We start from the raw sequence: 72089 nt of genomic DNA, 5'->3' as shown, positions 1-72089 counted from the left end.
TCCACCTTTAAGATTATTTTTCTTCAGATTTATTATTTTCTGAAGGATAAGAGTTCTAACATTGTTGTTCCCTTGAGATCTTATTTTCCGACGGTTCGAGAAGAAACGAAAAGTGATAGGTGAGAAAACAACCATTTTGTAAAAACTAAAACCAACCTGAAGAGCATCCATAATAGCTTTTTGTGTCAGTAGTCAGTTCCTGCTCAGAATATTATCGTCTAGTTCTTCTGCACTTGAATGCGGCAGAATGATACAAAAAATCGCTCAATCAATCGATAAAAGGTCTCGATCAAGAACTGACGTGTGGTGGTAATCGTCGTGTGCACTGTTCGTCACACTGTTGAAATAGGAATGAACACAAAAAAGTCGCCTCGCCTGCAAAAAATGGAATTATTGATTGAATTTTTTTTCTTTTTGACGGTTGGGGGGAAGTAGAAAAGTATAAAGGGATAAGAGAAGGCTCCAAGTGCCTTTTTGTTTTTTTCCGCACTAAATTCCTAAATTCCACTAATGGTTCGAAAAGTGCACATGATTTCGTCATAACCACGGTCTGGGCCGCCGCCGTCACTCTCGGGAGGAAACCACTTGATAATCCGTGTACAAAACAATGTTAAGTCGTTGTCAGTCTCGGGACGGTGCGCAATGGGAGAGAGAGAGAGCACTTAAGAGATGGAGACGCAGAGATGGAGCAGTATTGGGAAGAGGATGGGAACGAAAGGAAGATGAACAGTAGTGGAGGAAAATAGGAAAATAGAAAAAAAGATGAAAGGAAATGGAAGGAATTTTTAGATGAATCACGTATTGGACATGTGATATGATAAATGTATGGGGAGGTTACTCTGGAAATTTTCTGGGAGGCGCTGCGTGTCGCGTGCGCCACTGGAATTTAAGAGATAGTTTTATAGACACGGCACGGTGCCAGAAATTGGTTTTACTGCCTCAAAATTTATATGGTTTTGTAGAGCAAACCTGGATCTTTATTTTTGTAGTTGACAACTTTTTGATAGCTTTTCGCGCTTTTGAGATATAAGGCTTCAAAGTTTGGGAGGAGAGATCATGGGAGAGGAGGAGGGCGCAGACAACCAGACACCCTCGCTTCTCTGCGTCTCCCATTTGCAAGCTGATCTTTAAAGGCGCGTATCTCGACAGCGTGAGGAGCTATCAAAAAGTTGTCAACTGCAAAAATGGAAAGCTAGGTTTGGTCTACAAAACAAATGTAAATTTAAAGCGATTGTACGAAATATGTTGAAGTTACACCTCTTCAAAGTGGGCGTTTTTTTCCACAAACCTACAAAACTTGATTAAGAACTTTTTGATACGGTTTTTCCCCTTGCACAAAGATATTTGAGATTTATAATTTTTTTTCTTCAGTTCAGTAATGCCTAAGAGAAATATTAAGGGAATTTCTGGGTTTCTGTCTTCAAAAAAAAACACATGCTATATATCACAAGACAAGAGAGATCAAAAACCAGAATTTGAGGTGTTTAAAAAAGTTTAATGCTAAAATTCAAAGCCTTATCAGTTTGAGAACAATCAGAATTGGTTTCTGATGGAAGAATATAAAAATATCATTGTTATGCATTCATATATCAAAAACTGTATATCGATTAGCATAAATTATGGGAGAGAGATCAGAAAATCAAACTAAAAAGCGAATCAGGGTCACAAAAGGACCCGAAAAATCACAATAAGATTTTCGAAACATTATGAAATTTATATAATTGGAAAGCTGAAAACATGAGGAATCTGAATCTGTTTTTAAAATTTGGAAAAGAATGAAATGAACCAAGATACGAGGCCTAGAAAATGATCTAGGTTTAAAATTATCAAATTGAGGAAATTTCAGCTGATTTCAGGCAATTTTAAGGTCAAATAGTCTATCTCACACCGATTTCAGCTATTTAAAATTAAATTTCAGCCAATTTTAAGCTCAAATAGTATATTTCACACCGATTTCAGCCAATTATGAGCTCAACTAGTTGATCTCAGACCGATTGCAGCCACTTTTCATGAAATTTCAGCTATCTCAGTTAGTTTTGAACTTTTTCGAAATCTGAAAACAGATTCAGAATTCTTGCGTCTTTAGCTTTCCAATCATATAAACTTTAAAGTCCTACTATTCCGGAAATTCAATTTTTAAAATGATTTTTAATGAGTGTACCCAAAAAACTGTCCAAATTAAGACAACAAGGAGCAACGAAGCAATCCGCGTGGGCATAAGAACAATTTGTTCTTCGGGAAAAAGAAAAAGAAAAAGCAAAACATCATTTTTTCGTCATTATTTGCGAACAGAAAGATAGAGATAGAGGGCGGGAAAGAAGAACATGAAGAAGAAGAATAGATATTTTTAACAGGGCCAGGTGTCTTCGATCATCCATCATTATTTTTTCTGCGGAGGAAGTGACACGAAAAATATGAAAAATGTTCCAGAAAAATCTCAAAATTTTCGTTTCGAAAAAGTTCCTCCCGGTGGTGGCTCCATCGAATGTAAAGATGTTTCCAATCGACGAGAGAGTATGGATCAATGGAGAGACGCAGACACATTACAATAAGAGCTCTAAGGGAGAGGAAAGAGTTGTGTTTGTGTGTGGCGTAGTGATGATGATGATTTGATGATTTGATGATAGAAATTAGACTCTATATCTCTGCGTCTCTCCATTCAAAAGTGATTGAGATGTCCTGAAGGCACATTTTATCCCAGATTTGTCAAAGTTACATAGTTTTGTAGATCAAATCAAGCTTCACATTTTTCTAGTTAACACTTTTCCTCTAGCTCTTCACGCTTTCGAGATATTAAGGATGGAAGGCGACAAGACGAGAGAGGGGGAGACGCAGAGAAGCAGACACCCTCGTTTCTCTGCGTCTCTCCACTATTTCTCTCTTTTCAGAAGGTTCGTTGGTCATCTGCTCTTCCTGATGTATCTTGTGGTTTCCCCCGCTGTTCAAGAATTACACATTTTTACTCTCATCCTGCGAGAAAAAAGATTACACAAAGACAAAGTGTTTGACTATAAGATTATATGGACTTGTTCTCAGTTTTCGATGATTTTCTGATCGCACTGTGCAAATGCGCTCTACGGCTCCGCGCGGAGCTGTGGACACTCACACACCCTCACAGAAACAACTTTTTGAGTTTTGCGTGATTAGGTTTTCACGCAGACACATGTATGCACATAAGGAACAAAATGGCACAGAGATTAGTTTTTCACCAAATATAACAACAAGCAATAATAATAAGGTAAATGTTATATGGAAGTTGTGAGGTTTTTGGCAGAACTTGTTGGAATGTCAAGAAAGACCATCTTTAGTTGGTACAAGTTGCACGGATCTTGGAAAAACTGTGCTAGACAGGGCCGGAAGTGCTTTTAAACTTAAATTAGTAAGCTTAATAGAGACGCAGACAGTTAGACACTCTAGTTGCTCTGCGCTCTCTCAGCTCCTTTTTCTCTCATCATTAACGGTGCATATCTCAAGATCTAGAATACCTATCAAAATACTGTTAACTACAAAAATGTAGATCAACTCTAGAGCTACATTTTTGTAATTGACAGTTTTTTGATAGCTATTCATGATATTGAGATATGCGCCTTTAAAGTTAAAGATGAGAGATGGAAAGAGCGGAGGACGCAGAGAAGCGAGAGCGTCTGACTGTCTGCGTCTCTCATCCCCCGCTCTCGGGCCGAACCGGATTGCCAGCAAAATTAAAGCCTGGATAATTGGCGCCAAAATTCAAAACTCAAAATTTTTCGAATTTTCGAAGTTTTTGAATTGTTTGAGAAAATAACAAATTTTCGACTGTGATTCAGAAATAGAAGAAATTCTGAAAAATTATTAAAAATTTTCACATTTTCGATGAAAAATTGAAAAAATGCCAAAAAAATGTTGAAAAGATCTTGACAAGTATGTAAATTTGTTATTTTTTCGTATAGAATATTCTAAAAATGAGTGAAAAATGAGATTCTTTCACAATGTAACTCCGTGATGACCCGTAATTAGCTATTGCAATAAATTTAACCTATTTTGACCATGATGCCGTTTCATTTTGCCTTCTTGTCTGTCTGTGTGTCTGGAAAGGTGTCCGGATGTTCAAAATATGCGAAAAAACGGATTTCGGGGTGTCCGGATGTCCGAAGATATCAGAAGTTTCAAAATTTTCGGTTCAAAATATGTCTGTGTGTCCGGGCTGTCCGGATGTCTAAAAACTCTAAATACTCGGGTTTCTGAAATTCATAACAATCGAAACCATCCATAACCACAAAATTTCCTAAATTTGCATTTTCGGTTTTTTTTTAAATTTTAAAAACAAAAAATGATTCTAAATCCTGCAAAACAGAGTTGCGCGGAATTCCGACTTCCGACTTCCGGGCGTTTTTTCACTTCCGACTTCCGGTTTCCGACTTCCGTTTTCAAAATTGTACTTCCGACTTCCGTCATTCCATAATTGTGGAATTTCCGAAAGGTATATTTTGCAGAAATACTTGGAAAAATGGTCTAAAAGGACAGAAAATAGGCTTTTCTTCAGCCAAAAACTAATTTTTCACCGATTTTCACGAATTTTATGAACTTTTTCTAGGAGTTTTTGAATCTTTGCGAAAAAATCTACTTCCGACTTCCGGGCGTTTTTTCACTTCCGACTTCCGCCTTCCGACTTCCGTTTTCAAAATTTTACTTCCGGCTTCCGACTTCCGACTTCCGGATTAGAAAAAACCACTTCCGCGCAACTCTGCTGCAAAACATTTTGAATTCAGCCCTTGCTTTACACATCCCTGAATTCCCCCAATGCTTGTTGCATAACTAATCCATTTCCCGAACATTCCCTAATAGAAAAACTTCAAGAACAAGATTCCCTACAATATATAAATTATTTAGTAAAGTAGCCGCCCGCACCCCCTTTCAACATCTTAATCCCATTCCCCCCTCTCCATGTCCACTTGATATACGAAAACGCGATTTATTAGCAGTCCCCCCTTACGGGCGGTGCCCCCCCCCCCCCTCTCCGCTTCACGTCGTCATGGAAACCTCTTCTCCGTCTAATGTCTAGTGTCCCCTCACTCTCTATGTTTCAACTAATTTGAAGCGCTCTCTTTTTCGCATTCGTGGGAAGAAGCTATATATTTTTTCAATTTCCTGACGTTACTTTTTACTTTTTTAGAAGCCCCAGCAGACTCACTCTCTATTCTCCATTTCCTCTATTCTTACTTTTTGAGCCGTTTTCCAGATGCGAGCATCGAAAAACCAATGGGCAATTTCACCGGAGACAATTATGTCGCATCATTTTCGATTAGCCAAAGGGATACCACATGTCGTCGACACGACACCGCCTCGTTCGATGTTCAATAGTCCGATTAGTGAGTTTTTAGAGGGGGGAAAAAGGTTTTTGAAGGAAAAGATAATTGTGAGTGTGGGCAATTTAATGACAGAGCATCAGGACATTTTGAAACCAACGCAACTGGGCCGTAACTCGCTTCAAACTGAATGCTATAAGCTGAAAAATATACCAAAATGTAGATCTCGACGAGTACTACGTCTGTGACCTAATACGGGCCGTATGACGAATTGTTAATGTGCCGCTAGCCAAACTAGAATGGGTTTTATACCATTTTTGCGTTTTTATCACTTTTCCCGGCCCGCGGCACATTAAAGAATAAAAATCCTATTTGCAAGTATGGCATTTTATAACTACGACGTTTTGCAACTACGACGTTCCGCAACCATACAACTAGTATAATTAATTAGGCGTCTAATCATTTAATTATTCTCTAATTATTTAGGCATCAAATGGCTTAATTTCAAAACGTCGCGGAACCGCTTTTTGTGAAATTTTCGTAGCCGTTTCCTTTTTTGCTCGTTTCCTTGTTACCTCACTCTTTTCAACATATTCTCCTGTTTTTTTTTCTATTTTTTGTTATAAATTTTGGAAAAAGTGAGAAAAGAAGGAATTGAGTTGAAATCTGTTGAAATCATTGAGTTTTATCAGCTGAAAAATATACAAAAATGTAGATCTCGGCGAGTTCTATGTCTGTATTACGGGCCTATTCGTTAATGTACCTCCGGCCGGGATAAAGTGCCAAAAAGTTCAAAAAGGGCCTAAAAATCATTTTACCCCGGCTCGGGGTCATAGAATATAGAACTCGTCAAAATCTACATTTTTGTATAATTTTCAGCTCATAAAACTCAGTTTGAAGCAAGTTACGCGCCGGTCCAAACTGCAACTATGAAAACGGGCGGCCCCATCACAGAGATTGGGATTATTTAGACTAAGATTAGACCCCGCCCCGTGTCGGCCTGGTTGACAAATATGTGAGATAGTCCGTGTACAAAAAAATTGTAGGCTTTGATATCACCCAATCGCCGGTGGCTGAAAACTCACTCAAAGTTCGGCCCGGGAACGAGGTGTGAGTATCGTTGCGGAATTTCTATTAACGGCGGCTCTCTACCGTACTTTACCCATAAAAAAGTTTTTGATACTACGGTAGTCGCAACGAGACCCACACCTCGGCCGAACTTTGAGCAGCCACCGGCTAATGGGTAATAATAAGCATTGCTTTGTATTACAGTAGTATTCCTGAACTCATTTGACAGCCCAATGGTGCCAAACCTCTCTTCCTGACTCTTATTCTATGAAAATGACTTTGAAGAGCAGTTTTCTTGGAAAAAAGGTTCTCCAGGTGAAAAATCTCTAAAAGTTTTACATGGAAAACCCAATTTGCAGGCATACACTACCTCCCAAAACGCTCTTCCTCAGCGGACCCCTTTAAACGGAAGTCTCTCAGCAAATCTCAAAGAGAGCTGAATGATTTCGTGCATGGAAGGAATGGAGACCCCCATGGTCTACTAAGACTCCCATTGCCGATCAGATCGAGTCTAACGGATTTGGTGAAGCCGAAATTGTTGGATAACAGGAACTACCAACCGCCAAGGAGGAAAGCTGTAAGATTTTTAAAAACTTTAACAAAAAATAAAATAGACACAAAGTTGTGGTTGCAGCCATCAAAAGAGCGTCGTGAAATGGAGAGAGAGGAGCAGCAGAGTCGCGAAAAAATGCAGAGGATCAAGGAGTTTCGGGATGCAGTGCTGGATGAGTTGATGGAGAATCCATCGAATTCGGATCAGATGATAATGTCGTGTATTGAAATTCATATGGAGTCGTTTGCAGGATTGATACCATGGGTAAGTTTTATGGAACAGTACTATCATACTTGCGAACCCCGTAACTCTCTTGAAACTCAATATTATTGGCTAAAAAAACATATCAAAATGTATATCTCGGCGAGTTCTATATCTGTGACCTTAAACGGGCTAGTATGGCTTCTTTTTTTCCGTTTTTTCATTTTTTTGCACTTTTTCCCAGCCCACGGTCTCCTAAGCTTCCAATAAAGCAAGGTGCGGTGTCGCGTTTTCAGCGTGTTTTTTTTTTCGACGAATTTAGCAAATTCGGCGCGAATTCAAATTTTAAAATCCATTTTTTGGGAAAATAAAGTTTCTGGGAGAATTTTTCCAAAAACAACTCCCTAATTTTATTAAGTTAGTTTTTTTCGAGTCTATTAAGCACAAATTTCAGTGTAGGAGAAGCCTTATACTTTTAAAGTTTCAAACGGTCATATCTTTTTATTTACTCCACCAAAATTAAAGGTTTTAAATTTTTTGAACGTCTAAGGAATGTAAAAAAAATGAAATAAAAATATAACAATAACAATGTGTAAAGTGTAACAAAACAAAAGATCGAAAAAGTCTAAAATTTTCGAAAAATTGTCCGAATTTGCGCCAGCAAGTTTTTTTAAATACTTTACAGGTCCCAGACATATAACTCGCCGAGATCTACATTTTGGTATATTTCTCAGCTTATAATTTTGAGTTTGAAGCGAGTTACAGGCTCGGAAGTACGATTGCCACAACAATTTTTGAGTTTTGATAAAGCGTGTTTGCTGAATTAGCAAACTCGCTCCACCGCACTCCGGTAGGGCGTGTTTGCTAACCTTTTAAATTTCAGAACGATCTGGAAGAAGCCTCGCATAAACTAATGCTAGATATCGGAGTGGATCTCAGTAAAACTAAAAGTCGTCGAAATTCCAAAAGGAGCCACAAACCGCCCCGCCCATTCAGGGTGGAGCCTATCGCGAGTCCGAAGAGTCTGGAATCTTTGTCATCTCCATCTTCTAGCTCGTCAAAGTAAGCGTAATACCGGAAAATCGGAGATTCAGTCTAATTTTCAGAACGTCCTCTTCATCGTCGTCTTCTGGAACTGGATCCACTACTTCTAGCAGCTCTTGAAAGGGAATAAAATATTATCTTTAAATAATTAATTCATATTTATTTTGATTATAAGGCCTGTGATCTTTTACAATCAATTCCAGAACAAACTTTCTTTTCTTCTTTTCCGATTGTCTTTCTTTGTGTGACACGCTCAATCAATAAATAGTCATAAAAATTGTTTTATTCATGTAGATCAAACTCCTGTGCTCATTTTTGTAGTTTACAACTTTTTGATAGCTCATCACGCTTTTAAGATATGCGTCTTTAAAGATAGACGGTTGAAACTTAAAAAATGTTTGGGAAAAATAGCACATTTTCAAGGGTTTTTGATAGTGCTGCTAGTGAAAACTCATGTTTTTCTGGTAAATCACATCAAGACCTTTATTTTCGTAGTTGACAACTTTTCGATTGCTCTTTACACTATTGAGATACGCGTCTTTGAAGTACGGTAGGTTTGAAGAGAGAGATGGGAGAGAGGGTGAGACGCAGAGAAGCGAGAGTGTCTGACTGTCTGCGTCTCTAGCTGGTTTTTCTTTTAAGTTCAGATCTCAAAAGCATGTATGCGCCTTTAAAGATAGGAAGCTGGTGGTGAAAGAGGAAGAGACGCAGAGAAGCGAGAGTGTCTGGCTGTCTGCCTCTCTCTCTCCCCTTGTCAGTCTTTAAAGGCGCATATCTCAAAATCTAGAAGAGCTAAAGGAAAAGTGTAAACTGCAAAAATGTAGAGCTAGGTTTGATCTACAAAATCTATATAAATTGAAAATGATTAGAGACACTGAGACAGCAAAAAAATGGGTTTGAAAAAGTCAAACTTTGATGGATCTTAACTGTCTTTCTAGAAGTTGGATTTTAGCCGTTTTTATCGCAAAATAAACGAAATTTTTTTGATAGTGAGATCAAAAACAGTTAAAAAAAATTTGACACAAGAAATTTAAGACGTGTATAGACAAAAAGAATTATGACGATTTCTAGATAGAAAAGGTTCGGACATACTTGCAACCGGGCCGAGTCCGGGCTGTGTGCGGGCCTTTGAATAATTCGCTTCAAAATGAAAATTAGGAGTCGATCAACCTGTGAAATTGTAGATCTCGGTGAGCACTACTCAAATCTATTTTCATTTTCACTGTAAGTTTAGTGAGAGCCGCAGTACATGCCATTAAGTGGCCGCGCCGTGATTCAAGGCCCGGCTGTTCACGGCCCGGCCACTAAATCGATTGTACTGCGGCTCTCACTAAACTCACAGTGAAAATGAAAATAAATTTGAGTAGAGCTCACCGAGATCTACAATTTGACAGGTTGATCGACTCCTAATTTTCATTTTGAAGCGAATTATTCAAAGGCCCGCTCACGGCCCGGACTCGGCCCGGTTGCAAGTATGGGTTCGGAATCATGTCAAAGCTAACCAATTTTCCAATTTTTTTCCAATTGTTAGCTCTAAAGTATGAAAAAGTATTAGTTTTCAAGCTCAGAATCATGAAAACAGACAAATTTTCTGTCAATATTTTGATTTTTCATACATTTTCACACATTTTCACTCTTTGAAAAAAGTTTTCGATTGCTCTTGACCTTTTTGAGATATGCGCCTTTGAAGTACGGTACGTGGGGAGCGAGAGAGTGAGAGAGCGCAGAGAAGCGAGAGTGTCTGACTGTCTGCGTCTCTAACTGGGTTTTGCTTGAATCTTTATATCTCGAAAGCGTGAAGAGCTAAAGAAAAAGTGTAAACTGCAAAAATGCATAGCTAGGTTTGGTGTCTACATGCCTATTTAAAAATGTTTGTTATTATTTGACGGTTGCTGGCCCCATTCGCTTGAAAATCCATTCCACAATACTTTGAAACCTCCGGGTGGTTGTTGTACAGGATATTTGATGGTTGCCGGTCTATTAGAGTGAAGTGGTAAACCCCCTCTTTGCACAAAAGTTCAAACCCAAATGTTTCCTTGTCAAAAAATCAAGTAATCCCCTTACCGCCTTGTTCTTCTTTTCTTTGTTTTATTCTAATCCTCTTCTCCTTTCTCAAAACGCATGAGCATTCCGCTCTTTCCGCAAGAGACTCCTCTCGACTCCTCGAAAAATTTGCGTGAGTGCTCTTACATGCTCATGCGGGAGAGTACTCTAAATGCGAACGATATATGACTATATGAGCAACTCGGAGCCGGGAGCAACAGCGCGGAGCCAACTTGCCCCCCAGAAAGTTTGGCGCGTGAAGTGGGGTTGAGGAAGGTTTTCTCTGCGTCTCTCACTGTCCTACAGTATTTCCAATACAAACGCGGAGCCGGTTTCACCTATGCTCCGCGCCCCTCCCCCCCCCTTCTCCCCACGGGCGGTACACTTGCGGAAGAAATGAATGCAATCTGTGGCATACTAACCTGTAACTCCCCGACGACATTGTCTTATCTTGTTAGCGTTAGGGGTCGCGGCAGGAAGAGTCTCAGGTTTCTTCTTTTACTCATCTTTTTCGCACATTTATTTCATTTATGAGTTTATGTTGGTTGCCTACTTGACAGTTTTCCTTATTTCTTGTTCTGAGAAAATGTATGACTTTTCATGTAGGAACTAAGGATCATTTAACTATGTTTTCAGTTTATATTTTACTAGGGAATGATCTAGACGTATTTCGGAGTTCTGGGTCGAATTATATATCGATGAAAAGCTTAGACCGTGTTTTGTTAGAATATGTATTCAAATTTTGCATAACTTTTTTTGTTAAAAAAGTTATTCAGGTTTTGGTGAGATCTCAGTACTCAAAATGGAAACTCATTAGTATTCCCTAGTTTACCGTAAGACCTGTATTATAACGACATACCATTCATAGAAAGTTCGGGAATTTCAGAAAATCAAGAGAGCCACCTGAATTTTTTCCCAGACGTTCTTTTTACCTGTATACCGTAAAACCTATATCAGCGGTGTTCCTTTAAAGCGGTATATCTTGGTTCCTAAAAGAGATACCGAAAAGTTGTCAATTGACAAAATATAGTTCGATATTTGTAGAATATAATTTTAATTTTAAAAAAGTTGTATCTTTCATGCGAGTCCAGATATTATGCCTCAAATTTTTGCTAGTGGTTTTCTAAAGAGCATGGAGGATTGCCTTTGAAAACAGGTATCGTTATAATATAGTTTTTTTCATTTTTTAAACAAAATATGAGATTTGAGTTTAAGTTTTCAAAGGCAATAAACAAAACTTGTCTATTAGTCCTGGATCCGAATTTTTTTTTGCAACTTTTTGTATTTTGAGTCTTATTTTCGCATAAAAATTTCGAAAAAGATTGGCGTTTTCAAATTTTTTGCTGAATACCTCAAGTGACAGGACGAGGGGGGGGGGGGGAACGCGACATAAGTATACCAGTTTTTCACGTTCTCAATTTAAGATCAATAACAAATTTTGCATGAATTTAAAGCTGAAGACGTGAGGGTTCTGAATCTGTTTTCGAAATTTGAATTGCGTCAAATGTGACCAAGATACATCACATTAAACTTTGACAACTCTAAAATCTGTATACTTCGGTCGGTTTCCATGATAGCAGAAATATGAAAACAGATTTAGAATTGTTGGACTTTTACCTTCTCAGAAACTTAAGTTTTATGTAAAATCTCTAGGAGCACACTGTCTTGACAAAGTTTGCTTGCGTCGAGATGTACTATGGAGCTTCATAAATTTTCCAAAACATAAATAATCTTTTATAAATGTTACATTTTTCTAAAAAGCTGAAGTTATGAGGATTCCAAATATATGGAAAACGTCTCTAGCTCCAAAAAAAACCGGTTACACCTCTTTTAGTGTGATACACATTTGTAGCAATTTTCATGAAAAAAAAACGTCTGGCTCGACAGCTCAGATTCTACAAAATTAAATACAATTTTAATGCTGAAAAGGTGAACTTTTGAGAGTTTCAAATCTACAAATCTATTTTCTATCTTCAAAATGAGTTCTGTGTCTAAATTAACCGATATACAGCGCTTTTAGTTCACTTCACTCTCTTCTTGAGAAAAGTGGCAACATCAAAACCTGTATATCTCGGCCAGTTTCAATGATATCAGAATTTAGTATACAGATTCGAAATTCTGACGTTTTCGGCTTTTCAGACAGATAAATTCTATTGAAAACTTTTATTCTAGTCCAAACTTGGAAAAGTTGGAGTACGTTAGTGAGGATATTTAACTAAGCCCAAATTTTTTTCTCTATAAAATTTATATTGAAAGAATGCTAAAATAATAAGGATTCCGAATCTATATTCAAAAATTTTCTAGCCCCGAGATTAAGATATACAGTACCGCTCAAAAGTATATTAAGTTTTGGTTTTTCAGTTAAAAAGGTTCAACTTTGAGAGTGTGTCATGGTAATACTGATTGTCCCATCAAGTAGATTTTTAATGGATAGTACAGATCAAAAGTAGACCTCCATTTTTGTAATTGACAACTTTTTTGTACGGACACTCCCTAGAGAGTTATGCTCATTTTAAGACGATAGTTCAAAAATCGCACTATTTTACACTGAAATGGGTCGATTTGGGGGAGAAATTACTTTGTCGATATGTAACTTGCTAGGGAGTGCCCGTGCAAAAAAGTTGGCAACTACAAAAATGGAGTTCTACCTTTGGTCTGTTTGATCCCATAAAAAGTTATTTTGTGGGACAGTTAGTTTTACTATGACACACTCTCATAGTTGGCCATTTTCAACTGAAAATGGCAAAACTTGATACACTTTTGAGCGATACTGTAAACTTCATAGGGTCCCCTCACTACACTGCTACTCCAAATTCTCAATTTCTGATTCAGAATCCTCATTTCCTTAGCACCTCCAAAAATACCTAGTAGCGGTTGGATTAGTCCGAGTAGACCCCCCAAACAAAAAACCTTTTGATGCCTTCTATTGTCTAAATTTAGTGAGTGTACAAAGAATCGAATGGGAATTCCAAAAGTGTTCACCACACCCTTTCTTGCTCTCAATCCCAGCTGAGTCAACACGAATGATGCGTCGTCGTTCGTTCTCTACCTCCCGTTGGGAAGTCATTTCCCTTTTATCACTTCCTTTTACGCGTCCTTTTTGACAAGTTATCCCCTTTTGAGTAGAGACACCGTGTGTTTGTTCTCGTGAATCTATCTCGCACTCTATTATTGTATTAATATCAGTTGTCACAGTTCTTATTTACCTTGTCACATAGAGAGTGGTGGTCAGTCGAGAGGAGGGGGCCTCTCACTCGAAAAAGGAAACAATACCGCATCGAGTGGTGAGGATATCGCTTTTCTAGTGTTGCTCTTTTTCTGAGGAAGTTCAAGATGTTACCTGTGCTTCAAAAGAGTCTGATTTTTAGTTGTTTTTAGAAATTTAGTATCCTTTCCCCAGGTAGTCAAAAAGGGCGGGAATTCAAATTTTTCTGTAAGCTTTAATATCAAAATTTAGTATTTTCCCTGTTTTTTTTTAACTGTATGATCATGAAGGTATCTTATGTATAGACATTCAAAAAAGGTCCAATATATCTTGTGTCTCATTTTTTGTTATTTGCTTTAATCCCCGAAAAATTCCCTTCATTTTGCGATAAAAATATCTGAAATCCAACCTATATTGTTGTACTTTTTTAACCCATTTTTCGCTATTCCAGTGTGTTCGAATCATTTTGAATTCATATTAATATTGTAGATCAAATCTAGCTCTCCATTTTTGTAGTTGACAACTTTTTGATAGCTTTTCACGCTTTTGAGATATCCGGCTTTAAAGTTGATAGTGAGATAGAGAGGGAGGGGAGACGCAGAGAAGGCAGACGCTATTGTCTCTCTGCGTCTCTTCATACCTTCAGGCTTCAAAAGGCGCATATCTCAAAAGCGTGAATAGCTATCAAAAAGTTGTCAACTACAAAAATAAAGCTCTAGGCTTGATCTATAAGAAAAATGTAAAATTGTGTGGGTAGGACAACAATAGGTGCCGTTACAACTCTTACAAAGTAGGTAATTTTTAGAGGGAACAAAGAAATTTTAAACCTTTTTAACGAATTCTGCAGAAAAGGAGTCTACACTAAAACTAGTTACGATTCGCCTTCAAAAGATCACTCTTGTCACAATTGAGAAGAGAGAGGAGACGCAGAGAAGACAGACACTCTCGCTTCTCTGCGTCTCCCTACTCTTTCCCTCTCGCCAACAGAGGTACCCATCTTTAAAGGCGCATATCTCAAAAACGTGAATAGCTATCAAAAAAGTTTCAACTACAAAAATGAAGCTCTATACTTGATCTACAAATTGTTATAAAAATGACAAAATAATAATCAAACTGAATAAGCTAGAGTCTTTCAAAGTTGACCCACTTTCAAACTTCAATCCACTATATCTCTTCTCTCTGAAAACCAATCAAAAAGTTGGGATTCATTACCGCATTCTCAGATACCGTTAGCCGTTTTCCACATATTGCTTGCTCTTTCGTAATAACACCTTCCTACTCCAAAACCGGAAAATTATGACGAAACAAAACCTTTGAGTCATTAGGTCAGACAGGTTTTCCGCACAGGTCAAAAAGTTGTCAGCTCACCGAGCACTTGTCAAGGGGGCGGAGCCTACTTCCAAAGAATGTCATCACCATTGCCCCCCCCCTTAACACGTACCGCCCGCATTGATTATCACTGATTTCGCGTGTTCACTTTTGCTATTTCCTTCTCTCTCTCTCAGAAATTTTTTCCGGTTGGCGCTTGGTGCGCGACGCGTCTCGCTGCTAATCCTTCCGTACACACAACTCTTTCCGAGTCTCAACAAAATAGCAGGTAACAGTGCGGAGAGCCGCGCCTCCTTGGAGCTCTCTTCAAGAAGAAATGAGCCGGTCTCAAGCCTTTCCACCTTTCCCATCAACCAACTTTCCGCGTACATCGATTTTTCCACTTCTTACCTTTCTAAATATCTTAAAATAAGATCCCATTTTTCAGTTCCAATGGGTCTAAAAGCCATTCTATTGGCGGCCGCGCTTGTGGTGACGGTCTACTCTCAGTGTCCCGCGTTATCCGGAGCATGCAGATGCGCCCCATCGGTCTACGAGCCAGTCGCAATTATCTGTCAGAATGCGGGAAGTTTGCAGAACGCGATTCAAGCGATTCAAGCGGCCCGGGATGTTCCGGTAGGTGTTTTACAACGGAAAGTCTTTCGACACGCGAGTTTCAAATTTGCTGTAAATTCGGTCATAGTTACTTTCGACTACGGGGAGTCCATTTCTGTTATCAAAACCTGCAAAATGTATCTTGTGAGCTCTCGAAGTTTTAGCTTTTTCAAATGGAATTCCAAATCGGCCGCATATACGCTATTGCGGTTCCATATGTGTTCCCCAGCGGTTCACCTGTGCTCGTACATTTGCCGATTTAGAATTCTATGAGAAAAAGCTTAACAATATGCAGAGTTTAAGAGCTCATAACTCGACTCCTAAAGACATTTAGCAGGTTTTGATAGCAGAAATGGACTCCCCGTGGTCGAAAGTACGTAGAACCAAATTTAGGGTACCAAAGCTTCCTGGCAGTGCCAAGCCATCCGATGGTTTACATGTGCCAGGAAACTTAGGTACCCTAAATTTGGTTCTAGGTACTTTCGACTACTTGAAGTCCATTTCTGATATCAAAACCGGTTAAATATCTCTGCGAGCCGAGTTATGAGGTCTCCAACTTTAAGCTTCTTCACATAGAATTCCATATACGCCACCGCGCGGTTCCATATGTGTTTCCCAGTGGTTCAATAAAAATGAGAAAATTTTTGCGTATACCATCTGCCGATTCGGAATACCATGTGAAAAATCTTAAAGTTCGAAAGCTCATAACTCGACTCGCAGAGACATTTACCAGGTTTTGATAGCAGAAATGGACTCAACGTAGTTGAAAGTATCTATACACAAATTTATAGCAAGTTTGAAAGAAGACTTCCCTTGTTAGGCAAAAGAGCCTTAACATTTTTCTAAAATTTCTTTTTTTTCAGATCGACTCCCTTACGATCCTTGACACTGCAATCCCAACCATCCCAGCGAACGCGTTCCAAAGTTTCACCATTCTCCGTCTTGTCTTGAACCGTAACACCCTTCAAAACATCGACGATCAGGCGTTCAACGGTCCCCTCCTTGACTCGCTCATCGAACTCGACCTCAATGACAACAATCTCGGACAGATCCCACAAACCGGTATCCCGAGACTTCGTAATCTGCGCAAGTTGTATCTCAACCGTAACCGTATCAACCAGTTGTCGTCGACTGCTTTTAATGCGTTCGAGTCGAGAGATTTGTTGCTGAAACTGGAGTTGGCTGGAAATCGATTGACCGATGCGACACTCGGCGATGCTACTGTTTTCAGACCATTGACTCTTCTTCAGGTAAGAAGCATTCTGAATAAGTTCTAAAAATTTGGAAAGGACCAAGTTGAGGCGATTTCTAAAGATACAGAGCTTAAAGCCATACTTGCAAACCGGGGTAACTTGCTTCAAATTGAGTTTTTTGAGCAGAAAAATATACCAAAATGTAGATCTCGGCAAGTTCTATATCCATGACCTACTACGGGACGGATGGCTAATTGTTAGTGTACCAAAAAACCCCGGAAATAGGCAAAAAACCAATTTAGGGCGTCCCGCAATTATCCTTAAAGTTTGCAAACCCCCCGTGCATCTCAGCTCAATTTGATAGTTGAGAAATTTTAAAGACTGTTTCAGAATCCTTGTAAACTTGGTATATATAGTTCATAGAGTTTCATTCTTCCAAAGAAAAATCCCCTAGATTTTAGCTTTTTATTGATATTAGATATATAAAACTCACCGTTTTGAAAAATTCGAAAAATTCAAGTGTTGAGGATTTTGGGATTGGCAAAAATGAGCAAATCTACAAACCCTATAACTCTGCTCATTTTAAAGCTAGCGATATTTTGTAAATGGATTCAGGATTATCATAATTTCAGCTTTTAAGTCATGAACCATATACGTTCTTAAACTTTAGGTATCTAGCCTGTATCTCGGTTCAGTCGAGTGAAATCCTGAAAATTGATTGAGAACCCTCATGATTTCCACTTTTCTCAACTTTTTGGCTCATTTCGATGTTAATCTGAAAGTTTTAAGCCCAAATGTTCCAAAATGTAAGATTTCTCTATAAACAAGTTTATATTGGAAGGAAACTAAAGTAAATAGGATTCCGAATCTATATTCAAAATGTTTCTAGCTCCAAAATGAACCATGTGACTCCTCATTTACTCCGCTGCTACTCAAAATCTCAAACAGATTCAGAATTCTCAAGATTTCAGCTTCCCAATCACCTATTTTCCAGGAACTATCGCTCGAAACCAACTCTCTCACCTCGATCCCCTCGTCAGCTCTCGTCAACCAACGCAACACTCTGACCAACTTGAATCTCGGCCTCAACTCGATCAACGATGTGCCCGTTGGAGCCCTCGACTTCCCAGTTCTCTCCTCCCTCTCTCTCGAATTCAACGGGATCACCGTTATCGCACCACAAGCGTTCCAAGGTGTGCCCAATCTTCAGTTCCTGTACATGACCGGTAACAAGTTCCCGTCATGGGCGCCAGAAATGTTCCGTTATATCACCCAACTCAAGACTCTTGGTATCGGAGAGACCCCGATCTCGGTCATCCCTAACAATGCGTTCATGCACATCCCGAATTTGATCCGTCTAGAAATGTCAGAAGCCGCTGTGGACACTATTGAGAGAGGAGCATTCCAAAGAACACCACAGATTCAAGCGATCGTTCTTAATAAGAATAGACTGTCTCAGTGAGTTTTAGGGTACTACAGTACCTAAAGATTGTCCGACCTTGAAAGGGTATTACGGTATGTCCCACATAGTGAAATTTTTATGGATTCAACAGATCAAGAGTAGAGCTTCATTTTTGTAGTTGACAACTTTTTTGTACGGATACTCCCTAGAGAGTTATGGTCATTTTAAGACAGTCGCCCTATTTTGCACTGAAATAGCTCGATTTCAGGGAGAAATTACTTTGTCGATATGTAACTCTTTAGGGAATGCTAGATCAAGTCTAGCTGTACATTTTTGTAGTTGACAACTTTTTGATAGCTCCGCCCACTTCTGAGATACACGCCTTCAAAGATAACCAGGTGGAAGAGGAGACGCAGAGAAACGAGGGTTTCTGACTTCTCTGCGTCTCTTCCCCACCACCTTCTAGGCGTTCGTCTTTAAAGGCGCATATCTCAAAACCCTGGAGAGCTACCAAAAAGTTGTCAACTACAAAAATGAAGGTCTACCATTGTTTTGTATGGTTTATACATAATTTACTTTGTGGGACAATACCGTAACACCCTCTCAAACCTGATAATTTTCCACTGAAAAAGTACAAATTTTGTATATTTTTGCTTGGTTACTGTAACTCTTTGACCCAAAGACTTTCAGAGTACGCGCCGACTTTTTCGAGGGACTCACCGACCTCTACTCGATCGATTTGCAAGGAAACCGAATCGACAATGTGCAATCATTGGGATTCGCCAACTTGCCAGCCATCTCCCATTTGGATATCAGGTATTGTTTGTTTATGTCGGCACATCGGCACATCCTTTTCATTCCTTCCTTTTCCCCTAAATCGTTATTAGTGTGCCGCCAGTCTAGGCCATGTGTACTCTTGGGATGAGTCATGAATAGATGGATCATCAAAATGAATCATTACAGTTACAACCTTCTGCAAACGATGCCGTCTGATGTTTTCCAAAACTCTTTCCTCCCACAACCAAATGATAGGAGAGTCATCTATGCGTGTGGTAAGTTGGATAACTGGGGGGGGGTCGTGTGTATCGTTATGGAAAACCAATATGAGTCTTAAAAAATCCTTGTAAAAATCCAAACAGAACAACGTAATTCAGTTATGAGAGAAGTTAGACCAAATTTTTTTAACTGAATTTTGTAAAATTTGGAACATCAAACAAACACCGACCGGATCAACTTTGAGAATATCTAAAGGGTAATAACTTCTTGACGGTCGAAACTTTGTCCCCGTTTTTCTCGAATACCAGGGCTCGAGGGCAAAAAACTGAATATATATTTGGAATCAGCGTTTTCTCAGCTTTCCAATGATATAAGTCACGTCCAATATCTCCAAACTGACGCCATGACCTTGCCTAGTTAGCTGTAATAGTACTTTGGAACCGAGAACTCATTTTAATGGAATTCTGTGCCCTTATCAGAACTGAAAGTAACTTCATAATTGTTATACAATATTTCAGATCAATTAACCCTAATTTTGTCAATTTAAGGTCAGACTCGGAGGCGGTTCAAACCCAAGAGTATAAGCTCTAGGGCTCACATTTTTAGTCAAGTAGTAAAAAACTAATAAGTTATTCTAAATTCCGATAGAATGCTGAGTTAATTAGATCCCAATATGGTCAATTTTGGAATAATTGGACCCCATGACCTAGGGATCAAATTTTTGGTCGTAGTCTTCTACATTTTACTAAAAATCAAACTACATATTCAAAATCTCCGTAAAATTGAAAATCAATCCCCACTTTTTCCAATGAGAAGTTCTGGCTATTTTTCACATTTTTGAACAATTTTTTGTCAATTTTGAGACTTTTCGAGCAGAATTTTAATTTTCAGATGGTTTGCTGCCAATAGGATTGTTTTAATCGTTTCAGAGGGATTTCAACCATTATTCCAGTTTCTGACAAAAAATTGATGTTTTTCAGTCAAATATCCATTTTAAGACGTTTCTACGTGAAAAATCATAATTTTCAGCTGTTTTTTAGTCGATTATCATAGGAAATTAATGAAAAATTAAAAATAAAAAAAATCTAACTAGTTATTCTGAATTCTTCTAAAAGTTTAAAGTTTTTAGACCTAGAAAATTCGAATCATGCAATCTTGCCATATCAAGACTAAATCTAGCCTCATAAATCCCTTATAAACTCATGAAAAGTGGACAAACCTGTCTCCCATAACTCTCTAGAGAAATGTTTATTTACTGCACCCATTTACATATGGGAGATAACCGAGATAAGAATCTCATCTGGGATACAGACTACTACTAGACCACCTATATACGTACATAATTATAAATATCTCTGCAGGAAACCCATGGTACTGTAACAGCGAGTTGGAATGGTTCCGAACTCTCCTCCGTGACAACTTGGACATTGATGTCGAGAAGCCGGGATGTCTTGCTGTATGCCAATCATCACCAAATGGATGCCCAGTTGAGGGAACACCACTCAGGTATGTATTAGCTCAGAATAGTACTTGCAACTGCGCTCCATTGAAATCTTCTCGAAAAATGTCAAAATTTTTTATTGTTACGGTAGAGCGCAATTGTAAGAGAAGTGTGGAGCTAATATGATCGCATAAAATTGTTTTAAAAAGTGTAGGTAAATGCTTGACAGTAGTTTATTTGTGCACTTACACGTGTTGGCATGAAAGCTAGTTATGTAGGTAGCAAACAAATATCAAATAGTATAAAAGTTGCTACACAGTTTCTATTTTTAAGCTCCCTCATTCCAAACTATATTTTCAGATCCGTCGATTTCTGTCAAAACAACGAAGAAGCACAGCCACTTGTGGGAAGAGCACTCTCAATGGTTGGATGGATTATTTTGGGTAAGTTTTGGTTTTTGGAGCTGGAGACCTAAAGATTCGGAAATGTTTTTAGAATTTAGGCTGTAACTCGGCTAATCTTGGGGCTAGAAACATTTTGAATATAGATTCGAAATCCTTATTACTTTGTAAAAACCATTTTTACATTTTGGGGAATTTGGGCTTAGTTGAATACCTTCACCTTTGCCAAGTTTGGACTGGAATAGGAGTTTTCAATGGAATTTATGATCATGAACAGTTGAAAACGTGAAAACCTGAATATAAACCTTAAAAACCTTAAAAATCAACTTTTTCACATAAAATGTATACCTCTGAAACACTGAGAACTTGAGAACTTGAAATATGTCTTCAAATTTTTGTTGGGATCGAAATTCACCGAGCTACAAGACAGTGGCGGAATCTGATACCAGATATAGAATCCTTATAAGTTCATAGATCTGTATCCCGACTCAATAATCTTCTCGCAAAATTTCGAAAACGCATTCAGAATCCCTATGTTTTCCTCTTTTAAATAATGTATAACTCAATAAATAATTCCAGCGGTAATCATGACGATCCTCCTGATCTCCATCTGCCTATTGGCAATGGTCCGTTACGGAATGAGCCATCAGAGGAAGAAGCAGAAGGACGCCGAAGTCGCCGCGGAGGAATATCACGCTCAGACCACAGCTAGTAAGTTTCAAACGCTTGAGGGGCCCCTACGCACCCAAATGACCCAAACTCTTACTGTAGCTTAAAGGTGCATTGCAAATTTGTTTTCATACATACAGTTTGCAAAAATTACTTACTCTATCAGCCGCTTTCTACCGAAATCAGTGAAGTTTTGGTGTTTTATAGGCTATGAAACTTTTTTTATTTTGAAAAATCCATAAAGTTTTGGTTATTGTGGTATAAAAAGTTTTAAAATTGAGTCGAAATTGAGAGAGTTGGGAAGTTTTGAAGATTTTTGATTTTTTCAAAAGTTCAAAAATTTTCAAACTTTTAGATTTATGTCAATTTTAGACGGTTTTTGGTGATTTTTAGCTCAAATTAAAGCTCGAACCTTGAATTTTCAAAAATTGCGTTATTTTGGTATAAAAATCTTTGAAATTAAGAAAATTAGGAAATTTTGAAAAAGTCAAAAATTTTCAAAAATCAAAAATTTTGAAACTTTTCGATTTATGTCAATTTTAGACTGTTTTTGGTGATTTTTAGCTCAAAATGAAGCTCGAAATCTGAATTTTCGAAAAATTGCGTTATTTTGGTATAAAAATCTTTGAAATTAAAAAAAAATTCTAACTTTTCGATTTAAGTCAATTTTAGACCGCTTTTTGTGATTTTTAGCTCAAATTAAAGCTCGAAATCTGAATTTTCAAAAAGTTTTACTCCAAAACTCCTAAAACCCTAAACTCTTACAGCCTCCATCTACAACGCTCCACTCTCCGTCGTCGACCGCCCGTACTCTACAGTACCACCTGTGAATCTGGACCTCCCAGCCGCCTATACTTTGGACGACAGGCCGAACAATTACCTCTACTAATCTGCTGTTTTCCTCCCGGTTCTTGCCGATTTCTTGTCCACGTCGGGCCCTCCTTCTATCCCCCAAAAAGTTTTGCTCCTCCAAAAGAAGAAAACAAAAATTCTGTTGTTTGTACATGTGAATTCCATTGAAACCCTCCCTGAGTGCTACTATATTTCCCTTAATTATCTATAAATATAACTATAAATATATAAATTGTGCCCCGCCCATTCTTCTGCTACATTGCTTTTGATATTCTGAAATCTTGTCTTGTCTATAGGTCAAATGAAATAAATGAGTTTCTATTAAACATCATTATCTCAATCTTGATAAAAGAGCCCCCCCCCCTGACAGGTGAATAAGAAGAAGATGCCGATCGATATAATAGGTGACAATGCAACGACGAATGTCGGTCGGCCTATCTTTTATGATGTGTGTCATCCTGTCACGTAACACGTCTTCTGAGGGGGGGGGCCTCATGGGAGCTCTGTTAGGGGAGGAAGGGACACCTGTTAGTAGGGGTATGTGTGTGGAGGAGGGCCACACCTGTACACCACTACTAAATGGTCCGTTACCCCCTCTTTTTTTGTGTTGGTGTATTGTATTGATTTTTGTTATTTGATGACCAGTGTTCTTTTTTGTGTGTGTAGGAATTCGTACCTTGCTTTTAAGGTTTTTTGACAGGTTGCGATGTCCGAATCTGTAGAATTATTTCCGTAAAACCTGAAGCATGTCTTATAAGGTTTTTCGTTACTAATCCTTTTTTTTAACTGTTATGTATAGGCTGACCTATTTTAAGGACACTTGCAAAGCGAGCCGCCGCGTAACTTGCTTCAAATGGAGTTTTATGAGCTGAAAAATATACCAAAATGTAGATCTCAGCGAGTTCTACCAATTTGACCTACCAAAGACCGGATGTCTACTTGTTAATATTCTGCGGGCCGGGCTATATTGGCTTTTTTTGAAGATTTTCGCGTGTTTCGACATTTTTTCCCGGTCCGCCATACTTGCGACGGGTCGGACCGGGTTTCAGTACAAAAATTGAACATTTTGAAGTTTTTCGATGTGTTTGTGAACAAGACAAAATTTTGATAATGTTTTCAAGTTTTGATTAAAAATCGAAAATTCATAGGTTTCCTGACTATTTTTAATTGAAAAAGTGCACTTTTGTTGAATCCGGTCATTCCCTTATATATCAAATTACGAGGATTTTCGAGATTATTGGGTTTTTTTTTGGGTTTTTGTACCAAAATTTTAGAATATTTCCATATATTTTTGTTTTCGGAAGAACTCGAGCAATTTTCTTTCATTATTCCAAAAATTTTTTTTTTTGAATTTTGAATCAAGAGGGTCTTTCACATCTTTAGTGTTGTCTAGTTGATCCCATTTCGAAACCGTTATGTTTTGAAACCGGAATATTTTATGACTGACACCAAGACAGCTGAAAACCCTGCAGTCAAACATACCTCACGTTCTTCCGGTTTTGAAATGTTCCGGTTCAGAAACGTCCCGGTTTCAAAACGGCATGAATGTCTAGAAATTTGAATGCAGAGTTCCTTTAAATATGGTATAGTTCTGTTAATTCCCGAGTTTTGAAGAAAGTTGATTTTGGGCCGTTTTCAAACCGGGACATTTCGAAACCAGAACAAAAATTTTGAAATTTTGAATGCGAAACTTAGATGTTTTGCCTGAAATCTACCAAGTTTTTCATTATTGCAAACTGTTTTTTAATAAGACAAATATTGGCACATTCTGAAACTGGGACGTTTCGAAACCACGACATTTTGGAACTGAGACATCAAAAAAAAGCCGTACAGCCCTGGATGAAAGTTCTTCCGGTTCCAAAATGTCTCGGTTTCAAAACGTCCTTAGAATTGTTTCCTACATTTCCTTCAATTTTTGTGAACTCGAATTTGATCGAAATTTTTTAAAAAGCGGTTCAAATTTTAGGCCACGCCCTCTTTCAAAGAATCTGAAAATTCCAAACAACTTTCCTCCGGTCTTTTTTGATCTCATTGTGTGTTTTTGTTTGACTAAGCGCTAATAATTTTTGAGGGTGAGACAGTCTCTCCTCCACAGACCAGTCCCTCCCCCCCCCCTCCCGTTAAACAAATAATTAGGGGATGTCGTTTCTTGGCAACTTTCTTGGTAAAAAGGAAGAAGAAAATCTGGAAATCTGAAAACAATCAGATGGAAAATAGGGTCAGCTGTTATTGACTGGCTTTAGTATGGATAGGCGCAGATGATTTTGAAAACGACGAGGAAAGAAAAAAAAAAGAATTTAGAGAGAAAAGGAGCACAAGCTGTGCTCTCCTTGGGACACATCTGTGTCTAATCGGAGAATGCGCATGTTGTTTCCATATCGCCTCTCCAGCTGCTCTCTCCAGTACTCGTACTGACATGAGAAAGAAATTTAGAATTTGTGAAGGTCCCTAAGTCTCGGAGACACACTGGACCGTCAAGTAGTCTAAAAAATCCCAATATTTTATCCTGTTACCATGACAAAACGTCGGAGTGTCTCCACGGAGAAGTGTCAATCTTTGTCAAACTCCGTCCCCCCCCCCTCTGTCTCCCACCACAGCTGTGAACTTTTGAGAGGAGAACCGGACACGGAGTCATTGTGCATTGGCATCTGTCCATTCGTCTAATGTTTAACCCCAACCAGATTTGCTTCCATTCCTTCCCCTTACACTCGAAAGTGATGCTATTGCGCAATTTTTGGGTTTTGAAAAGTCATACGTTTTGGTTTAATTAGAGTAATTGAAAATTGAGCTTAAACAGTTTCAGTCAAGGAAAAAACTTTAATTTTTAGAGTTCCAGTGAAAATTAGCCAATTTTCGGTTTTGAAAAACGAAATTTAGCTTATTAGCTCGGCACTGCTCTTACAACTGCGCTCCACCGAAATGCCCTTGTCTCTTTTTCTCTGAATCTCTTAATTTCGCACACAATTTTCTTTGATTCCGGTAGAGCGCGTATGTAAGAACCGTGCCGAGTGTTTGCTTTGCTTTGGCTTAATTAGGGTAATTGAAAATTAAGCTATACCAGTTACCGAAAAAAAAACCGACAAAATTGAAAAACAATTACCAAAAACCGCACGTGGCCTAACTTTTCCTATCGGCGGCCTAGAAACCCAAATGTTGAAAAGTGCACTTTTTGTTGATTCTAAACATGTTTTAACCGGTTTTTGATGAAAAATACTGTAATTTTGGGCAACAATAGTCAAAACCAAAAATTCATAATTTTTGTCAAAAATGACCCGGTGGCCTAACTTTGGTGGCCTAGGAATCCAATTTTATGAGAAAATAAAAACATGAATTTTAGATTTTCAGTAAAAATTAGTGCTCTCAATCCTTAGGCAAATGGGTTTTTTCAGATTTGCGAAATTCGGGGTAGGATTTGAATTTTTGAACGTTTTTTCCATATTTTTTTCTTAAGTATAATCTTCAAAAACCCTGGAAACTTACAAAAATTAGTCTTAAGAAAAAAAAACTTTTTTGTTGGATTTTCACTAATAATGAAACTGTTTAACGAAAGTTCCACATTGCGGAAGTTTATTTTTTTTGGTAGATCAAATCTAGGGCTACATTTTTGCAGTCGACAACTTTTTGGTTGCTATTCACGCTTTTGAGATATGCGAATTTAAAAATAGCTACCTCACTGAAAAAAAATTGAAAAATGAGGAAATTTCATCCGAAACTGTCTTTATATCTAATTCCTTCACCGTTTTGCACAACAGACCAAGAAAAAACTGCGAAAAATACTATTTTTACATGAAAAACAATAAAAGTTGCATATTAAAGTTGAAACATCGCTATTTTCAAAACGCCCTAGTTGTGTCGGATTATACCTAAACTCAAAAATTTTAATATACCTGTAGAGATCAAATCTAGCTCTTCATTTTTGTAGTTGACAACTTTTCAATAGCTATTCACGCTTTTGAGATATGCGCCTTTGAAGATTGGTAAGTGAAGCAAGAGAAAGGGAGGGGAGAGACCCAAAGAAGCGAGAGTGTCTGTCTGTCTACGTCTCTCTAAAATAGCTCAAAGCGTAGATTTTTAAAGGTTTTCTTCAAGGCCTTGGTTTATCTGACTATACGGCTTAGGTGTCTCAAATTTATTTCGAAAATTTGGAATAAATTTAAATGGCGCCGCAGGCGCACCAGCCATTCTTTTTCCCAAATAATTCTTAATGAATCTGGCTTGTCTTTTCTCATTTTCCCCACTACACATATTAGGTAATCCTCCTCCATCCATTCCCATATATCCAGAACGATTTCCGTTGCTCGTCCTTTTTCTATTCATTCGGCCAGCTCCGTCCGCCAAAAAGTATATATTCTCGACCTTTTTTGACGGCGGCGGCGGAGAGCTGTCTAATAAACTCACATATCCATCAAGATTCTCTTTCCCCAAACGACGACGAAGACTAATATTGGCGGTTTTAGTGGAAAAAGGGGCGAATGTCCATAGTGTTCCCCACCCCCCATCCATTTCAATTTGTTGTATTAGTAGAGGAGACGCTCAAATTTGGTGTACTTAATGAGTTTTACAAGTGGGTACCCTGACTTTGACGGTTTTTAGGGAAATGGCACACGGAGACTTTGACAAAATGTCAAAAACGTTTGGGCCTATAGTCTTACGCTAACAAATTTTAGGTTTTTGAATGAAAACTGAACAATTTTCCCATTTTTGAAGTCACCTAGTCCAAAAATTGGCTTAAAATAGGTCAAAATAGGGCTAAAATAGTTTATTAAGCTATAGGGCTCCTGACTTTGAACTGAAAATTTGACGTTTTCGCAAAAAATACTCGAGAAAATTTTCAAAAAATTTGAATTTTCATTTTGGCGCCGAATTTTCGGACCTTCTTGAAAACTATGAAAGTGGATTTTCGGTTGTAAAATTCAAGTTGCTCATTTACATTTTTAGCCAACTCGGAGTTTTTGAGAGGTCAATACTACACTACAGTAATGACCGTTATTCTAGCAAAACTACTTTTGACCGTTTTCAGTAGAAAATGCCCAACTTTGAGAAGGTGGTACGGTATTTCTGATTGTCCCACAAGTGAAAAGCTTCATTTTTGTAGTTGACAACTTTTTTGTACGGACACTCCCTAGAGAGTTATAGCCATTTTAAGACGACAGCTCAAAAATTGCACTGGTCGATACGTAACTCTCTAGGGAGTGTCCGTACAAAAAAGTGGTCAACTACAAAAATGGAGCTCTACCTTTGATCTATATGATCCATTAAAAACTTCACCTTATGGAACAATCAGTTATACCGTAACACCCTCTTGACATTTTTAACTAAAACGGTTAAAGTTGTTTTGTTATGACCATTACGGTAGTGTTCTTTTAAACTGTCAAAAATTCCCAGTAGGCCGAAAATGTGAATGAGCAACTACTCCACCACCCTATTTTTTCCATAGTTGTCAAGAAGATCCAAAAATTCGGCGCCAAAAATGAACATTCAAATTTGTTGAGTTTTTCTCGAATTTGTTTACTAGAAAAAGTCAAATTTTCGGGCTAAAGTCGTCTGTAGATCCAATTTAGGATTTTATAATTGACAACTTTTTTCCAGCACTTCTAGATCTTCAAATATTATTCTCTGAAAATTCCGTTTTTACTGAAAAAATGTTCAAAACTCTATAGTTGTGTCGTGTCATGTCTAAACTCAAATATTTTTATATGATTGGGTAGATCAAATCTAGGTCTACATTTTTGCAGTTGACAACTTTTTGATAGCTATTCACGCTTTAGTGATATGCACCTTTGAAGATAAGCTACCTTATGAAAGTTGATAGACGCAGAGAAAAGAGAGCGTGTGACTTCTCTGCGTCTTCTTCTCTCTCGCCGTGTCGCCATCCAAACTTTGCGCCCCAATATCTCTAAAAACGTGCATAGCTATCAAAAAGCTTTCAACTACAAAAATGGTATGCTAAATTTGATCTACACAATTATATAAAAAAAATTGAATTTAGGCAATAGCCCGGTACAATTATAGTGTCAACGATTTTCAACGAAACTTTTATGGGTTATTTTTTCATTTGAAAATCTTGTGAATTATTGAAATTTCATGTTTGATCTACCACGAAAATATTTAAATTTTTCTAAATTCGAGAGCGTAGATCAAGTCTTTTTTCTATCTGTAAAACAATTCCTTCCTCTCCTCGTCCCCCATAATTATTTTTATTCCTTTTTTTCCATTCCTTGCTCTATATCTCCATTATTTCTACTCCTCCTTAAGCCCCTTTCATTTCCCCAACCACTTGTGATTCCCTCTTCTTTAGAAGACAGCCGGCGACGCAGCCGTCTGTCTCTGATAGAATTCAGAATCAGAATCACCTGTCATATTCAGGTGTTCACCACCATCACCACCACCCCGACGACTTCCACAACGACTTCTCAAACACACCTCCCGACTACTTCACATATATATATTTATTCTCCCCCCCCCCCCCCCCCCTACTATGAAATCATCGAGTACTGCGACTGCTCATCAAGAGCCGGAGGAACCATTGGATTTGTCACTGGGAAACCATGGAAACTCGTGAGTTATTTGGAGAAAGAAGGATTAGATGGGAGGGATTAGGAAGTGTACTTTTAGATTAATGAACGCCAAGGTGTTCCCTTTTCGTAATATTTTTAAGTTTTGATATTCACACTTCGAAAAATGTGTTTTTCGCAGACTAGACGAAGAAAAAACTGTAAAAACCAGAAAAATTGAATTTTTCAATAGAAACATCAGGGTGTTGTCCAAATTCATAAAATGTTATATAACCGTGTAGATCAAATTTAGCCCTCCATTTTTGTAGTTGGCAACTTTTAGATAACTCTTCTTGATTTTGAGTTAAGCGTCTTTGAAGTACGGTAGCCATAAAAAAGACGCAGACAGCCAGACTCTCTAGCTTCTCTGCACTCTCTCATCCTCTCATCCTCGAATCGCGCTCACAAAATTAGAAACTTTTTTTTTGGTAGATCAAACGTGAAGCTTCAATAATCCACAGTATTTTGGTAGAAAAAACACCATTTTTACATGAAAAAACCCCATAAAAGTTGGATTTTTAAATTGAAACATCGTTATTTTTAAATACGCTTTAATTGTACCAGGGTGTTGTCTAAACTCAAAAAATGTTATATAACCGTGTAGATCAAATCTAGCCCTCCATTTTTGTAGTTGACACTTATCTTCTAGCTTTTCATGCTTTTCAGATATGTATCTTCAAAGTTATCGTCTTTTGCGGCGAGAGGGAGAGAGACGCAGAGAAGTCAGACACTCTAGCTTCTCTGCTCTCTCTCATCTTCTCACCGTCCAATTTTCAAAGCATTATTTCTCAAAGGCGTGAGTAGCTATCAAAAAGTAGTCAACTGCAAAAATAAAGATCTGATTTTGAGCTACACAAATATCTAAAATTCTAGCAACGAGAATTTTCTGGAAAATAGTTACAAAGCCTCGAAATTAGACATTTTTTCAAAAAAGCGCTGCGTTTCTTGAGAAATCTGTTAATCTTGGCGCGCCTAAGGTTCGCCTAAAGCAATCCATTCCGTCGTTTATTGCCAATTTTCGAGGCTTTGTAACTATTTTCCAGAAAATTCCCGATACTCTAATTTTACATATTCGGGTAGATCAAAAGTAGATTTATATTTTTGTAGTTGACAACTTTTTGATAGCTATTCACGCTTTTGAGATACGACGCTTCGAAGATTGGAGGATGAGAGACTGAGAGAGTGCAGAGAAGCGAGAGTGCCTGGCTGTCTACGTCTCTCGAGATGGCACGGCTACCTTTGAGCGAGTGTATCTCAAGAGCGTGAAGATTTATCAAAAAGTTGTCAACTACAAAAATAAAGCTCTGGTTTTGATCTACATGGTCATATAAAAATTTTGAATTCAGATAACACCCCGGTGCAATTATAGCGTTTTGAAAATAGCGATGTTTCAACTTAAATATGCAACTTTTATGATTTTTTCATGTAAAAATAGTATTTTTCGCAGTTTTTTCTTGGTCTATTGTGCAAAACGGTGTTTAGTCGACGGAAAATCACATTTTTCGGAGAGTGAGCTCTCAAAAGTGGCATATTTTTCAAAAACCGTACTCTGACCAATTCCAAGATTTCCAATATTTTCAGCGCTATGGTAGACGAGCAACAACAACAATACGTCGTCCAATTCTTCGACTCTCTTGCCAAGATGGTCCAACAGAATCTGATGGCAGCAATGATCCAAAATCTCATCGAGTCTTCCTCCACCTCCTCCGCAGCCACCGCTTCCACAAATCAGATTCCCGAAGAGCCCCCTGAGATACAAATCGACGGAAAGGAGAATATGATTTCAGTGAAGAATCGAATCGAAGAGAACGAGAGTACACCGAGTCCGACACACGATAGAAGACGCACTTCGACAGGGAAACTCGATCGGAGAATGGTTGGAAAAGTGACGTCGAGGAGGTGAGGTCTAGTCAGGGGGAGGAGCTTAAGAATTAATATAGTAGTAACAGTTTCAGAGTGGAAGCGAACGCCCGAGAACGGAATCGTGTACAACAGTTGTCGAGAATGTTTGACGAGTTACGAGTGATTCTGCCTGTGGAGGCGGAGATGAAGATTTCAAAGTTGTCCACGTTAAAGGTTAGTCGGAAGCTGAAGACGTGACGATTCTGAATCAGTTTTCTAAATTTGTGTACAGTAAATTTAAGCCGAGTTATAACGATTGTAGTTCGTCACCGTCTCAAACCTATACCGTTTGAAAACTAAGATGTTTTGCAGCTTGTGAGATGCCGTCCTTGAGTAAAATTTTGTTGCGAAACGATACGGTTTTAGAAACAGGACGGCGTACCCTGCTTAAAATGCAATCTTATTAAACTATGACTTTTTGGCCTACTTTGCGCTTTTGGCGTTTTTCCGGACCACGGAACATTAACAAATGACCAAACGGCCCGTATCAGGTCACATCTATAGAACTCGCCGAGATCTACATTTTGGTATATTTTTCAGCTCATAAAACTCAGTTTGAAGCGAGTTACGGCCCGTGTAGATATGGTTAGAAAGCTGGAGACGTGGCGATTCTGAATCATACTTGCAAACCGGGCCGAAACGGGCCTACATGAACTGGGCGTTAAAACGCAATGTTATGAGCTGAAAAATATACCAAAATGTAGATCTCAGAGAGTTCGATGTCTGTGACTAATATCGGGCCGGATTCCGGATCGGTAATGTGCCGCGGACCGGGTAAAAGGACCAAAAAGCGCAAAAATAACCAAAAAATAAGCTCTAGCCCGGCCGAGGCACATTAATGATCCGCCATCCGTCCCGTAATAAGTCACAGCTGTAGAACTCGTCGAGATCCAAATTTTGGTATATTTTTCAACTCATAATATTGAGTTTGAAGCGAGTTGCGGCCCCGTGTAGATATGGTTAGAAAGATGAAGACGTGACGATTCTGAATCAGTTTTCCGAATTTGTGTACGGTAGATTTAGGCCGAGTTACAACGATTTTAGTTATTGACCAAATAATTGTTGATTTGGCAACTGGGACGTTTTGAAACTGAGACATTCGAAACTTTTCGAAAATCGTGAATTTTTACATTGTCATATCTTGCTTATTTTGAACCCGAATCGTTTGAAATCTGTTTTTTTCAGAATCAGCTCTTCAAGACGCTTTAAAAAAGTATAATCATGATTAGGCTAGAATTTTTCGGGTCATGACACGAAAACTACAGTAACCTGAGTTTAAAGACACATATTTAATTTTTCCATGAATTTCTATGAAATTTGAAGTTATTTGAGCTAAAAACCATTAAAAAATTTAAGAAAAAAAATTTACAGATTTCGATACTACTCGAGAATCTTGAATTTTTAAAATTTTCCTAATTGGCTTAATTTAATCTAAGACCAGAATGAGTTCTACTAACTAACGTGAAAATTGACACAAGGAAATTTAGCAACCGTTTTAAAACTATACCGTTTTGCAACTTGACAATGTGAGATAGCTACAGTTGCAAAACGTTAAAGTTGCGAAACATCCAGGGTTGCAAAACGATACGGTTTTAGAACGTCGTAGTTAAGAGGCACAAGCCTCAATCTTGCTACTGTTTGGATAGTTGCAAAACGGAATAGTTGAGAAACGTCCTGGTTGCAAAACGGTGATCATCAAAATTTCGAAAGCTTTGTACATATCTCAGTTCGTTTTAGCACTACATGATCCGAGCGATCGTGTAGTCCTCTCGGACAAAATTTTGGCATAATTCTTCGTTTCTTCACATTCCCCGACAAATTTTCTGTGGTTTTGCGATTTTAATAGAAAAAAATTCGAAAAATGTTTTAACCGATTTTAAACGATTTTAACCAATCTCAACCGATCTTGGCCGATTTACTTAATTTTTCACGTCCGCAAGCTAGCAAAATTAATCAAAATCAATTTTAGCAAACATTTTAATGGATTCAGAATCTCCACGACTTCAACTTTGTAGTCATCTACCCTACCAACACTTTCCATTATTTCCAGGTCGCCAGTGCATACATCGGATATCTGGGCGCAATTATGAAAGACGACGCCGTCGAGGAGGAGCAATTCCGAAAGAAACTTCTAGAAGAGACGGAAAGTGCAAAGACGTTGCGGAAGTAACCGAAGTCTCTCCTCTATAGTTTTTTTCATTTTTTGATCTCTGTGATTTCTCCACAATGCCCTCCTCTTCCCTTTGTCAATTTCTTTATTTTATTTTATTAGTTATTTTTTATTTTTATGTCAGTTTTTCTTATTCTAAATAAAAACCTCTGTTTTCTTTTTCTTGAAACCATGAAATCAATTGGATACTAGTCTTCCGGATGTCATTTTTTTTGATTTTCGCTCGTTTTTTTGGGGATTGAATTTCAAATATGACATTTTTCAACCAATTGAAACATAAAACTAGAGAATTTTTGGTCTTTAGAGTAGGGTGTATTGTTTCAAGAGGAATCAGAGAGCATTCATTCCGCGTCGAGATGGAGTTACACGTTGAGATATACAGTACTGACCATAAAGAATGCGACACTTGCAGTTTTTAGTTGAAAATGGTCAAGTTTATGACTATGACACGGTCTCTCTGATAGTCTCACAATATTGATTGTATATGGTGTGTGTAGATCACAAGTAGAGCTTCATTTTTGTTGTTGACAACTTTTTTGTACGGACATTCCCTAGCAAGTTACATATCGACAAAGTAATTTCTCTCACAAATTGACCATTTTCAGTGCAAAATAGTGCGATATTTAAGCTGTCATCTTAAAATGACTATAACTCTCTAGGTAGCGTCCGTACAAAAAAGTTGTCAACTACAAAAATGTAGCTCTACTTTTGATCTGTATGATCCATTAAAACTTTTTTGATGTGACAATCATTGATACCGTAACTTATTCTCAAAGTTAGCCATTTTTAACTGAAAACCGTCAAAGTTGTTATAGTTGTGGGTATTACTGTATTTACGCGCCGGCCCGATTTACTAGTACAGTTTCCATTTCGAGATAAATTCTGATCATACGTCAGGTTTCTAGAAAATCAGATTTGAACTAAGCCACAGCTATAGAACTATAGAAAGCTATAGAACAAGATCTACATTTTGGTATATTTTTCAGCGCATAATATTGAGTTTGACACGGGTTACGGCCCCGTGTAGATATGGTTAGAAAGCTGAAGACGTGACGATTCTGAATCTGTTTTCCAAATTTGTGTACGGTAGATTTAAGTCGAGTTACAACGATTTTGGTTAGGGATTAAATAATTGGTGATATGGCAACTGGGACATTGGTATATGGAACATGAGACTCGAAGAGTTGCGCGGAAGTGAAATTTTGAAAACGGAAGTCGGAAGTGAAAAAACGCCCGGAAGGCGGAAGTTGGAAGTCGGAAGGCGGAAGTCGGAAGTAGATTTTTTCGCAAAGATTCAAAAACTTCCAGAAAAAGTTCATAAAATTCGCGAAAATCAGTGTAAAATTAGTTTTTGGCTGAAGAAAAGCCTAATTTTTGTTCTTTTAGACCATTTTTCCTTGTATTTCTGCAAAATATACTTTCGGAAATTTCACAATTATGGAATGACGGAAGTCGGAAGTAAACATCCGAAAACGGAAGTCCAAAGTCGGAATTCCGCGCAACTCTGTCATATGTACCTTTTCCATGAAATGAAATGTATCTTTTTCTCCTTCGTTTTCAAATTCCTATATTTTCCTTACAACTATTGTCAAATCAAACTTTCTTGACATTCGGTGTTTGCGGACCTAAGTTCTCGCGCTTAAAATAAGCCACGCCCTCTGTCCGTTATTTCGGCTATATACTTAGAAAAGATCGGGGAGTTCGACTAATATCATAGCCGAGACAACGGAAAGAGGGCGTGGCTTTTTTTAAGCTCGGGAACTTAGGTCCGCAAACACCGAATGTCAAGAAATTTTGTTTTGACAATATTTATTTCCTGGTCTCCACAACACCAACCAAACCACCAATCTTTGCCCATAGTTTGACATAGATCGTATCTCTCGAGACATCGCGCGTCCAAGGAACATACATTAAAAAACCGATAGCGTAAAAATTCCACAATTCCATCGTAAACTAATCGAATTAACCTATATCGGTGTGTCTCATCTCATCTCCCCGTCCCATGTACTTTTTTCCATTCTCACGTCTTCTTCCTTCTTCTTCGTCTTTTTTCATGAAGTAAGGGCTCTCATCAAGCTCAATGAGCACACCACCACTTCCTCCAGGAATATTTATATTTATCTTTATACATGTATCTCTCTTATATAAAATTCTCCCCCCGGAGCACACCAAACACCGTCCCCCCCCTTTACTTTACTCCCAAAGTAGATCATATTTGCCCTGTGCAAACTATGATAACTGGTTGCTGCTGCTGCTCTCCCCTACTGCAAAAACATCAAAAATCGAGACGATTGTTGATTTCTGTGAGAAGAGACCCTTCAAAATAGAAGACGTTTTTTAATCCAATTTTCACTTCTTCCTCGAAGAACGAGTTCTGAGACGTGAGATGACGTAGGTGACGTAGACTTTTTTTGAAACGGGAGAAACCCTTTTTTTAGTTTCATTTTAGTTGGAACACCTGAAAATCTTAATACTTCCGGCTAGCCGGTTCTACTGTCAAAATTTTTTAAAGACTACTTGTTAACCGGGCCGAGCCAGCGTGTAAATCGCTTAAAACTCCATATTATGACCTGAAAAATATACCAAAATGTAGATCTCGGCGAGTTCAATATTTGAGACATACTACGGGGTGTATGACTAGTTGTTACTGTACCGCGTACCGGGCTAAAATGACTTTTTTGGTAATTTTTTTGTTTTTGGCACTTTTTCCCGGTCCGCCATAACTGCGACGTGGCCGGGCCGACTTTCAGTGCAAAAATTGAAATTTTTTAAATGTTTGCAAAAAATTCGAATTTTCAACAATGTTTTCCAATTTCGATAAAAAGTCGACTGTACATACGATTTCTGAGAATTTTTGATGAAAGCCTTCGGGCCGGGCCGGGCCTTGAAAATTTTCTACCGGCCCGGCCCGGCCCGGGCCTTCGGGCCTTGCCGGGCCTTGACAACTATGCTTTTTTGGCCATTTTCGTCTTTCTTTGCGCTTTTTCCTAGCCCGCGGAACATTAATGATTAATATAACATAAGAAAACACAGGTTTGTGAGATTCGCTCGTCCTACAGCGAAAATTATAGGAAAATCAGAAAAAATGGGGCCTAAAAATGTTTCAGTGAAAAAAAGTTTTTTTGGAAAATGTTATTTTTTTTAAATAATAGTTTGTAGTAAAACTCAAATGACACATTTTGGCATATTTTTCGTCTAATTTGGATCATTTTTAAATGAGATTACCGATGGCACCACTTTTGACTTCTGGAGCGCTCTAGCACGATGCTCCTGGTATCAGAAACCAATTCAAAATTTTTTCGTTACAATTCCAACATTTCAACACAAAAAATGTTATTATTTCAAGAGAAAAGTAAATAGTTTTTTTCGAATTTTAATTATGGAAAATCAAAAATTTTCCAAAAAAATTATTTTCTTCTCTCTGAATATTTCAGTTACCAGTCAAAAAAAGTGCATGCCAAACGGGATTCTGTACTTCTTTATGCTCGCTACTGTATGTTCTGACTTCCCACCTTCAATAACTTAATTAGGTACTTAATTAGGCAAAAATTTTCAAAAAACACGCGCACCCAATTTTCTAACACCACTACTTCAATACGTCAAAAGGTTAAATTTATTGAATCACAACCAATAAATTGCATTTCCTTGTAGACAGGCAGGAACTTCATTTTACATACATCTGATATTCTATAAAACAGCTGAAAATTTATATTTTTTCAAAAAAAATCCGTCCAGGTCCTTCCGTCATCTGCCTCCGCTCTCTCTCTAATTCTTGTGTTTTTCTTATTTTTCTTTCGAGAATTTCATTGCTCTCCCATCAATTTCAATGAATCACATGTGTTATGTAAGAGATTCTATTGTTTTTTTTGTTCATTTCTTTTTCAAAAAAGAAAAAAAAAGAATCAGATGATGGAGTTCCGCATTAACAGAAAGTTGTTGTTTTTTGATAGGTTTTTGGTCGATTTAAAGGTCATACGACCTAAGACAACTGGTGTAACTGACTAGGTGGGTGGGCGACCACATCAATACACAAAATACTACTGTTGAGGAGGTGTAAAAATGAAAAAAAAATAAAATCAAATGTTGAAAACTTTTCGAATTTATAATAGTTGTGTAGATCAAAAAGAGACCTTCTTTTTTGTAGTTGACAACTTTTTGATAGCTTTTCACGTTTTTGAGATATACGGTTTTAAAGTTAGGTAGGCGAGAGAACGAGAGGGTGCAGAGAAACGAGAGTGTCTGCTTTCTCTGTGTCTCTCCCTCGAGACACCTATCTTTAAGGGCGCCAATCTCAAACGTGTGAATAGCTATCTAAAAGTTGTGAACTACAAAAATGGAGAACTAGTCTTGCTTAATATAGTTTATAAATATCTAAAAAGAACCGAATATGTTTTGGTGGATGAATAACCATTTCAAAATGACCAATTTCCTTTTTTCTAAAAATCACAAAAAACTGAAATTTTGAAATTCTCACACAATAATCCCGAATCTCCCGAAACTTGGGAAATTAAACGTTTTTGCAAATCTATAAATCTTACAGTTTTTCAAAACGACTAAAATTAAAATGCGGGAGACGCAGACAGTGAGACACTCTAGCTTCTCTGCGTGCTCTCACTCTCTCATCTCCGATCTTTAGAGGAGAATATCTCAAAAGCGTGAAGAGCTATCAAAAAGTTGAAAACTACAAAATTATAGCCCTAGATTTCATCTATCTGAAAATATACATTTTTTTAAATATGACAAACAACGGCGTCTAAAGAAACCTGTAAAATTGGAGATTTTTCTAAAACGCATATCTGAAAAGCGTGATGAGTTATCAAAAAGTTGTCAACTACAAAAACGTAGAACTAGATTATATCTATGAGAAAAACTTTTAAAACATGGAACATTGGAACAAAATCTGGCACCGTAACAGTGTTGTAAAGTTGGTGGATCAGTGATTTTCTGAAAATATTCCTATGATCCCTGTTCCGCTCTCCCGTCATTAATCTTGTTAGAACATTGATCATATCAATAGCTTAGTTTTTGCAAGACGTGTATCTCAAAAGCGTGAATAGCTATCAAAAAATTGTCAACTACAAAAATGTAGCCCTATTTTTGATCTACCCAAAAAACTACAGATTTCAAAAAAATTCTAACAAACGATACCTTCACACGGTTTCAACTGTATTCAATTCATGTCACAGCTTCCTTAAGTTTAAGTTGAAACGAAAAAACCAACCTCTCCCTGTTCTTACACCATTATCGTATTTCGTGCAGTTTTATGCTGTCTCTACACAAAAACGTCATTGTTATTTGCATAATCTGTAATCCAATCGAATTCATCTGAATACACATGCACCCACTCAGAATCTCTTTGTTTATTCACGTCGATTCCTGTTGTCAGACCATTTTTTCATTATTTTAAGGTCAAAAAATAGATGTTACCATGTTTTTTGTCTATTTGACTTCTACTAACCACCTCCTGCATCCATCCATCCATCAAAATAGCCACGACGGCTCGTTGATCAACGAGAAAAACACATGCGATGAAGGAAGAGGTTCAAAGACCTACCAAAAAAACTTTTTTTTTGCAGATTATATTACATCCATGACCCCCCTCTATTCCTAAAGAACTTTGTTTGTTTGACTTGACTGTCTTCTTGACGTGTTTTGTTGATTTCTTTCTTTTTGGTTTTTTTTTCGAAGAGAGAGACTAAACTTGCTTTAGGGAAGAAGAAGGCGCCTACATTTATTAATGAATGGTGTTTGATTTGTCTTTTTTGATTCTTTCCTTCGAAAAACGAAGAATGCAAAAAGTTTTCGGTGATCAGATGTATATGATTCATTCGAAACTTAATGTATAGATTTCTGGTTTTTTCCGGTAGATCAAGTTTATGGTTCCGTTTTTGTAGTTGACAACTTTTTGATAGCTCTTGTAGGGTTTGAGATATGAAGGTTTTTAGACAAATTTCTGACTTTTGAGTTATGCACCTTTTAAGATAGCTTACTGAATAAGCGTGAGAGGGAAGACGCAGACAGTTCGACACTCTAGCTTCTCTGCGTCTCCCTCCACTCTCTCCTTTTGCTCTAACTTTGAGCCTCCCTATCTCAAAACCATGAGTTCCTATCAAAAAACTTTCAACTAGAAAAATGTAGCCCTGATTTTGATCTATACAAAAAACATAAATTCAAAAAAATTGAACGGCGTTGAGAACCGTTACAAAACACCAAAGTTGACCAATGACGTGATACTCTATAGAACAAAAAACCAAAAACAAAAGGGTGAGAACAATTGCAAAAATACTATTATTTTTCCGAAAAAAAAAGGAAAAACAAATAGTAACTTAATGACATCATTTTGCACCTAAAATATTCTCTTTCACAAAAACAAAATTTAGAATTTTTGCTTGCAAAACATACTAAAATGGTGTTTACAAAAGAATTGGTGAGCTACAAATATTTCAAGAATCGAAAAAAATGTTTAATTTTTCAAAAAGAAAAATTTCAAACCGTTATATCTAAAAAGCCTGAAGAGTTATCAAAAAGTTGTCAACTACAAAAATGGATGTCCCTCTCGCCGCCAGAGGTGTCTGACTTTAAAGGCGTCTATCTCAAAAGTGTGAATAGCTATCTAAAAGTTGTCAACTACAAAAATGAAGATCTAGATTTGATCTATAAGAAAAATTAAAAAATTGAATGTCACAATATTTTAAAGTTGGTGAATAAGTGATATTTTGTAAACTTTGTGAAAAATCTTTTTTAATCTTTCCCTTGTTCCGATAATTCCTGTTCCGCTCTCCCGTCATTAATCTTGTTAGCACATTGAATATAGCTTAGTTTTTGCAAGACGTGTATCTAAAAAATCTCAAAAACGTGAATTTTAGTCGAACTTTGATAGCTTCTAACGGTGCCCAATGTGATCCAATTTATTTGATTTTTAATTATTTGTATAGATCAAAAACAGGACTACATTTTTCTAGTTGCAAGTTTTTTGATAGTTCTTTCAGGTTTTGAGATATGGAGGTTTAAAGCTGGGGAACCGTAGAGCGAGAAAGAGTAGGGAGCAGGAGACGCAGAGAAGCGAGAGTGTCTGACTGTCTGCGCCCTCCACTCTCTGCGCTCTCCTCTGCTTATCTTTAAAGGCGCGTATCTCAAAATCGTGAATAGCTATCAAAAAGTTGTCAACTAGAAAAATAGAGCTCTAGGTTTGATCTACAAAATTAATACAAATTTTAGGTAATGGGAAATTGTTAAAGACACCGTGGTAAGCTGTCAAAGTTGAACATTGTTTTTCGTTCAATTCGTATAACTTTGAGGCAGTACTTCTTCGGTAGTTTTGGTACATTCCAAATACGCTCTAATGGCAATTATTTCTACTTTCTGTAAGCATGGATTACTGTACCTCTGGTAGGACAAATCCTATACCACTACAATACTGTACTATTCGAACCAAAACTAAACCTAACCTTCAAAAGCGAAACAGATGCAGATCATCCGCCAATTAATCAAAGAACTGTCCCCCTCCCCCTTTTTGAAAAATGACGTGTGCCCCCCCTCCTCTCGATCCCTTAGAACAGTAGAGTCTCTCTTCATCAAAGACTAGACAAACACCCGAACTTTTGGTTTTAAAAATGTTGTGTGTCACTCAGGGAGACGTCCCTTGGGGAAGGGAAGATCGTGTTTTGATCTGGGCATCAATGAAACCATTGAGTGGATCAATAATCTCTGAGCATCAAAACATAAAATCTGGGGGAGCAATGAAACAGCAAGAAACAGATATTTATCTTTTAGTGCGACATTCACAATCAATAGAATTTTTGAAAAATTATTTAGTTTTTTAATTTTTATTTATTTTTGATTTTGCTTAGGCTTAGCAACATATATTAGCCGAGCATTTTTATTATAACCGCGCTCCACCGCAAGCGAGAGAGTATCGACGAGAGAGACGCAGAGTTTTTTCTGTTTTTTCTCGCGCCGACACAGATTTTCACAGTTTTTGACTTATTTTTGCTGTTTTTCAGAAGTTTTTTGGAAAATTATTCTGAAAAATAGCGAAAATAGGTCAAAAACGGTGAAACTCTGCGTCTCTCTCGCCGATACTCTCTCGTTTGCGGTGGAGCGCAGTTGTAAGAGGAGTGATCTTCTAATAACAATTCTCAAAAAAAGGGGGGAACAAGTCTCGGGAACCACCAACCGACGACCACAAATCTAGTGTTCTCTGATGCGTTGTGTACGCGCCTTGTACACTTCTCTAACCGACCCTCTCCATCCCACACACTATTTCTCACACGCTTCTCTAAGTCTCGATAGATTAGAGAGGGGGGAGACGCAGACATTTGACACACGAGACCTCTTCTTCCCCCCAACTGTCATACTACGAGTGTTGTATCTGAGTCTCTTTCTCTCTCTCTCTCTCTCTACCAATGGGTCCCCCTTTCCAAAAAATTCTCTTTTTTTCTGTGTTACTTTTGTCTTCTTCTTTTCCCTTTTCCCCCCGTTTTTTGGTTTTGCCCTCCTTCTTCAGATTTCTGCTCTTCTTGGTCCTCACATCTTCTTCTTTTTCCTTCTTTTGGACTTACCTCTTGTACTTTTTTATTGTTGGTTGTAATACAATTGAAAATTTAAGAGAAATAGAGGCAGAGACGTCATTCTGACTTCAAACTTTGAAAAAGGAGTTTAAAATTTGTGTTAATTGATGGGAATTTATTCTTGAAATGTTGAACATTTTTTACCATGACACCCTTTCAAAGTTACACTGACCAAGTTACACTGACCATAATTGTCAGTGTAAGTCGGACAATTAATTATGCTTTTTTTTGTGTTATTGGGGTAAAAAATTTGTATTTTTAATGTTTAAATTGTTGAAAATCCGTCCCCCTTTTAATTTTTCATTTCTCATACTTATAGTATAGACAAATGCGGTTTACAGTTTGTTCGTACGTTTTTCATGTCCCAATGAAAGTTTTTTGGTTTTTCTTCTTCAAAATGCTAGTTACTTAACTGTAAACAAATTTTTATACACAATTTTCTAAAAAAATTGAAAAAAATTCTTAAAATTCTTGATTTAACGCGACCAAATAATGTATGTACCATGTTATTTCGACTAGTCGATGCAAAAATTGTTAATTTAAAAAAAGGTCCAGAATTTTGTACACAATAACTGATTCTTTATATTTTTTAAAGTTTTATACATAGATATGCGTGTTAGAGTCGTAAGTGTCCAAGTACGAACGGCTAAGCTTGTCACGCTATCAAAATCATGTAAAATATTCGAAATTTATGTTTTTCTTGTAGATCAAATCCAGCTCTCCATTTTTGTAGTTATCAACTTTTTGATAGCTATTCACGCTTTTGAGATATAAAAGGTTAGAAATTTTTCTTTTTGAAAAATTAAAAAATTTTATCGATTCTTGAAATATTTGTAGCTCACCAATACTCTTGTAAACACCATTTTAGTATGTTTTGCAAGCAAAAATTCTAAATTTTGTTTTTGTGAAAGAAAATAGTTTAGGTGCAAAATGATGTCATTAAGTTACTATTTGTTTTTCCTTTTTTTCGGAAAAATAATAGTATTTTTGCAATTTTTCTCACCCTTTTGTTTTTGGTTTTTTGTTCTATAGAGTATCACGTCATTGGTCAACTTTGGTACTTTGTAACGGCTCTCAAAGTTGTCCAAATTTTTTGATTTTATGTTTTTTGCATAGATCAAAAGCAGGGCTACATTTTCTTAGTTGAAACTTTTTTGATAGGAATGCACGGTTTTGAGATATGGAGGCTCAAAGTTACAGCAAAGGGAGAAAGAAGGAGACGCAGAGAAGCGAGAGTGTCTGACTGTTTACGCTCTCTCACTCTCTCTCATTGATTTACCTTTAAAGGCGCATATCTCAAAAACGTGAATTGCTATCAAAAAATTGTCAACTACAAAAATGAAGGTCTAGTTTTGATCTACCAAAAAATCACAATTTCAAAAATGTCCGACCATAACAGGCACGGTGACGCCCCTGTCAAAGTCGACCGGTATTTTATGCAAATTCAATAGGTTTTGTGATGTTCGCAAACATTGCGTATGTTTCGATTTTTGATGTACTCATGAAATCAATAAGTGATTTTCAAAAGCTAAAACTTTTCTTAAGACATTTAAATTTCCCACCAATTTTTCCCTCCTCTCACATTTTTCTAGAAATCAAAACTTTTTTTCGTTCTAAATCTCAAAAAGTGATGTTTACATGTTAACAAAATCGCACACTTCCACCTCTTTCATATATATATATATTTTTGAGAAATGATTCATCATCATCATCATTATAATAATCAGAATAGACCAGGAAGTTCGAAATGAATACTTTCAGTCTAGATAATCTCTGTGACGGGGCGGCTCGATGAGCTGGAGGACACCTATTTTTAGAAGGTCTGTCCCTTTAAGAGTCCCCTTGATGACACCTATAACAAAACCGCCCTTTTTTTTGAAAAAAAATCATATGTGCCCTTAAGCTCCCGCCCATAAGCTCGGGGATACCTATTTTCGGTAGGTCTGTCCCTTTAAGAGTCCCGTTTTTTTTTGGAAAAGTTTTGATTGGTGTCTGTCATAGTTGTCCGGAATCCGGATTCCGGAAATTCCGGGTTCCGGAATTCCGGGTTTTTTTGACATTCCGGTTCCGGTTCCGGATTCCGGAAAATGAAAGTTTTCATTCCGGTTCCGGATTCCGGATTCCGGATTCCGGTTTTTTGATTTTTTTTTCCGGAATGCAGAAGATTAAATTTTAAAATTTTTTTTGAGTTTTAAAGACAACTGCATTACTTATTTTTCGGTTTTGAAGTTCAAAAGTAGTTTTAAACTTTATATATCATTAAAAACACTCGAAAAAATGACTTGGACTTGCCAATTTTTCGAATCATTCCGGATTCCGGATTCCGAGAAATTCCGGAATTCCGGGTTTTTTCGTCATTCCGGTTCCGGATTCCGGATTCCGCATTTCGAAAATTTGATTCCGGTTCCGGATTCCGTATTCCGGAAAATCTAAAATCTCATTCCGGTTCCGGATTCCGGATTCCGGAAATAAAACAATCTCATTCCGGTTCCGGATTCCGGATTCCGGAAATAAAAAATCTAATTCCGGTTCCGGATTCCGGATTCCGGAAACTGAAAAATCGCATTCCGTACAACTCTGGTGTCTGTGTGTTATTGTCTTCTGTTTTGAACCTTCTTCTTCATCTTATCACCAACTTTTTTATATTTTTTTATCAGCTGTCTCTCTTTTCTCTCTCTCTTAATTTCTCTCTTGATGTTTGAACACTCCCGTCTTGTCTTATCATTTTTCGTTGTCGTCGCTATCAAATAATTGGTCGATTCTCTGTGGTTCAATGTACCCATTAGTTGTTTATGTACTTGGAAATAATATGTATGTAAGACAAGACTATTTTCGAATTCCTTCTTATTCACTAGAACGCCACACGTTCTGGGTTTTTTTTGTTGTTTTGTTTTTTCATTTTCAGCTACTCCCTTTTTTTCTAGAATCTAGAATCTATGAGTCTGCACACAGGGTGGAACCAATCGGTTTATACAGATGGTTACAATTTGAGAGGGGGCGGAAAGAAATGGTCAAAAGATCAAATAGACTTTTGCAACATGGGTTTTTGTAATTTGAAAAAGCTTTTACTATGGAATCTTTTTAGTTTAAAAAGGCCAACTATGACCGTGTCTCGCGACTTTCCAAAATGTTGTAAAGCTGAAAATTTTGGTTGTAAATTGTAGGTCAAATCTATACTTCCATTTTTGCAGTTGACAGATTTTAACTAGCTATTTCAGGTTTTTAGATATAACCGTTTTAAATTGTGATATTAAAAAACTATAATACTTCTGAAAAATTTGACACCAAATTTAAAAGCTCTTTACGATCCTCTCTTTCACTCCATGTAGAGCTTTTATTATATTCATGTGGTAGATCAAATCTAGTTTCCTATTTTTGAAGTTTATAACTTTTTGATAGCTCTTATCGGTTTTGTGGTTTAACGGATCAAAATTGTCCTTAGATTTTACTTTTCTCTAATTTGCAACTTTGAGTTTTCGGAGCAATTTTCTTTTTTCTATCATGTTAAAATCATATTTATCCTGGAGATCAAGTCTAAGTTTTTCCTTTTTTTTAGTTAACACCTGTTTGTTAGCTACGCACCGTTTATTGAGGAATTACCGTTTTAAATTTGTACTAACAGTTCATTTTTGGTAAAAAGAACTTCAGAGTTTGACTATCTGTAACATTGTTCCTTATGGCTTCACTATTATGTAATCACGTGCATCTTGTAGACCAAGCCTTTCTCTCTATTTTTCTAGTTGACAACTTTTCGATAGCTATTCACGCTTTTGAGATATAATGGTTCAAAGATAGCAACCTTACTAAGCGAGGAGGAAGGAGAGACGAGACGCAGAGAAACGAGACACCCTCGCTTCTCTGCGCCCTCTCTCCCCTTCTCTCTCCAGGTGACTATCTTTAAGGCCGTATATCTCTGCAGGGTGAAGAGCTATCAAAAAGTTGTCAATAGCAAAAATGTAGAGCAAAACTTGCTCAACACAGCCATCAAAAATTCAAAGCTCTCTTATGACAATTTTTGAACAGTATATCCGACTACAAACCCCGAAAAAGACTTTGCAAAGAAAGTGCATCATGTCTATTCTACCTAAACAAACACTTGTTTCCCTTTCTATTCAAACAGTACTCTAACCAATCGACCTCTGACCACAGGCTACTACTTTTTGCACGTTTTCTTCTGAACAATCGCAGTGTGTACTCTTTGATCTGTATCCGTCATTTTCTTCTCTCATAGTTTGCACCACCACCACCCATTTTTTGATCTTTGCCACTTTTCTAGTAGTAGCTCCCCAAGTTTTCCCCACTTTTTTTCTTTTTCTCCTCAAGTGAAGATTCATGTAGATGCTTAATTTATGGATGAGTGTGAATTCCTCTTTTTTCCATTTTTTTTTCCTCTTTTTCACTTCCTGTTTTTTCGCCTAGCCATCACATGTTCTAGTTTTTTGAAGGGACGTCTCGAAACCGAGCTCCCAAACGTGTTCGTTTCAAAACGTCACCCCACAGCCCAGACGTTTCGAAACTGTGTGTCGAAATGTCTCGGTTGCGAAAGTGTGCGGTTTTGAAACGTCCTCAGAGACGGTGAACTTTATTAACTAACATTAACTGTCTTTTTAACGTTTAGTTGCCCAATCTCTCAAGTTTCACGGTTTCAATACGCCCCGTAAATCGACACCAGACAGCTCCGTAAATCTACATTAGAGTGTTCGTATATCGACACCAAAAAGTTCCGTAAATTCACACTTGTGCTCCGTAAATCTACCCGAAGATCACAGAAAATCTTGAAACTGTGCCATTTTGAAACCGTTATATTTCGACAGTGAGCACCGGACTCAACATTCTTTTTCTCGTTCCGTTTCCAAATTTCCTTACTCGAAACGTCCTAAAATCTTTGACGGGGACATTTCGAAACTTTTTCATTCCTCGTACATAAAACATGATGTTAGATTTTATCATTTAATCTAAAAATGTCACGGTTTCAAATTTTTTGAAACCCGGACATTTTGAACCTAAATTTGCCGGTTCTGATTTTCTCGCAGTTTTATTTTTTTGCACAGCACCGACAAGTTTCCAAATGTCCCTCAGTTTCAAAACGTCCCTAACAGAGTTGCGCGGAAGTGATTTTTTCTAAAACGGAAGTCGGAAGTCGGAAATCGGAAGAAAAAGTTTGAAAACGGAAGTCGGAAGTCGGAAGTCGGAAGTGGAAAAAACCCCGGAAGTCGGAAGTCGGAAGTCGGAAGTGGAAAAAAGCCCGGAAGTCGGAAGTCGGAAATCGGAAATCGGAAGTAGGAGGTAGATTTTTTCGCAAAGACTCAAAAACTCCAAGAGAAAAGATTATAAATTTCGCGAAAATCAGTTGAAAATAAGTTTTTGACTGAAGAAAAGCCTATTTTCTGTCCTTTTAGACCATTTTTCCTTGTATTTCTGAGAAATTTACTTTTCCTAATCTCCACTCTTATGAAATGACGGAAGTCGTCGGAAGTAAAATTTTCAAAACGGAAGCCGGAAGTCGGAAGTAAATATCCGAAAACGGAAGTCGGAAGTCGGAAGTAAAATTTTCAAAACGGAAGCCGGAAGTCGGAAGTAAATATCCGAAAACGGAAGTCGGAAGTCGGAAGTAAAATTTTCAAAACGGAAGTCGGAAGCCGGAAGTCGGAATTCCGCGCAACTCTGGTCCCTAACCTAGAACCATTGCATACGTGTATTTCCCTAGACCTGCTAGCCTAGAGGGGTACCCCCTTTGCTTCTTTGTTTCCAGATCTCTGAGGCCTTAAATTGTCTCCATCTTCTCTCTCTCTCTCTCTTTAGTGTATATGTGTGTGCATGTGCCATTTGTGTGGTCATTGATCTGTGAAGCGTTGAGAGAGAAAACGGGGGGAAAGGGTCCTTGTTGTTCCCCCCTCCAAATGTTCTGTTCGTCTGATCAATGAGCGTCGTTTGAATTCTTCTTATGAGTACTTTCCTTTTTTTTTCCTTTTTCCCACTTCCCCCTTCCTCATATTCTGTAACCACCAAAAAAATGTATATTCCATCCCCCATTCCCCCCTATAATCTCTTCTACACTACTGTACTACTGCAGAAGGAAAAAATAGGAAAAATAGAATTGTTTGTTCCCTTGCTTGTTTGTCTCATCGTCCCCCTAACTGAACATTTCGGTTTTTGAGGTTTGGAGGTTTGGATTACTGTAGTCGGAGTGTTGTTGTTGATTTCAGTGAACATCCAACTCACCACTTCCCAGTATAAAAGAGAGAACTTTTTGAGAAAAATGGCAAAAAACGTCCTTGTAGATCAAACCTAGCTCTATATTTTTGTAGTTGACAACTTTTGAATAGCTACTTACGTTTTTGAGATATGAGCTTTGACATTTTAAAAAACCTCCAACTTTGACCACTTTTCCTAAAATAGCGTTTTATCTAAAAATGTCAACTTTACTAAGGTTTTGTAGATAAAAATCAGGGCTGCATTTTTGTAGTTGAAAGTTTTTTGATAGCTATTCACGCTTTTGAGATATGCGTTCTCAAAGATAGCTACCTGAAACAGTGAGAGAGACGCAGAGAAGCGAGGGTGTCTGCCTTCTCTGCGTCTCACCATCTCTCGTCGTGTCGCCTACCAACCTTTGATCTTTCATATCTCAAAACCCTGAATAGCTATCAAAAAACTGTCAACTTCAAAAATGTAGATCAAAACTTTTTCTATTCAACAAACTTAAATTCAAAGCAATCCGCCCACTTTTGAGACTTTAATGACAAAAAAACGAAAAAAAAAAACGAAAATTATTATTCTTGACACCTGCATACGTAATTCCGTGCATTTCTTCACTATTTTTTAATCTAATTTGCATCTCGAAAACAACAAAAATCCTATTTATATCAAGACCTCCCGTACTTTCTCACGTGTTCTAGAACAATTTCGAATAATAATTCGATATTCTATAAGTAGGTGTGTCTAGTCGCGTCGAGTATAAGGCTTCCTGCTAATTTTTGGTTTTTTTGTGAGGAGAAAATATTTTTTTCGAAAAGTTTTTTTTTCTTTTTCTGAGAAGAGACTCAGAGACTAACAATGGAAAGACCCACACTTGAAAAGATCAGAATCACAATTGTGTACTTTTTTGGTCTTTCTCTTTTCAACAACTTGTTCTCTTTTTCCTCTCCATATTCACAACTGACTCATAGAATTTCTAATTTTCCTTTCATTATGATCTTTGTCTTCTGGTCTTGTTCATAATATGTTATTTTTTTGAATCTACTGAAAATATGATGTTACGTGTTCATTTAATCTATTATGTCACCTTTTTTCTTGAATTCTCTTAGGTGAAAAACATCATTACTTTGTAACCTTGTCTAGAACTCGTTTGCAATCCAATTTTTTTAAATTTTATATTTTTGTGTAGATCAAACCTAGCTTTATATTTTTGTAGTTGGAAGTTTTCCTCTAGCTCTTTTAGCTTCGGAGATATGATCCTTTAAATATTCCTTTTTTCATTGAAAATAGTCAAAGTTTGACAGACTGTAACTCAGCAAAAAATTGTGATTTCTTAAATTTTCAAAATGTTTTGTGTAGATCAAACCTTGCTCTACATTTTTGCAGTTGTCACTTTTTCTCTATCTATTCACGGTCTTGAGATATGCGCCTTTAAAGTCTGAAAGGTTTGCCGAGGTGTTTAGAGAGACGCAGAGAAACGAGAGTGACTGCCTTCTCTGCGTCTCCCCTTCTCTCACCGTTTCGACTACCAAACTTTAAGCCTTCATATCTCAAAAGCGTGAGTCGCTATCAAAAAACTTTCAACTACAAAAATGTAGATCAAAACATTTTCTATCCAAAAAACTTAAATTCAAACCAATCCGCCCACTTTTGAGATCTCCCAGACTCCAAATCTTCGAAAAAACCACTGACCACCCAACTACCATATGCGTTGTTTTTTGGCAAAAAGAAGCAAATCGACTTGTTGACAAAACAAGTATCAGCTCACACAGCAGGATCCCCATCCCATCCATTTTTGTTGTCCTTCCCCGCCAAATAAAAAGGGAAAATATATTTGAAAACCAGTTGGTCAGTGATCCTTAAGCCGCTCTTAGACTACTGTAATAATTTTAAGAATCTCGTTTTTATAATAGTGGCTCAGAGAGCGTCGGGAGTACATTCAAACACAAATTTTCTTCTGGAAATGCACGTTCCAAGGACTTACTTGTTAGGATATTTTAGGCAAGCTGGCGCGCCTTCGACGCGTGGCTCTCTATTGACCTTCTCAAACTACATACATGTAACAAGTTGTGTGTCTACTTCACGACATTCATAAAAAGTACACACGAAAAAGTTTTGACATCACGTGCATTTTTTCTATTCATCTTTCTTTTTCGAGACCTCAATTATTCATTAGTTTTTTCTTCTTTTCTGTCTAATTTTTTTTTCATCCGCTTGTCTAAACTCTTGTAAATGAGGAACTAGTTTTCAAATTAAATCAGGGAATTATTAATTTATTCTTGGCAAGAAACACGGAAATTGCTCGAAATAGAAAATAGAACCAGAAGCCGTCGACCAATTCTTGATGTTTCACCCTTCCACTCGCAACGTGCACGTTCTCAAATCCCCCACTTTTATATACGCCCTCCTCTTGCTTTGTCATTTACAGCATGTGTGGCGCAGGTGGTAATGCTGCACCCACCACGCGGAAGGTCCGGTGTTCGATCCCCTCGCTCTCTTTTTTCCTTTTTCTTTTTTTCCTTTGTTCTTGCAGTATCGTAATGTAGTAAAAATGCAAAGGAGCAGATGTTTGGTTCATCAGAATCTCTTTCTGTTTCCCTCTCACACATCGATGATCGGAATAGAGAAGAGAAGAGAGAAGGAGAGATGCTAAGAAAGGCAGTAGTAATTGGGGGAGGGCTTCTTCTTCTTCTTCCAAATGGTGATGAGTGAGCTTTGGAACGTGAGCTTTGACTATTTTTCTTTAACTGATCAAATCTTTATTAACTTGAGAAAAAGTTCACCTGCACACAAATATATATATATATATATATATTTATACTCATTTAAGCGCATTCTGAGTGAAAAGCTGCAATTGGTGTCTGAGAGAATTCTAATCCTTACAAAATCTGATCATCCTCCTCTGTTTGATGATCATTTCTGACTTTGTGTTGTCTGATGTCTGCGCCGTGGTTACTGTAATCCTTTGTAAGACGTTCGTGCGTATTTTGGGGAGTCTATTATGGGGTTCTGTGGCAGACTTGGTGACATAAACATGTGGATCAAAAAAATGAAAACTATTTTTGTAGTTTAGATAGTTTCGATAGGTTTCGAGATTATTTCTACAATTAAAACTTTCAAGATACGACGGGTTTTAATTGAGCGTTCATAGATTCCTGATAGTACTTTGACCGACTGTCCTGAAGTCAGATTTTATCCCAATTCTGTAAAAAATAAACAGTTTTGTAGATCAAATCAAGCTTCACATTTTTCTAGTTGACATTTTTTCTCTAGCTCTTCACGCTTTCGAGATATGAAGCCTCAAAGTTTGGTAAGCGACACGGGAGAGTGGAGGAGACGCAGAGAAAGCAGACACTCTCGTTTCTGTGCGTCTCTTTAGTCATCGCGGCCACCTCTCAAACTTTGAAAGCGCATATCTCAAAAACGTGAATAGCTATCAAAAAGTTGTCAACTACAAAAATGTAGCCCAAGTTTTGATCTACCAAAAAATCACAATTTCAAAAGTGTCAGACCATAACAGGCACGGTGACGCCCCTGTCCGGTATTTTATGCAAATGTGCGCAAACAGTGTTCAATGTCATGCATGTTTCGATGATCAGTTCTTCCACATTAAAAGAGATCGTGTGGGAACGACATGAATACCAAAAGTTCAGTGAAAAAAAACTCTGGAAATTTTTATTTTATTTTTGTTTTTTCCCTCCACTTTCTGCAATAATGAATAGAACATGTGTCCTAATTCTATTTACCCCACCTCCTGTCGTCCTTCTGAAATTCCTCTATTCGATATTTCTGAGAGCTCTGATGTTTGGGCTCTTATCATACTGTCCCCCCGGCTCTCTCGACTCAAAACAAAAATGCATAAGTGATAATTATGTGTTTCTCACAAGATGTTAGAGCATTTCGATACAGAACATGTTCAAAAACACCAAAAACCTTCATCCCCCTCTAAACTCCGCCCACTTTTTTTTCGCGGCTCCTATAAATTGGTGCCGTCCCCTCCCGCTTTACTTCGTGACTCGTCCTCCCCGATTTCTTCTTTTTTCATTTCTCAATTCATTTCAGACACTCTTCCATTTCTTCTCAACTACTCATTTCTCATTCCCCCCGCCTTCTACCACCACACCATCTCCAGGGCTCCACGATGAGCACTTCTTGCGATTTGTGGTCGCTGCGGAGTGTGCGATTGCGCGTCGCCGTCGCCATCGCACTCGCCCTCACGATAGAGGGATTGATGAGGTCGAATTTGAATATGGTAAGTTTCAAGTTTTTAAAAATTGACCAACTTTGAGGGTGTCTAGTGACCTCCGAAAATGTTGCAAAATTGAACATTTTTATAGTGAAATGTAGGAAAAGTTGAGATCTCCATTTTTGTAGTTGACAGTATTTTGATAACTCTTCACGCTTTTGAGATATGCGCTTTTAAAGCACGGTTGTTAGAAGAGTGGATGTGATGAGGCGCAGAGAAACAAGAGTGTCTGCTTTCTCTGCGTCACTCACTCTCGCCAACCAACTTTTGAGCTTTCATATTTCGAAAGCGTAAACAGCTATCAAAAACGACCAACTACAAAGTGGAGTTAGCTTTTCTACGACTTGAGATATGACAGCTTTAAGAAAAATAAAAATTTCAAACTTGTAATGAACACAGGTCAACTTTAACACTGTCTACCTATCTCTCAAAATGTCACTAGCTGAAAATTTTTATTGAACTTTATAGATCAAGCCCAGCTCTCCATTTTTGCAGTTGACAGTTTTCCTCTAGCTATTCTAGGTTTCGAGATATAAGCGGTTAAAGACATAGTGTGGTGAGCTGCCGAGTGCAGAGACGCAGAGAAAGCAGACACTCTCGTTTCTCTGCGTCTCTCTCACTTTCTCGTCGTCTTCCTCCCTGGCGTTGAAGGTGTGTATCTTAAAATCCTGCAGAGGCATTGAAAAGTTGTCAACTACAAAAATATAGAGCTAGGTTAGATCTACACGGGATAATTTTAAAATTTGAGATTCGAAGTTTTTTGTGCAAGATACGGTATGTCAAACTTTGGCCTCACATTTTTAGAGAAGTTTTACTTCCGCCGTCGTGATAAACTTTGTCCGAATGGAATCGCTAAAAGCTTTTCTCACATTTTAGAAATGCCATCTTCTTCTTCTTAAAAATCTCTCAAAACATCAATGTTTCAAAAATAAAAAGTATCAAACATCAATCATCATCATCTCCCTTCTTGCAGGCGATCGTTTGTATGCTAAACAGTACGGCACTGACGGACGGAAAGCCGATGATCTCCTCCTCATCGACACCAACGAATACGTCATTCGATCAGTCGTGTCCGTTGCTAAAGTTTGGGACGGCGAAGAGTGTTGAACATGTGAGTATTGAGAAGGGTTGAAATTATATATAATTATTGAAAATGTCAAAAATTTTCAGAAAGGCACCATATTCTGGACATCACAAGATCGAGCGGTGATCTTTGCCTCGTTCTACGCGGGCGGACTAATTGCTACCCTCGCTTCTGAAGTACTCAACCGATATATTGGTGCGACGCGTACAGTACTCTATGGTGGCATTGCGAATGTTGTCGGCACGTTTTTGACACCGTTTGTGGCGTCGCAAACCAATTTTGGGACGTTTCCGATTATTCTGCTGAGATTTGTGATGGGATTCGGGCAGGTACGGTTTTTAGCGATTTCTTATCCCTGAATTCGCAAACGATTCAAAAATCAATTAATTAAATTTATATAATTTAAAGATCACAACTTTTTGAAAGGTATAAAACCTGTTGAGATACAAGAGATTGTAGTTTGTCAACAAGAAAATATTGACAGATTTCTTTGAACGCACGTTTAGAAGTTCCGTTTTGTTCCACTATGTCAATTTTTATATCAATCTTTAGATCAAACCAAGCTCTACATTTTTGCAATTGACACTTTTCTTATAGCTCTGCACACTTTTGAGATATGACCCTTTAAAGTTTCCTTTTTTCACTAAAAACCCTAAAAAGGTAAAAGTTTGACAAGCTGTAACTCCGTAAAAAATGGCTCTATTATACATTTTCAAAATGTTTTGTGTAGATTAAACATAGCTCTACATTTTTGCAGTTGTCACTTCTCTTCTAGCTCTGCACACTGTTGAGATACGCGCCTTTAAAGATGGTAGCTATTCCAGCGAGGAGGTGAGAGACGCAGAGAAGCTAGAGTGTCTGCTTTCTCTGCGTCTCTCGAAATAGCGCGACTACGTTTCGAACTTTGAGCGCCTGTATCTCAAAAGCGCGAAGAGCTATCAAAAAGTTATAAACTGCAAAAATGTAGATTCAGACTTGCTCTGTAAGCCCCACTAAACAAATTTGGGCCTGTATTGTTTTGGAAGAATGTTAGACACCTTCAAAGTTGACTATATTTTAATTTTTAATTTTTCCAGGGAGTCCTCTGGCCGTGCATGCTCGTCCTCGTCGCCCAATGGTTCCCAGCCAACGAGAAGTCTACCGCCCTCGCAGTGGCTACCACTGGCAACCAACTCTCCGTAGTCATCGCCATGTTCGTCACGGCGGAACTCTGCCAGCTTCCATGGGGATGGCCGATGGCGTTCCACGTCTATGCGGTGTGTGGAATCGTGATGTGTTTCATTTGGTACCTTGTCGTCTATGACTCACCGTGTCATGCTGATGAGAAAGTGTCGAAGGAGGAGCTACAGTATATCACTACGGAGAGAGTTCGGCAACGACCGATGCACCCGAACTGGTTGGCTCTTATGAAGTCTCCGGTCGTATGGTCTATCGCTGCATCTTCATTCGCTCATAATTACGTGACCGTCGGAACTATCACCTACCTTCCACTCTACTATAAGACCGTCTTGAATATGAGTTTGACTTCGGTAAGTGTCGGGTTTTGAACAAACTGCAAGGTTGCTTAGATTCAGCGCTTTCTAGCCGTGGCCTAACTTTTCCAAAAATTGGTTTTCTAGGCCACCAATTAAAATGGCCGATAACTAGGCTCTAAATTAATATTTTCGGATTCTGAAAGCACTGTCAGATAGCTGAGAAACTCACAAGTCAGTAAATCTAAGAGATTATTTCCAGAACGGTGTATTGTCTGCTGTCCCATTCATCCTTCAATTCTTCTCTAAAGTTTTCTACGCTGGAATGGCTGATAGTGCAAAGACTCGAGGATGGGCGTCGTTTGATACGGTCACCAAGTTCTGTAATTCTAGTGGTAAGTTTTTAAAATCATTTTTGCAATTGACAGTTTATTAATTGCAATTTTAAGCTCCGAGATATCATTAACTTTGACAAGGTCTAGCTGTCTCCGTAATTGTTAAATCCTAAAAATTCTTGTTGGAGCGTATTAAGCAAGTCCGGTTCTCCATTTTTGCAGTTGACAACTTTTTGTTAGCTCTTCACGCTTTTGAGATACACGCGCTGAAAGTTATATAGTGAGGAGAAGAGACGCAGAGAAAGCAGACACCATCGCTTCGCTGCGCTCTCTCACTCTCTCACTTTTACCATCCGAACTTTGAAGGCGCGTATCTCAATACCTATAATAGCTAGAAGAAAAGTGTCAACTGCAAAAATGTAGAGCTAGATTTGATCTACACAGTCATATCAGAATATTCGGGTTTAGACATATCACGACACAATTATAGCGTTTTGAAAGTACCGATTTTTAATTGGTCTTTAGTAAAAGTTGGAATTTTCAAAGGTGTATATCTTGAGATCTAGAGGTGCTAGAAAAAAGTTTTTTTTTAAACTTTTTCTTTGTAAGATTCATCAAATTTTGACATGGATTTTCCAGCCTCCTTCGGAATCGCCCTGTGCTTCGGTCTCCTCTGCTTCTGCGACTGCTCTCAACGCCCCGCCGCCATCTTCCTCATCTGTATGGCCATGTCATTCGTCTCCGGCTACATCCCCGGCTACTCGACGAGCGCCGTCACCATCGCTCCCGCCCAGACAGCCGCAATCGCCGCGTTCTCTAGATTCTGGGGACAAATCGCGTCGTCGGTGGCTCCGTATCACATCGGCGCCTACACCAAGCAGGGAACACATGAGGAGTGGACGATAGTGTTCGCGATAATGGCTGGAATATGCGGTATCACTGGAATGTTCTTCCATTGTTGTGGGACAGGTAATTTCGAAATCCTAAACACATTTTTTGGAAACTTTTTTTTTTCAGCAAGCCTTCAAGATTGGGACTCTGATCATTCGAAAGCTCCAATGGAGATTGCTCGTGAAGAGTTGATAGATAGCTCGAAACTCGACGACTCTCTACGAGTGACGACTGTCGACTAAGAAGCTCCGCCCCCTAAAAACGTGTCATCACCCACCCAACACATATCACTCTCCTCTCCACACACCAACTAATCATCTCATACTGGTTCTACTCTTGATTTCTATCGATCTTCTTGGAAATTTCCACTCCTGAAAATTGCTCATTTCTGTGATATCTTCTCTCTGTAAAAATGATGCTTCTATATTTGTTTTGGTATAACTTTTTAACGGGTTTCTTCTCATCACAAACATTCCTTTAATAGAAACCGACTAGTGATTTCTGTTTCTTTTTCTTATCTTACTACTAATTTTTAATAAAATATTTATATTTTTTGCTGGTTGTCTCGTTTTGGAACCACCACCCGTTTCAAAACCTCCCAGAAAGATGAACGCTGCCCAGCGTACTGTATTTATTTCTTTTGGTAGATCAAACTTTGATCTTTATTTTTGTAATAGACAACTTTTTGATATAACAATTGAAAAAATTGATGTATAACAAAATACTTGAAAATTGTCAACTTTGAGATAGCGTAACTGTCTCAAAGTTTATCCAAAATTTACAAATTTTAATTCACTGTGTAGATCAAATCTAGTTCTCCATTTTTGTAGTTGACAACTTGCTATATTACAGTAAGATATGGTTACGGTAGGTAAAAGTCAAAAAGTTATTGCTGACTAGTGTCACTAGAGCACATTTGCATAGCCTTAGCCTTGTTGAGAAACATTTTCTCATCGAAAAATTGACGAACTTTGGCAGATCGTAACTTTTTAACATTTCATTCAAACTTTTCAAAATTGCATGTTTTGTGTAGACCAAATCTAGTTCTCCATTTTTGTAGTTGACAACTTTTCGATTGCTCTTCACGCTTTTGAGATATGCCCCTTCAAAGTTGTCTATTTTTACTAAAAAAACCTGCAAAAAAAGTCAAAGTTTGACAAGCTGTAACTCCGTAAAAAATGGCTCTATTATACATTTTCAAAATGTTTTGTGTAGATCAAACATAGTTCTCCATTTTTGTAGTTGACAACTTTTCGATTGCTCTTCACGCTTTTGAGATATGCCGCTTTAAAGTTTGAAGGGTGTGAGAGCGAGAGTGAGAGTGCGCAGAGAAGCGAGAGTGTCTGACTGTCTGCGTCTCTCTTTATCATCAAAGGCGCATATCTCAAAAACGTGAATAGCTATCAAAAAGTTATCAAACACAGATATTCGCAGAGACGCAGATCAGACAGACACTCTAGCTTCTCTGCGTCTCTCACACTCTCCCCTCACACCCTTCCCAACTTTGCAGCCTCGTATCTCAAAAGCGTGGAGAGCTATCAAAAAGTTGTCAACTACAAAAATAAAAGTCTAGACTTGTTCTACATGAAAATTTTTAAAATTTAAAATGTTGACCACCGGACCTGTCTGAAACATTGTCTGAAAGTATACTAGTTTTCCTTGCATTCCTTTTCCATATATGATGTTTCCGAGTCACGAAATTTCACTTTTCTCTAAGTTTTCCAGAAATAAAAACTATACAACACAAATCAAAAACCACTTGAGCCTCTATTTATGTTACAGATGTGTCAATCCCTCTTTATCCGTGGAAGCTGTTATCCGAAAAGAATTTTCTTATCTGTATCTCAAGAGATCAAAAAATAATTTTTTTTTTGTGAAAGAAGGTTTTAAAAAGAAAAAGAAAAAAATAATGTCGTCATTGTAATTTTTGAACTTTGTAGTCTGTTGGTGTACCCAAAGTACGTCTCTCTTATCAACTTGTGATAAGTAAATTGTGAAAGGTTTCTTCGCCATGTGTGTTTCTTCTCCTTTTCTCAATAGTTGTTTTATTGATTTTCTTTCTTTGTGTAGATTTACGGCGTAAATTCACACCAAAATTTTTTATGATTCTGTTTTTAGGCAATGAGGCTTTAAAAATTCCCTTTTTTCAATAATTTAAAATCATTTAACTTTGACTGATTGTATAAAACTTGAAAATTGTTGGATTTCAATTTTTTTTCATTTTTCAGTAGACCGAACGTAATCAAATTTTTGCAATTCGCAGTTTTCTGTGTTAGATCCGAGGATATAATACTTATAGCTTGTAACGTTTGTCTGGAACTTATTTGCTGTCCAATTTTTTCACATTTTTTTTTCTCTGTGTAGATCAAAAACAGGGCTTCATTTTTGTAGTTGACAACTTTTTGATAGCTATCGACACTTTCGAGATATACGGCTTCAATGTTTGAAAGGTTGCCGCGCTGACTAGAGAGACGCAGAGAAACGAGAGTGTCTGCTTTCTCTGCGTCTCCTCCTCTCTCCCCGTGTCGCTTACCGAACTTTGAGGCTTCATATCTCGAAAGCGTGAAGAGCTAGAGAAAAAATGTCAACTAGAAAAATGTGAAGCTTGAATTGATCTACAAAATTGTTTATTTTTTACAGAATTGGGATAAAATCTGACTTCAGGACAGTCGGTCAAAGTTTTATCTGGAATCTATGAACGCTCAATTGAAAACCGTCGTATCTTAAAAGTGAACAGCGCTATCAAGCTACTTTTAATTGTAGGAACGATCTCGAAACCTATCGAAACTATCTAAACTACAAAAATAATTCTCATTTTTTGATCTACATGTTTATGTCACCAAGTCTGCCACAGAGCGGGGGCATCTGACTGTCTGCGCCCGCTCTCCCTCTCTTTATCACATCGCTACCTTTGATCTTTCATATCTCAAAAACGTGAATAGCTATCAAAAAGTAGTCAACTACAAAAATGTAGAGCAAGTTTTGATCTACAAGACCATAGTAAAATATTTGAGTTCAGGCACAACCCGTCACAGTTATAGCGTTTTGAAAATTACCTAATTTTCAACTGAGAAATGCAACTTTTATAGTTTTTTCATTTAAAAATTATACTTTTTGCAGTTCTCACTGTCTCCGTCTCGTCTCCAGCAAACTCAATCAGAAAACAGTTTTCTAGTTTTGAAACGTCCTGGTTTCAGAACGGTTTGATTTGTTGGTTTTAGTTTCGAAATGTCTCTGATGATTGTCTACGTCACCTGAAAATTATCAGGTGCATTCCAGTCGGTTAATCTAATATCTAATATCTCCCTCCTTTGCCTATTTTTGAATCAAATCAGGAACTAACATATTTTCCCTCTCAATTTTCTCACTTTGACATATTCTGACTTTATTTTTGCTAGAACTCGCTCTATAATCGGCTAATGTTGATTTCGTGTGATCACTTTCTTTTTCATCTGATAATTATTTCTTTTATAATTTAAGGATTGCTATAAGTAGAGAAGCTCTGGTCTTATAGTTAACCAAGAGAAATATATTTTTGATAAAAGTTGAAAAAATATGACCAGAAATTAATGAAAATTACAAACTATGAATTCACTGCGTAGCGACTCAATTGGTACTTGATCGATACGGAGTATGACTAAAAATCTGAAGATGTGAGGATTCTGGATCCGTTATCTTTTTTTTTCTGGAATTGAATTCAAACTTTTGTAACTCCGTTCAATTTGGTCCAATTCCGAATTTAAGAACAGCTTCAGAATCCTCATATTTTCAGCTTTCTAACAATGTTAATCTTTGAAAATAAATACATTACTGAAAAGCTGAAACCATAAGGATTCTGAAACTGTATTCAAAATTTGCGTAGCGTCAAAATGAACCGAGTTACACATGTTCAAAATTTATATCTGAAAATATTTTCAGTATCGCTTGTATCTCGGCGCATTCCAGTGCTAGATGGAATCTGCAAACAGATTCAGAATTCTGTTATTTTCAGCTTTCTAACCATTTTTTTTTCTTTTTAAGTTGTTTATTTATTACCAATTTTATCTTTAAAAATATTGGAGTATTTGTCCGGGTATCCTAGAAAAACAGATTCAAAATTCTCACGTCATTAGCTTTTCAACAATATTCCTAAAGTCTTGAGTATTATAAACCTGGCCTCAAAATCTTCGTAGCGTCAAAATGAACCGAGGTACACATGTTCAAAGTTTATACCTAAAAATACTTACGACGAATTTAGTATCGATTGTATCTCGGCCTAATTCAGCACCAGCCAGAATCTGAAAACAGATTCAGAATCCTTACGTCTTCAGCTTTTCAACAGTTTAATTGAATCCCTGAAGTCTCGAGAATTCTGAAATTGCCTTCAAAACTTTCGTAGCCTGGACCTAAAAATGGACCAAAAAACACATATTTCCAAATATATCACAAGGATCTCTTCATCTCGCGCTGAAGACCAAAAGTTTGAATTTTTCAAAAAAAAAAAAAAGTTCTGCTCTATGTAGCCGAAAAACCAAAATGTCCAAATATCAGTAACGAACAAAATTGTTCTCCTAATCCCCTCCCAAGATGAACCGTTTGATCGTAATTCAATTTCTGTCCAAATATTAGAAAAAGGAAAACTGATCAATTTTGTTCTTCAATTCCCATTGAGTTTCACACATAAGATATATCACACATACACGCACAAACACGCATTAGACACAACTCGAGACATATCAAATTCTCCTTTTTTCTAAATCTCTTTTTCTAATCTCCTGCTCTTAAGCTTATTCATGCCTTTTTTCGGAAATCACCACCTTTTTCGGCGAAACACTTCCTTGTCTTACAGAGATCTCACATTTTTAGCTGGAGCGGAAATACATAGAGAGAGATGATCAGAAGTTTTTGGTTTTTTGGTAAATAAGTAAAATATCATTTAGTAAGAACATGTATTATTTCGATAAGTTAATTTAGAATATGAGTCAATATCTAGTCTGATGAAATGAACTTTTAGACTCTTACTTTGAGACTACGTCCTAGCGCTCCATGTTTCCCCCACTATGCCAAAATTGATATGGTTATGTAGATCAAAAATTTATCTTTATTTTTGTAGTTAACAACTTTTTGATAAAAGATCTAGGTTTTGAGATATGCGCCTTTAAAGATAGCTAGCTAAGCAGCAAGAAGAGGAGATGTGGAGACGCAGAGAAAGCAGACAACCTTGTTTCTCTGCGATCTCTTGTCTCTTTCTCTCTCTTTTTTGTACTTTTATCAGGTGGCAATCACTAACACTCAAAGGAAAGTTTATTTGTTTTTTAAACAACAAAAAACCAAACAATTTCCCTTTGTCAGTTGAAAACCCTATTTTCCAGTAAAAAAGTTAGTCATTTTTAACAGTGTGTCCCAGCTTTCCTAGTTGTCTCACTTTGCCAAATTTACTATGGTTGTGTAGATCAAACAAAACTCTACATTTTTTTAGTTGACACTTTTTTTCTAGCTCTTCTAGGTTTTGAGATATGCGTCTTTAAAGATAGAAGAAGCAAGAGGAAGAGATGTAGAGACACAGAGAAAGCAGACACCCTCGTTTCTCTGCGCTCTCTCATCCCCTTGTGCTCTCTTTTTTGTATTTATTTCAGGCGACACTTGGTGATACTTGAAGGAAAGTTTACTTGTTTTAAACAATAAAAAAACACCATAAAACTTGCATTTTTCAGGTTGAAAAACCATTTTCCAGTAAAAAAGTTAGTCAACTTTGACAGTGTGCCTCAACTTTCTTAATTACCCTATTTTAACGAAACTACTATGATTGTATAGATCAAACCTAGATCTCCATTTTCGTAGCTGACAACTTTTTGATAGCTATTCACACTTTCGAGATATGCGCCTTTAAACATAGGTACCTTAAGACGCTTGAGGATGCCTTGAGGAGAGACGCAGAGAAAGCAGACATCCTCGTTTCTCTGCGTCTCACCCCTACCCCTCCGAACTTTAAAGCGTTATATCTCAAAAGTGTCGATAGCTACCAAAAAGTTTTCAACTAGAAAAATATAGCCCTAAATTTGATCTACACAACAAATGTAAATTCGAAAAGCTTCGATAACTCAAAGATCGTCGTTCTCCGACTTCTTTGATCAGTGTGTTCTGTGCTATGGTAATATCGTCTTATCATAATCACTATTATCAGAATCTGTCTATAACATTTAAACCGAAGACTGTACCCGTTATTCTAATTCCCCACCCGATTCCACTCAAAAAAACAACCCGTCAGCAGCCAGACAAGTTTTCTGTTTTGTGCTCTCTCACTCCTCCCACCCCCTTTTAGCTTCATATTCATATCTCCTAATCTCTCTCATATACATCTCTCACGAATATGCTCTTCAGCACGAAAACGTCCGGAACAATGAGCGCCTCCGAGGGAGAAGACGAGCCGTGTTCTAGTCACTCGTTTTATGACGTAAGTTGATAAGCGGTTAGTCACTGACAATACCTATTTAAGTAACTTATTTTCCATTTTAATATTCAGATGTCGTTGATCGGAAGGTCTGAAATGGCCACCGTCGAAATATGCAGAGTTTGTGGGAAGAACGCGGCAGGGAAGCATTATTCGGTGAGTTACGCTATAGAGCACTTACCGCACTACCGTAACCGGTGGTCGAGACCCAAAAACTACAGTATAGGTTGCTAATGACCTAATATACATACTTTATAAATTTCTGAACTGTAACATCAAAGAGTCTTTAGAAAGCTGAAATCACACTAATTTTTATTTTCTAATCATTTTCCGCCCAGTTACCTTAGAGAAATGGCTCTCAAGAAAGTCATCATTACTTAGCAGTGCTCTAGATAAGTCGCTACGCAGGGAATTGTTCCGTATGTTTCGTAAAAACAACACATCAAAAATTCTCATTCTTTTCTAATCTACTTTTCTAAATCTGATTCATGCTAAGAGTTTTCCACCTGTTTTAATGCTCGATGGTCTTAGAAAGTTTAATCTTTTAACTAACAATTTCGCAGATATATTCAATGGTCAAAAAATCAGATTTTCGGAATAGACATGTTTTTTGTGATTATACCTGCTTTGAACTCTTGGCCGTCTTATGAGTAATATTTGTCTTGATTTTCTCGAACATATTACAAGGTAAATCCTCAAAGAGTCTTGTTTCAAACGTCTCAAGAATGTGTCCCCTCATACTTTCAAGTACGTAAATTTCGAATTTTAAATAATATTCTTTTAAATCCTTTTGTGAACCGATTACCGACCCAGTCAAACTTTTGGTTAAGCTTTTCCGAGCATATGTATCGGTAGACATTTTCGGCAGCGGATGTCACGCAGAAAGTCTTAACCAAATGAAAAGTTTACCGGGTTATAACTCGGTTTACAGAAGGAATTAGCAGAATTTTATTTCAGATTCGGAATCTAGGGACTTGAATGTATCCGGGGTCAAATGTTTGAGTCATTTGAGACAGGACACTTCGAGGACTTGTGATATCACGTGCGTTAGCTTATTCTGCTAAAATTTTGAAAACATGATCAAAAATGCTCAAGACTCCCACTTTCTAATCATCTCAGCAAAAGTAATATCTCTGAAAATATCACCTTCTGTCAATTCCAAAATTACTTTAAGATTTCAATTAGGACTGAAATGTCCCAAGATCTACGACTGTAGATTTTGTGCGGACTCAATTAAGGAAATTCAAATTGAGTTCATTTTCACGCACCCTCATTTACTCAGATAAACATAAATGTCTTTGAAATTCTAGATACGCTTGCTGATAGTAATTACTGTAGTTACAGTATCATTCTGTAACCTTATACAAAGATAATACAAAGATTACTGTGCAATGAAATTGATATAGTTGAAAAGCTGACATTGTAAGAGTTCTGAATCTAATCACAAAATTTTTGTAAAAAAATACGAAATTGTGAGACTCAGAGAAAAAATACATTTTATAAGGGAATTTTGGTGGAGCGCAGTTGCAAGAGGGTTACGAAACGTCTTAGTTGCAAAATGTTAGTTTCAAAATGACTAAAAACGCCATTGTTTAGAATATGGACGGTTCTAAGGTGAAGTATGATCTTTCAAAAGTTGTAACTCCACTCAAATCGGTCTTACAAAAAAAATGAGAACGGATTCTTAATCCTCATGTCCTCAGCTTTTCAGTCATATACATTTTATCTCATAAAAATTCCAGGTGCCCGCATGCCACGGCTGCAAATCCTTCTTCCGACGTGCAATTCTCCACAAAACAGTGTATCCCGAGTGTAAATACGATAAGCTTTGTTTCTCGCGAGCCTCCCGAGCAGTCCGTCCGAGGAAGTGTCGAAATTGTCGGTTACAAAAATGTTACGCCGTTGGGATGGTGGCAATGGTAGCGATTCATCGGAAACAGGATAGTCCGCCACACTCGGCGAGGAGCTCCGATAGTGAGCTACCGGATTTGGTAACGCCTTTTCTTAAAATAGTGAGGAGATTAAAAGATTCCAGCGGATGCCATCTCCAATAGCAACACGCGAGAATTATGTGTCAGGGATTATCGATAAGCTTCACAATCTGGACATTCAAACTGACAAATTCCGGAAATCGGCTTACAACCCGCTTTTCATTCCGAGTCTCGAAGGGGTTTTGGCGTCATCTGGCAAGCTGGATTTAGCGGATAAATACGGGGTATGTGCCGGTTCTTGGATTGGAGACCAAGAGATCTTTGATTCTTTTTTTGTCTAGGCAATGTCTGGTTGGCCGATTACTCAAGAGAGCTTTAACGAGCAGCAAGTTATGATAAATCAGATCAAGACGGATTCGTTCCAGAGTCACTCCCTTGCTCTCACAACATCAGGAGCTAACTTTGGGATTAATACGTAAGAGTGTACTCCTTAGTCTTCTAAAAACATGAGACATTTCAGAAAAGAATGGCTAAGTTTCGATATGCTGACAGCTATAGAGTATGCGAAGACATTTCCGTTTTTTCAACAATTGCCGTCTAATGATAAGGTGGGATATTTTTATAACGGCGCGGTCATGGTCTGGTGACGGGGTGAGAGCACTGTCTAGTTTAGATCCTGTAACAATGAAGGTCTGAGCCGGTCTGGTTACGTTCTAACTCATTCCGATTGACTAAATAAGGCAGCGTTACGATGAGGGAACAATCCGCTGATGGTTATGTACGGTATCCTGGATACGGTCTAATCACAGTCTGGCTACTGATTGGTTGGTAGCGGTCCTGTGACGGCCCGGCGGAATAATTATGGTGTATTGACGGTTTAATATGGGTCAGGTAACGACCCTGTTGCATTCTGGTGCCGGTCCAGGGATAAGGTTATACCCAAGATGGCTAAGTCGTGGTTCGATGACTATGAGGCTACGATCTTGTTATGGTCCAGCTTAGTTCTAGTGATGATCCGAGGGCAGTCCGGTTACGGTCTATTCACAGTCTTAAGACGTTCCGTCAATGACGATCTCACCACAACCTAAATCCGGTCCGATAGAGTGCTAGCGAAGGCGGTCTGATAATGTTGAACGGATGGACCGTGTGATGTATGGGTAGGGTTTGATAACGGCCCAGTTACGGCCCAGATAGCAATTCTATAATATCACGGTCTAGTTCAGGTCTAGTGGCGGACTGAGTGGTCCAGGCGCGGTTAGATTCTGCTCAAGTGAATAACTGTTCACGGACCTTCGAAGGTTTGTGGATGGTCCTCAACCGGTACGATGAAGTCCCAGTGAAAGTTCTCCGACGGTCTGTGGAAATCACCATTTAGTTTGAATCCTATGACGCTTTGAGCGGAAGATAAGGGAATTACCAAGCGACGGTTTGGTGAAGGTCCAAATGTGCGGTTACGATCTTGTTGTGACTCGTCTAAAGACTGATCTTGGTCGGGTGAGATGGTTTTTACAACCAGGCGCGGTCTAGTTGCGGCCTACCACGGTCTAGAGATAGTTCAGGTCCAGCTACAATCCAGTTTAGGTGAGGTCCATAATTTTGACAAAAAAAATTATAGAAACATTTGAATTTCTGAAGTCGTGAGGATCCTAAGACTGCTCAATTTAGTATCCCTTGTATCTCGGTCTATTTCAGTCCCAGTCAAAATCTAAAAACAGATACAGAATCCTTACGATTTCAGCTTTTCAATTATGTCTCTCTTCTTGCATCTAATAAAATTGTGATTTCTTTCCAGATCCTCCTAACGAAAGCCACCACATTCATGAATCTCGCTCTCACCTCTTCCTACGCCTCATTCCTCTCCAAAATGGCTGTTCTTCAAATGCCCGACGGAATATGCATTTCCGGACCAGCAGGACAGTATGGATCTTCTTTTCTTTATGTTGTTTTCGGTGTTTCTTAGGGAATTATTTGTATTTGATGAGTTCTGTGCTCTCATATTTCTTATCGTTATAAGTTATAACAATTCCTTTCAAATTTTAGATGTGAACGTGAAATCCGCTCTTTCGAACGACGTCTCAGCCTTCGAATCATGGCCCCGCTTATCCGAAACGTCTTCGACAAAACTGAATATGTTCTATTAAAAGCGATCATCTTGTGCAATAGTGGTGAGAATCTTATTTCAAAATTATATTCATTTTGTAGATCAAACCTAGCTCTGCATTTTTTCAGTTGACACTTTTCCTTTAACTCTTCGCACTTTTGAGATATACGCCTTTAAATATAACTACTGAGAGCGTGGAGAATGGAGAGACGCAGACAGTCAGATGCTCTCGCTTCTCTGCGTCTCCCCTCTCTCGCTGTATAACTTTAAAGCCGCGTATCTCAAAAGCGTGAGGAGCTATCAAAAAACTTTCAACTGCAAAAATGTACCTCTAGATTTGATCTACAAGTTCCAATAAGAATTTTTGAAACTGTGCAATTTCTAACGCTGCTAGACACTTTCAAAGATATTGTTCAATTTCAGCTGTGACCGACCTATCCGCCAGTGCGCAACATATCCTTTCGAAAGAACGTCACAACTACACGGGAGCTCTCCTATTATATTGTTTAAGTAGACACGGTTCGAGTTCGGGACCCGCTAGATATTACAGTATAATCAATATGATTGATGTGCTCGAACACCATCAAAGAGACTTTCGGGACTTTATGCTTCTTCTAGATATTACTGTACCCAAACGGTTCGCCGATGACAGGAAAAGTTTGCAGAGGGAGATTTTGGATTTTTGAAAATCAGTATTATTCCTTGGTAATTATTTTTGTACATATGATCTTCAATGAATATTTTTGTTTAACATCCGCAGCAGAGTTGCACGGAAGTGACTTTTTTCAAAAACGTAAATAGGAAGTCGGAAGTGAAAATCCGAAAACGGAAGCCGGAAGTAACATTTTGAAAAGGAAAGTCAGAAGTCAACAGGGAATTTTTGAGAACGGAGGTCGGAAGTCGGAAGTAAAAATTGAAAACGGAAGTCGGAAGTCGGAAGTCGGAAAAAAAATGACCGGAAGTCGGAAGTCGGAAGTCGGAAAAAAATTACCGGAAGTCGGAAGTGAAAATATTCCGGAAGTGGGAACTTGGAAGTTGGAAGTCGGAAGTCGGAATCCCGCGCAACTCAGACACGTCGTAATCTTTGAACAGAAAATATTTTTACAAATTTATACAAAATAATATAAATATTAATTTGAAAATCAAAAATCAGCTCAAAAACAAGTCAGTGCACTCCTTGTCAGCCACATTCACAATAAAAGTTCTGATGAACCGTTTCGCCATATAACGAACGAACACCGGCTTAAGCATAACGTATCTTCGATCCTCCAGAACTTTCCACACAAAATCATGGAACTTTTTCGTTTCTCCCTGCTCCTCTTTGAATGTGTCTTTGTGCATTTCCACATTTATTTGACACACTACAACACCTTTCTTGTCGAGTGCCCCGTTATGATGAAGTTGATTCAGAATTGGATACTCGTGTCCTTCAACATCTATCCATAACACATCGATCTTCTTTTTCTGCACTATTTCGGCAAAAAACACATCAGCGCCGATGGTTTTTGTCACTTCCTCACGGTATCCTCCCTCTGAAAGAAATTTTGGAATGAGAGAGCGCAGTGAAGCTAGAGTGTCTCGTTTCTCTGCGCTCTCTCAAGTTCTCCCTCTCATCTGCCTATCTTTAAAGGCGCAAATCTCGAAATCGTGAATAGCTATTATCGGAAAGTTGTCAACTACAACAATGACGATTTAGATTTAATCTACAAATAGTTTAATTAATACGCCTTTAATGTTTTATCTAAGAGGGGGAGAGACGCAGAGAAAACAGACACTCTCGTTTCTCTGCGCTCTCTCCGCTGCACACAATTTGGCGCCTCACTTTCAAGATGCGTATCTCAGCAGGGTGAATAGCTATCAAAAAGTTGTCAACTAAAAATATGAAGTTCTAAATTTAATCTACACAAAAATGTAATCTTGAAAAGTTTGAATAAAATCTCAAAAAGTTACAAGCTGTCCAAAATTGTAAAAATTTTCGATGAAAGAATGTCAAAATATGTTTCTCATCGAGAATCTTAGACATTGCGAAACAATACTAAACATATACATTGAACGTTTGAAGTGTGAAGAAGAGAGACACAGAGAAGCTAGAGTGTCTCGTTTCTCTGCACTCTCACAAGTTCTCCCTCTCATCTGCCTATCTTGAAAGGCGCGTACCTCAAAAGCGTGATGAGCAATCAAAAAGTTAACAACTACAAAAATGATGAGCTAGTCTAGAGCTACATTTTTGTAGTTTGTAGTTTTTCGATAGATCTTTACACTTTTGAGATACGAGAGGTCAAAGTTTTGGGTTGAGCAGGTGACATTGGAGCGGGAGAGTAGGGGAGGGCGCAGACAGGCAGACATCCTCGCTTCTCTGCGTCTCTTTCTTTGCAGGCTATCTTTAAAGGCGCGTATCTCAAAAGTGCGAATAGTTATCAAAAAGTCGTCAACTACAAAAATGGAGAGCTAGATTTGAGCTAGACAACTAATATAATTTTTTATTCAAATTTGACAAAAAACAAACTTCTAAAAACTCGTGAGTTCAGCATTCCCCCGTGTCCACTGATTGCGTACTCGAAATACTTTCCACCCAAATCCTTCTCGTACAAATTCTGATTGATATAAGAGCTCGGATCCACTCCATAGAACTCGAATGTCGGGTACATCTGAAATCACTCATTTGTACCCCCGTTCCAATCAGTTCCCTACCTCTTTCAACTTGATCTCCGCACTCACGTCATGCCCGATACCGAACGTTATCATTGTTAGATCGTCTATCTAAACAGAACTCTGTTACTTATATTACTCTATTTGATTCAATATCACTTTTCTGGGGTACGCCACATGTTTGACTTCATCTCGATTTGGAGCTGGTCGTAAATCGATCGCGTTGTACGCTTCCAGATCGTCGCACTCTTTTGTTAAGTTTACAAATGAGAACCAGAACTGAAATGAGCTGGGTGATTTCAATCTTGACTAGGGGAGAAGTATTTTTTGGTTTTTGATTTTACAGTAAGCTTATAGTATGGTATGGTTACGGTAAGTAACATTCAAAAAGCTGTCTGGGCAAGTGCTCGTATCAATAGAGCACATTTGCATAGCCTTAACCTTGTTGAGAAACATTTTATCATCGAAACGTTAACGAACTTTGACAGCTTGCAACTTTTGAAGATTTTATTCAAACTTTTCAAAATTACTAGCTTTGTGTAGATTAAATCTAGAGCTACATTTTTGTAGTTTGTAATTTTTTGATAGCTACTCACGGTTTTGAGATATGCGCCTTTAATGTGAGGCGCCAAAATGTGTGGGGGTGGAGTGTCTGCTTCCTCTACGTCTCTCCCCCTCTTACTAGGGAAGGATCCCGAGTCAAGATGGAGTTACAGGTCGAGATATATATCACTAGAACCGAAATTTTGCGCTGATTTCAAATCTGTATTCCAATTTTGCTAAACGATCTCGTAAAAAAAGTTATTCGCGTTTTTGTGGCTTCTCAGTGCAAAAATGAGCATTTTCAAGACTCCCAAAATTAACGTTTTTCTTATTTTTTTCATATTTTTTTGTTTTGTACGTATGCCTACGGATGTAAAGATGGTTTTGGCATAGTTTGATTTCGGAATTTATTTTCAGAAAAATTTTTGTGGAGTTTCTTAAATTTTCAAAAATGACCCATCTTCAAAAAATTTGTCTGAAAATTTTCTGAAGTTCCAACACAAACAATACAATTTACATGATTGGAACTGCACATACAACACAAAAAAATTTGAAAAAAATAAGAAAAACGTTAATTTTGGGAGTCTTGAAAATGCTCATTTTTGCACTGAGAAGCCACAAAAACGCGAATAACTTTTTACGAGATCGTTTAGCAAAATTGGAATACAGATTTGAAATCAGCGCAAAAGTTCGGTTCTAGTGATATATATCTCGACCTGTAACTCCATCTTGACTCGGGATCCTTCCCTAGTTAGAGAAACATCAAACTTTGAAGGTGTATATCTCAAAAGCGTCGATAGCTATCAAAAAGCTGTCAACTACAAAAGTTTAGAGCTAGATTTGATCTACACAACAATTTAAAAATATTTGAGTTTGGACATAACACACCCAATTATAGCGTTTTGAAAATGACGATATAAAAATTTTCAACTACAAAAAATTACTAACAATTGACTTTCTGTGATAATATTCTCATTTTTAAAAATGATTGTACTTTTGACTACTCGATTATATTGCCACCATATTGTGCAAATAGAAATGTAGACAGGCTCCACCCCCCAAACAGGAGTCGTTCCTTTTTAGGGGTGGGGCCTAAAGTACTTTTTTTTGCAAACATTTTCCATGTTTTCTCAAGAATATTCCTCAAAAACCTTTGAAATCTACAAAAGCAGTTTTTTTAAGTCGAAAAATTTTCGAAAAAAAAATTTTTTTTCGGCTCGGTCGACCTGTTTTTTTTTCACGCTGTACGAAAAGACCTACCTCCTCATAACTACCGGCCAACGGAGCTAATTTCGGCCTGACACAATTGTAGAAAGCCTCAAAAACTGGGGAAACGGATCCCGGCTCAATGTATGCAGGCAGCGGGAGAGCAACTTCTTCGACATACTCCCCAGATGGTGTTGTTTCAGTCGAGTCTTGAATATATGGGAGTACTACAAAGAGTAGAGCAACGAGCATCAAAAGAACCAATAAATATTTAGAAGCTGATCGGGACGAGAGACGAGAATCTCCATCGAGGAGAACATAGGAGACTCTGGACATGGATTTTTCTGGATGGATTTTCCACCCCCCACTGAGTTCACTTTATATACCAATACAACACCCGGCAATCCAGAATTTGGAAAACTTATAAAAAATTTCAATGCAGTGTCTTGATCGTTATCGTCGGTTGATTTTTTGGTAGACATCTATTGAGATGCAGTGGATTTTTCATTTTTCAAAAACAAAAAAAGTAGAAAGATTGAAATTGAAAGATCGTTTAGATTGAGACTAGATTTGGATTTATTTGAGAATTCATTTCAGAAAAAAAAACAATGTCTTGCCGACTTATCTGATGAATACATGGTGCCCGCCCGAAAGCCCTGCTGGAAAAATTTGAACAAAAATTTGAAATTTTTTGAAATTTTTTACTTCAGAATTCAATCAAAAGCTAGTTATGCATCAAAAAATGGAATTTTTTTAAATGTAAAATTTCAAAAAATTTCAAACAATAGGTACAGTACTGGCCATAAAGAATGCGACACTTGCAGTTTTTAGTTGAAAATTGTGAACTTTGTGAGTGTGACACGGCCTCCCTGATAGTCCTGATAGTCTCACAATATTGATTGTTTATGGACTATACAGATCAAAAGTAGAGCTTCATTTTTGTAGTATACATCTTTTTTGTACGGGCACATCCGTAGAAGTTATCAATCGTCAAAGAAATTTTTCGCAATTGTTGCCCTTTTTCAGTGCTAAAAGGAGAAATTTTTGAGCTTTTTACATTGACTGCCTATACAGTACCCCACAAAAATGTATCAACTTTGGCTGTTTTCAGTGGAAAATGACCAACTTTGACAGTGTATTTCGGTGTCATCTGATTGTCCAATCAATTCAAGTTTATATTAGTTGGACAGAACAAAAATAGCACTTCATTTTTGTAGTTGACCATTATTTTCTATGGACACTACCAGGAAAGATTAATTTCAATGCAAATTAGCGAAATTTTGGAGATTTTCACTTTGACAGTCTATAACTTTCAAGATAGTATTCCTACAAAAAAATGCTCAACTACAAAAATGATGTGCTATTTTTGTTGCTCTGTTCAACCCATATAAACTTGAGTTTATTGGACATTCAGATGACACCGAAATACACTGTCAAAGTTGGTAATTTCTACTGAAAACAGGCAAAGTTGAAACCTTTTTGTCCGGTACTGTAACTTTTTAGGACGTGCCCCCACAAAAAAGTAGTAAACTAC

General features: G+C 37.7%; 6 protein-coding genes across 6 annotated transcripts; 5 read left to right on the top strand and 1 right to left on the bottom strand.

Moving 5' to 3' along the window:
* Positions 1–5218: 5218 nt before the first annotated feature.
* On the top strand, positions 5219–8271 carry GCK72_017035 (uncharacterized protein; the record flags this gene model as incomplete). The annotated part of the gene is made up of 5 exons (XM_003105836.2): positions 5219–5348; positions 6713–6930; positions 6988–7170; positions 7991–8169; positions 8214–8271. The coding sequence occupies 5 exons, from the start codon at positions 5219–5221 to the stop codon at positions 8269–8271; spliced, it is 768 nt and encodes a 255-aa protein (XP_003105884.2).
* Positions 8272–15160: 6889 nt separating this feature from the next.
* On the top strand, positions 15161–22313 carry GCK72_017034 (uncharacterized protein; the record flags this gene model as incomplete). Its single annotated transcript, XM_003105813.2, has 9 exons — positions 15161–15343; positions 16186–16572; positions 17510–17973; positions 18608–18733; positions 18881–18969; positions 20275–20419; positions 20715–20797; positions 21335–21466; positions 22192–22313. The coding sequence occupies 9 exons, from the start codon at positions 15161–15163 to the stop codon at positions 22311–22313; spliced, it is 1731 nt and encodes a 576-aa protein (XP_003105861.2).
* A 6441-nt stretch (positions 22314–28754) lies between these two features.
* GCK72_017033 (uncharacterized protein) lies at positions 28755–32902 on the top strand (the record flags this gene model as incomplete). The annotated part of the gene is made up of 4 exons (XM_053731839.1): positions 28755–28834; positions 30412–30729; positions 30786–30906; positions 32723–32902. The coding sequence occupies 4 exons, from the start codon at positions 28755–28757 to the stop codon at positions 32900–32902; spliced, it is 699 nt and encodes a 232-aa protein (XP_053580752.1).
* Positions 32903–51808: 18906 nt separating this feature from the next.
* On the top strand, positions 51809–55937 carry GCK72_017032 (uncharacterized protein; the record flags this gene model as incomplete). The annotated part of the gene is made up of 7 exons (XM_003105829.2): positions 51809–51919; positions 52887–53024; positions 53084–53326; positions 54074–54526; positions 54732–54864; positions 55444–55773; positions 55822–55937. The coding sequence occupies 7 exons, from the start codon at positions 51809–51811 to the stop codon at positions 55935–55937; spliced, it is 1524 nt and encodes a 507-aa protein (XP_003105877.2).
* A 6107-nt stretch (positions 55938–62044) lies between these two features.
* GCK72_017031 (uncharacterized protein) lies at positions 62045–66016 on the top strand (the record flags this gene model as incomplete). The annotated part of the gene is made up of 7 exons (XM_053731838.1): positions 62045–62128; positions 62198–62281; positions 63868–64116; positions 64161–64340; positions 64398–64531; positions 64577–64664; positions 65849–66016. 7 exons carry the CDS (start codon positions 62045–62047, stop codon positions 66014–66016), a joined length of 987 nt encoding a protein of 328 aa, XP_053580751.1.
* A 1290-nt stretch (positions 66017–67306) lies between these two features.
* Positions 67307–70891, bottom strand: GCK72_017030 (uncharacterized protein; the record flags this gene model as incomplete). The annotated part of the gene is made up of 5 exons (XM_003105854.2): positions 67307–67689; positions 68664–68805; positions 68849–68917; positions 68966–69085; positions 70610–70891. 5 exons carry the CDS (start codon positions 70889–70891, stop codon positions 67307–67309), a joined length of 996 nt encoding a protein of 331 aa, XP_003105902.2.
* Positions 70892–72089: the final 1198 nt, after the last annotated feature.

This window comes from Caenorhabditis remanei, chromosome V (assembly GCF_010183535.1).
Source record: "Caenorhabditis remanei strain PX506 chromosome V, whole genome shotgun sequence".
Taxonomy (NCBI): domain Eukaryota; kingdom Metazoa; phylum Nematoda; class Chromadorea; order Rhabditida; family Rhabditidae; genus Caenorhabditis; species Caenorhabditis remanei.
The sequence above is the reverse complement of the archived record's forward strand: the minus strand, read 5'-3'. Positions and strand labels throughout refer to the sequence as shown.